A 72089-nucleotide genomic window follows, 5' to 3' on the forward strand; every position below is an offset into this window, starting at 1 on the left:
GTGAGAGAGGGGATTGGGGGCGGTTTGGGATTTGTCGGTCAATCTGACGTTTCTGTGTGGACGATCAATTAGCTTTTGTGCGAGAGAGGGAATTTCGGGGGGCGGTTTGGGTTTGATGGTCAATCTGACGTTTCCCTGGGTGGACGATCTGTTAGCTTTTGTGTGAGGGAGGGGATTTGGGGGGTTTGGGATTTGATGTTCAATCTCACATTTCTGTGTGGACAACTTGATAGTTTTTGTTTGAGGGAGGGATTTGGGGTTTGATGGTCAATCTGAGCTTCGATGTGGATGATCTGTTAGTTTTTGTGAGAGGGAGGGGATTCGGGGGGGGTTGGGGTTTGATGTTTAATCTGACGTTTCGATGTAGACGATCTGTTAGTTTCTGTGTGAGGGAGGCGTTTTGGGGGGGTTTGGGATTTGGTGTTGAATCTGTCGTTTCTATGTGGACGATCTGTTAGCTTCTGTGTGAGGGAGGAGATTCGGGAGTGGGGGGGGTTGGAGTTTGAAGTAAAATCTGACGTTTCCGTGTGGACGATCTGTTAATTTTTGTGTTAGGGAGGGAATTGGGGTTTGATGGTCAATCTGAGTTTCCCTGTGGATGATCTGTTAGTTTTAGTGTGAGGGAGGGGATTCGGGGGGGTTGGGGTTTGATGTTCAATCTGACATTTCCGTTTGGACAATCTGTTAGTTTTTGTGTGAGGGAGGGAACTGGGGTTTGATGGTCAATCTGAGTTGCCATGTGGACGATCTGTTAGCTTTTGTGTGATGGTGGGGATTGATGTTCAATCTGATGTTTCCGTGTGGACGATCTGTTAGTTTTTTCATGTGGGAGGGGATTGGCGAGGTTCGGGATTTGATGTTCAATCTCACGTTCCCATGTGGACGATCTGTTAGTTTTTGTGTGAGTGAGGTGATTGGGGAGCGGGTTTGGAGTTTGATGTTCAATCCGACGTTTCCGTATGGACGATCTGTTAGTTATTGTGTGAGGGAGTGGATTCAGAGGGTTTCGGGTTTGATGGTCAGCCGGACGTTTCCATGTGGACGATCTCTTATTTTTTGTGTGAGTGAGGGGATTGGGGGTGTTTAGAGTTTGATGTTCAATCTGACGCTTCCATGTGGACGATCTGTTAGTTTTTGTGTGAGGGAAGCGTTTTGGGGGGGTGTGGGATTTGATGTTCAATCTGACGTTTCCGTGCGGACGATTTGTTAGTGTTTGTCTGAGGGAGGGAATTCGGGGGTGTGGTTTGGGTTTGATGGTCAATCTGACATTTCCGTCTGGACAATCTGTTAGTTTTTGTGTGAGAGAGGGGATTAGGGGAGGTTTGGGGTTTGATGTTTAATCTGACGTTTCGATGTAGACGATCTGTTAGCTTCTGTGTGAGGGAGTGGATTCAGGGGGGTTTCGGGTTTGATGGTCAATCTGACGTCTCCGTGTGGACGATTTGTTAGTTTTTGTCTGAGGGAGGGAATTGGGGTTTGATGGCCAATCTGACGTTTCCGTGTAGATGATCTGTTAGTTTTGCGTGAGGGAGGAGATTGGCAGGGTTTGGGATTTGATGTTCAATCTGACATTTTTGTGTGGGCGATCTGTTAGTTTTTGTGTGAGTGAGGGGGTGGGTGGTTTTGGGTATGATGATCAATCTGACATTTCCGTGTGGACGATCAGTTAATTTTTGTGTGAAAGAGGGGATTGGTGGGGGTTTGGGGTTTGATGTAAAATCTGACGTTTCCGTGTGGACAATCTGTTAATTCTTGTGTGAGGGAGGGCATTTGGGATTTGATGTTCAATCTCACGTTTCCGTGTGGACGATTTGATAGTTTTTGTTTGAGGGAGCGATCTGGGGTTTGACGGTCAATCTGAGTTTCCCTATGGCTGATCAGTTAGTTTTTGTGAGTGGGAGGTGATTTGGTGGGGTTGGGGTTTGATGTTCAATCTGACGTTTCCATTTGGACAATCTGTTAGTTTTTGTGTGAGAGAGGGGATTGGGGGAGGTTTGGGGTTTGATGTTTAATCTGACGTTTTGATGTAGACGATCTGTTAGCTTCTGTGTGAGGGAGTGGATTGAGGGGGGTTTCGGGTTTGATGGTCAATCTGACGTTTCCGTGTGGATGATCAGTTAGTTTTTGTGAGAGGGAGGGGATTGCAGGGATTTAGGGTTTGATGTTCAATCTGACGTTTCCGTGTCGACAATCTGTTAATTTTTGTGTGAGGGAGGGGTTTGTTGGGAGGGGTTTTGTTGTTTGATGTTCAATCTGATGTTTCTGTGTGGACCATCTGTTAGTTTTTGAGAGAGGGAGGGGATTGGGGGGCGGTTTCGGTTTGATGTTCAAACTGATATTTCCGTGTGGACGATCAGTTAGTTTTTGTGAGAGGGAGGGGATTCGGCAGGGTTGGGGATTGATGTTTAATCTGATGTTTCTCTGTGGATGATCTGTTAGATTTTGTGTGAGGGAGGGGACTTGGGGGGTGTTTGGGGTTCGATGTTCAATATGACGTTTCCGTGTGGACGATCTGTTAGTTTTTGTGTAAGGGAGCTGTGAGGGGATCCAGGAGTTCCCCTCTTAACTGGTTGAAGAGAGACAGAGAGATACATTCATCATTGTTGGTTTGTTTGGAAAGAGAGATAGAGAGAGATAGAGAGAGAGATAGAGATAGAGAGAGATAGAGATAGAGATAGAGATAGAGAGAGAGACAGAGAGAGAGAGAGAGAGAGAGAGAGAGAGAGACACAGACGAAAATTAACGGTTGGACTGTCACTTTAAGGTATTGGAAGTAACTTTGGATTTCTACTGAGTTTGGAGTTGGAGACAGCACCGAGCAGCTCGAAAGTTGCTATGGTGACTGACAGGACATTATTGATGTTACTTTCAAGGACTTGTTGCCTGCTTGTGCATTTCTTCACAGACAGTGGAAGGAGGGACTCTCTGAATGACAAATGATGGTCAGCCTGGTGAAATAAATGGGAGGTCAGATGATACAGACCTCAGACACATGATCTGGACACTGAATGAGCATTGTTGTGCCCGCAGAGAAAGTGGGTTTTGGAGGATCGATCAGGCGGATCCATCCAAAGTGCTATTCCAGTTTGAAGGAGAAGGGGTTGACTGGTGGGGAGTTGTCTATGTGTCCGCCCTTGCCGGGGTGATAGCTCCACCAAAGGAAAACCGGTCCCCCTGGTTAAAGTCACAGTTGGTGACTTGTAAAGGATTTCGTAGGACGACAAGAAGATCGATGGCATCAGCTCACCTGAAGACTCAACTCACACTCTCTCTCTCCATCAATACTCAACTAAATACCACGAACTGAACTGAACTGAACTTTACTCAACATCGTAAGACTGTATCTTTTTACCCCTAGACTTAAAGGAGCTTGGTTTTCAGACATATATTCCACACTTACTTTTATGTATAATCATTGCTAACCTGATTGGTTTATTTACATTGATATTACTGTATTGCGTAGTTACTAATAAATATTAGTAGTTTGTAGCAATATGAGACTCCAAAGTGTTTTCTATTTCTGCTGGTTTCTTAATCCCTGTCACGGGGTACGTGACAGAGCGATTGGGGAGGGTTTGGGATTTGATGTTCCATCTCCCGTTTCCGTGTGGATGATTTGTTAGTTTTTGTGTGAGGGAGGGATTTGGGGTTTGATGGTCAATCTGATGTTTCTGTGTGGACGATCTGTTAGTTTTTGTGAGAGGGAAGGGATTCGGGGGGGAGTGGTTTGGGTTTGATGGTCAATCTGACGTTTCCGTGTGGACGATTTGTTAGTTTTTCTGTGAGGGAGTGGATTCGGGGGGGAGTTTGGGGTTTGATGTTTCAGCTGATGTTTCCATGTAGACGATCAATTCGTTTTTGTGTGAGGAAGGCGATGGTGTGGGGTATTTAGGGTTTGATGGTCAATCTGATGTTTAGTCTGGAAGATCAGTTAGTTTTTGTGAGGGAGGGCATTGGGAGGGTTTCTGGTTTGATGTTCAATCTGACGTTTCTGTGTGGACGATCTGTTAGTTTTTGTGTGAGGGAAGGAATTGGGGTTTGATGGTCAATCTCCCATTTCCGTGTTGACGATTTGTTAGTTTTTGTCTGAGGGAGGGGATTGGGGGGGTTTAGGATTTGATGTTCAATTTGACGTTTCTGTGTGGACGATCGTTGGTTTTTGTGTGAGGGAGGGGATTCCGGGGAGTTTGGGGTTTGATGTTTAATCTGACATTTCCGTGTGGACGATCTCTTAGTGTTTGTGTGAAGGAGGGGTTTGGGATTTGATGTCCAATCTGACGTTTCCGTGTGGACGATCTTAGTTTCTGTAAGAGGGAGGGGATTTGGCGGGGTGGTTTTGGGTTTAATGGTCAATCTGACGTTTCTGTGTGGACGATCAGTAGTTTTAGTGAGAGGGAGGGGACTGGGGCGGTTTGGGACTTGATGTTCAATCTGACGTTTCTGTGTGGACGATCAGTTAGTTTTTGTGTGAAGGAGGAGATTCGGGGGGTGTTTGGGGTTCAATGTTCAATATGACGTTTCTGCTCATGGAGTGAGGTTGCTTCTGGCTTCGCTCCATTTTTGTTATCTTTTTTTTCACCTATGATCTCCCTTATCTAATCAATTTTTACCCTCACCAGAAGATTTATTTTATCTACTGATTTTTTCTTAAGTTGCAATTCTGGAATTTAAAGAAATGAATACAAGATCCAAAGCCAAAGACAGGAAAGATCCCTACGGGAATGGAGGAAAAAGAAAAGGTGACTCTAAACAAACGGAGCTACCCTATGATGAAGTTTCTAGAGGAAAAGTTTGAGGAACAATGTCAAAATCCATCTGAAAGTTTATCTGATAAATTTGAACAACAACGTCAAAGTCTCAATGAAGATTTAACATCAATCACGGAAACTCTGAAATCCCTGGATTGGGAAGTTTAAAAACATCGAAGTAAAATCTCTGAACTGGATATTAAATCTCAGAAGACGGATTCAAAAGTCGAGAACTTAGAGCAGAATTTAGCTTCGACCATTAAACAACTGCAACATTTTAAATCCAAAGTCATCGATCGAGAAGACAGACCTTACGTATAATTGGTCTACCCAAGGATGTTGAGGATGGAGACCCTTCAATATTCTTTGCTCAACTTTTAAAGGATACGTTTAGCTCAGTTTTTCCCAACGAGCCTCCATCACTCGACCACGGCCAAAGTCGACATCGGCTGTATCCAAACCGAGACCAATTATTCTTCGTTTCCATTACGTTAATGTTAAAGGACAGCTTCTCCAGACTGCTCGTCGGCAAGGGATGATCAATTATCGCCAGCATTCCTTCAGGATAGTTCAAGATTACAGTCCCGAAGTGATGAAAGAGCGACTGACTTTTAAACCTCTGATGTCAGAATGTTGTCAAAAAAATCTGAAACCGGCATTATTGTACCCTGCACGCCGAAGAATTTCTCTTCCTGATGGATCTCGTCGTGTCTTCCATTCCATAACGGCCGCTCGAAGCTTTTTGGATGATAACTACCCATCTGATACGGACACTGCCCTTTAATTAATGTTCTGTGCTCTCAGTATCAGCGTTTTTTTCTGTTTAAAAAAAAATAAACCTTCTACTACCGTACAATGAAGGTTTTTTATAAGGTCAAGATTTTTGCTTTTGCTTAGTACTATAGTTATTACTTTACAACTTATATGAAATAGTTATTTCTCGCGAATAACATTACTTTCTTTTAAATTTTTCCTTAACTTTTTGATTTCCGATATTATTACTAACGATTTGATCTGACGATCATTTTCAGTTATATGTTCTTTACTTTTGTTACTGTATAATTAAAATGGCGGTTTGTTTTTCTTTTTGCATAATCTCCTTTGTTTTTTTGGGACGCCATGTTCTTATGTTTCTTCTTCCCATAATCCCCTTTCTTTTTTTCGGAAGCAATATTTTATTTACTCTCATTTATAATTAACTAATCATACGTATTGATACTAACTTTTTCTTATTTATTTATTTTAGAAATTATACTATGTAGATTATTCTAGTATAGTGTTTAGTTTTTTTATATCAGTTTTCGGGAGGTCATCTATATAACATATATCTTTGGAGTTGCCTCCTGCAGAAATGGGGTTAGATTTAGTGTTAGTTAGTTCTTTCTTCAGCCTTCTCTGGCTTAGTTCAGGGTTCTTGTGGATGGAGGGCGGGGCAGTCTTTTTCCTTTTTAATTTTTTCTACCGGGCTGATTTAGTACTACAAAGATGTCTGCAGTGTCGAGATTTCCGGTTCCTCTCTGATCCTGTATTCCTCTTCCGATTTCATGAGCTTACATTATGGTTAACCCTTTACACACCAAAGGGTTAATCTTAAATTATGGCTCACATTATTAATTTTGTCTCCTGGAATACAAATGGTTTAAACCATCCAATAAAACGGAAAAAGATTTTCAAAGTATTCCAAAGACTGAATGCTCATATTATTTTTGCACAAGAAACTCATGTAAGGAAAGAGGATAATCAACGCTTCTTTAAGTTCTGGAAAGATTAAAATACCACTCGAACTCCCAAGCCAAAGTTAAAGGCGTTTCTATTTTTATAGATCCCTCAATTACATTTATTCATCAAGACATTATCTCAGATCCTAATGGTAGATTTTTGTTAATCACTGGGTTACTTTTTAACAAAAAGGTTGCTGTGGATAATGTTTATGCTCCGAATGTGGATTACCCTGAATTTTTTAAGCACACATTCACTTCCTTTCCTAACTTAAACGAGTATATGTTGATAATGGGCGGTGACTTTAATTTATGTTTGAATCCCATGTTGGACAGATCCGTAGGTAGTCCGGCTTTACCGAATAAGTCGGCTACTCTTATTAACTCTTTTATGATTGATTCTGGGATTTCAGAAATTTGGAGATTTCTACACCCAAAGGACAAAGAATTCTCATTCTTTTCACATGTTCATCGTTCTTAGTCTCGAATTGACTATTTTTTTATTGACTCTCGATTAATCCCATCTGTACTTGATTGTAATTATGACATTATCGCCATTTCAGATCATGCTCCAATGAAACTTTCTATCAAGTTAATGGATACTTCTACTAATAGACAATGGCGACTTAACCCCATTTTGCTTCAAGATTCGGACTTTGTCAACTTTATAAAGGAACAGATTGATTTCTTTTTTTCAATTTATACTACGGAAGAAGTTTCCAATGGAACAGTTTGGGACGCTTTTAAAGCTTATATCCATGGTCAGATTATTTCCTATTCGGCTGCTTTGAAAAAACGTGCTAAGAATGAAATACTCTTGTTGGTTGATAAAATTAAAGAAATTGATAAAAAAATATGCTATTGCTCCTAGTAAGGAGCTGTACAGACACAGAGTTGAACTTCAATTGGAACATAGTTTACTATTAACATCCTCGATTGCAAATCAATTAATGAGAACTAAAAGTGATTTTTATATTCATAGTGATAAATCCGGTAAACTATTGGCTAATCAATTGAAATTTGCTTCGGCTAAACGTCAAATTACTAAGATTCGCAAACACGATGATACTTTGACAGTTGATCATGATGGGATAAACAAAACCTTTCAAGAATTTTATACCTCTTTATATCACTCTGATTTTCCTCATGATTTTAATATCATGCATGATTTTTTAAGTAAACTGAATTTTCCGAAATTATCACCCGAAGGTTGCTTATCATTAGAAACTCCTATTACAGAGGAAGAAATAATGGCTGCAATCTCATCAGTGAATTCTGGTAAAGCACCTGGTCCGGACGGGTTTACAGTGGAATTTTGAAAATCCTTTTCCTCTATTCTCTCTCCGTGGTTGTCTAGAATATTCAAAGAAGCAATCAGTTTAGGTAAATTACCACAATCGTTTTATGAAGCCTGTATTTCCTTAATTCTTAAAAAAAACAAAGATCCTACTGATTGTGCATCATATAGACCGATTATCACTTTTGAATGTAGATTCAAAAATTTTAGCAGCTAGGTTAGAGAAGGTATTACCTCAATTTATATCTATGGACCAAACTGGATTGATTAAAAATCGTTATTCATCCTACCCCTTCACTTAATACTCCGGAATGTATTATCTCATTAGATACTGAGAAAGCCTTTGACAGAGTTGAATGGCCTTATTTATTTAGTGTGCTCGAGAAATTTAATTTTAGTTTGATATTTATATCTTGGATTAAATTGTTATATTATTCCCCAGTAGCTTCAGTTTGTACTAATAATCAAAGATCTCCCCTTTTCCGTCTATTTCGTGGTACTAGGCAAGGATGCCCTCTTAGTCCTTTACTATTTAATATCGCCCTTGAACCTTTAGCAATTGCTATCCGTGATTCGCCAAACATTTTTGCTATGTTGTGTTTAAATTTGGAAAAAATTATAAGTGTGGTTTATGACCCTGCCATTAAATTTGAAAAAACTTGGATGCCATTTATTCAGCATTTTCATATGAAGTAATTTGACCATTTCCAAACATATTTTACTTCTCTGTAGTGTTGGTGGAGAGGAACGGAGTCATCGACACTAAGGTTTTCTTTTCTTCCATTTTTACGTTGTTAAAATTGCCCAGGTCTTTTTTTTAGTTTAGTTGATTAATTCTGTTTAGATTAGTTTTTTTTTGAGGGGGTTTTATTTTGTTTTCTTTTTTCATGATTTTTTCTAGATATTTTCTTTTTGTCCTGTATTATTCATTGGTATCCTACATGATTGGGAGTTTTGTCAATTAAATACTATTTGGTTTTATAATTACTCATGTTAAGTATAACAGTATATTCCCAACAACTTTGTATTATTGCTATGTTATGTTTATATTCTATGAAACTAATAAAAAGATTGAAAAAGAAAGCAAGCTTTTGTGTGAGAGAGGGGATTCGGGGGGGTTGGGATTTGATGTTCAATTTGATGTTTCCCTGTGGATAATCTGTTAGTTTTTGTGTGAGAGAGGGGACCGGGTGGGTTGGGGGTTTGATGTTCAATCTGATGTTTCCGTGTGGATGACCTGTTAGTTTTTGTGTGAGAGAGGGGACCGGGTGGGTTGGGGATTTGATGTTCAATCTGATGTTTCCGTGCGGATGATCTCTTAGTTTTTGTGTGAGAGAGGGGACCGGGTGGGTTGGGGGTTTGATGTTCAATCTGATGTTTCCCTGTGGATGATCTGTTAGTTTTTGTGAGAGAGAGGGGACCGGGTGGGTTGGGGGTTTGATGTTCAATCTGATGTTTCCCTGTGGATGATCTGATAGTTTTTGTGTGAGAGAGGGGACCGGGTGGGTTGGGGGTTTGATGTTCAATCTGATGTTTCCCTGTGGATGATCTGTTAGTTTTTGTGTGAGAGAGGGGACCGGGTGGGTTGGGGGTTTGATGTTCAATCTGATGTTTCTGTGAGGATGATCTGTTAGTTTTTGTGTGAGAGAGGGGACCGGGTGGGTTTGGGATTTGATGTTCAATCTGATGTTTCCCTGTGGATGATCTGTTAGTTTTTGTGTGAGAGAGCGGACCGGGTGGGTTTGGGATTTGATGTTCAATCTGATGTTTCCCTGTGGATGATCTGTTAGTTTTTGTGTGAGAGAGGGGACCGGGTGGGTTTGTGGTTTGATGTTCAATTTGATGTTTCAGTGTGGATGATCTGTTAGTTTTTGTGTGAGAGTGGGGACCGGGTGGGATGGGGGTTTGATGTTCAATCTGATGTTTCTGTGTGGATGATCTGTTGGTTTTTGTGTGAGAGAGGGGACCGGGTGGGTTGGGGGTTTGATGTTCAATCTGATGTTTCCGTGTGGATGATCTGTTAGTTTTTGTGTGAGAGTGGGGACCGGGTGGGATGGGGGTTTGATGTTCAATCTGATGTTTCTGTGTGGATGATCTGTTGGTTTTTGTGTGAGAGAGGGGACCGGGTGGGTTGGGGGTTTGATGTTCAATCTGATGTTTCCGTGTGGATGATCTGTTGGTTTTTGTGTGAGAGAGGGGACCCGGTGGGTTGGGGGTTTGATGTTCACTCCGATGTTTCCGTGTGGATGATCTGTTAGTTTTTGTGTGAGAGAGGGGACCGGGTGGGTTGGGGGTTTGATGTTGAATCAGATGTTTCCCTGTGGATGATCTGTTAGTTTTTGTGTGAGAGAGGGGACCGGGTGGGTTGGGGGTTTGATGTTCAATCTGATGTTTCCCTGTGGATGATCTGTTGGTTTTTGTGTGAGAGAGGGGACCGGGTGGGTTAGGGGTTTGATGTTCAATCTGATGTTTCCGTGTGGATGATCTGTTGGTTTTTGTGTGAGAGAGGGGACCGGGTGGGTTGGGGGTTTGATGTTCAATCTGATGTTTCTGTGTGGATAATCTGTTAGTTTTTGTGTGAGAGAGGGGATCGGGTGGGTTGGGGGTTTGATGTGCAATCTGATGTTTCAGTGTGGATGATCTGTTAGTTTTTGTGTGAGAGAGGGGACCGGGTGGGTTGGGGGTTTGATGTTCAATCTGATGTTTCCGTGCGGATGATCTGTTAGTTTTTGTGTGAGAGAGGGGACCAGGTGGGATGGGGATTTGATGTTCAATCTGATGTTTCTGTGTGGATGATCTGTTAGTTTTTGTGTGAGAGAGGGGACCGGGTGGGTTGGGGGTTTGATGTTCAATCTGATGTTTCCCTGTGGATGATCTGTTGGTTTTTGTGTGAGAGAGGGGACCGGGTGGGTTGGGGGTTTGATGTTCAATCTGATGTTTCTGTGTGGATGATCTGTTAGTTTTTGTGTGAGAGAGGGGACCGGGTGGGTTGGGGGTTTGATGTTCAATCTGATGTTTCCCTGTGGATGATCTGTTAGTTTTTGTGTGAGAGAGGGGACCGGGTGGGTTGGGGGTTTGATGTTCAATCTGATGTTTCCGTGTGGATGATCTGTTAGTTTTTGTGTGAGAGTGGGGACCGGGTGGGATGGGGGTTTGATGTTCAATCTGATGTTTCTGTGTGGATGATCTGTTAGTTTTTGTGTGAGAGAGGGGACCGGGTGGGTTGGGGGTTTGATGTTCAATCTGATGTTTCCCTGTGGATGATCTGTTAGTTTTTGTGTGAGAGAGGGGACCGGGTGGGTTGGGGATTTGATGTTCAATCTGATGTTTCCCTGTGGATGATCTGTTAGTTTTTGTGTGAGAGAGGGGACCGGGTGGGTTGGGGGTTTGATGTTCAATCTGATGTTTCTGTGTGGATGATCTGTTAGTTTTTGTGTGAGAGAGGGGACCGGGTGGGTTGGGGGTTTGATGTTCAATCTGATGTTTCCCTGTGGATGATCTGTTAGTTTTTGTGTGAGAGAGGGGACCGGGTGGGTTGGGGGTTTGATGTTCAATCTGATGTTTCTGTGTGGATGATCTGTTAGTTTTTGTGTGAGAGAGGGGACCGGGTGGGTTGGGGGTTTGATGTTCAATCTGATGTTTCCCTGTGGATGATCTGTTAGTTTTTGTGTGAGAGAGGGGACCGGGTGGGTTGGGGGTTTGATGTTCAATCTGATGTTTCCCTGTGGATGATCTGTTAGTTTTTGTGTGAGAGAGGGGACCGGGTGGGTTGGGGGTTTGATGTTCAATCTGATGTTTCTGTGTGGATGATCTGTTAGTTTTTGTGTGAGAGAGGGGACCGGGTGGGTTGGGGGTTTGATGTTCAATCTGATGTTTCTGTGTGGATGATCTGTTAGTTTTTGTGTGAGAGAGGGGACCGGGTGGGTTGGGGGTTTGATGTTCAATCTGATGTTTCCCTGTGGATGATCTGTTAGTTTTTGTGTGAGAGAGGGGACCGGGTGGGTTGGGGGTTTGATGTTCAATCTGATGTTTCTGTGCGGATGATCTGTTAGTTTTTGTGTGAGAGAGGGGACCGGGTGGGTTTGGGATTTGATGTTCAATCTGATGTTTCTGTGCGGATCCTGTGATCACAATTCCTATCTCCTTTACCACAGCATTGGAGAGGGATAGTCACAGACAAGTTAGGAAAACGTTTAATTGGAGTAAGGGGGAATCAGGCAGCAACTTGGAAGCATAACTTGTGAACAGAGATTCTCAGGGAAATGTACGGCAGAAATGTGGCAAATGTTCAGGGGATATTTGAGTGGAGTTCTGCTGAGGGACGTTTCAATGAGACCGGGAAAGGACGGTCGGTAACAGGAACCGTGGCGGACAAAGGCTGTTGTCAATCTGGTCAAGAAGAAAAGACAAGCTTACGAAAGGTTTAAAAAGCTACGTCGTGATGGCGAACTTCGGAGCACCCCGAGGTGTCATGGCGCCTTGCCGTTGGCGGCATTACCGCGGCCCTCGTTGGAGGCTGCGAGTCCCAGCTGAGGCGGAATTATTGGGAGCCCTTTCGGTTCCCGAGCCAGGAGCTCGGCCGGTGGCGGAGTCCAACCGGCCGGCCAACCTTGCCTGGTGTCGGTGACTGGCCTCGGCCCCATTCGGAGCGAAACCGCAGCCGATCTGCTGCTTCGCCTCTCCGCCTCCGGCTTCACCCTCGCGGCCTCTGCGCGGGATTCCGCCGGCCTCGCTCTGACGGGAACGGCGTCTTCCAACGCCCCGGGGGTGGAACCCTGAGGTGTGACCGGGGTCGCGAGGTGAACGCGAGAACAAACTGTCCGTTCCCGCGGGACGGACTCAACCGTCAGACTGCTGGGCATCGGTTCAGTTCCCCGTTGTGGGGTCGGGTCCGTCCGTCGGTGTGACCGGGGGCGGCTCCTCGTCAAGGATCGCCTCAGGACTCTCTCTTTCTCTTCCTTTCTTTCTTTTCTTTTCATTCTCTCTCTCTCCTCCCCCTCCCTCTCCCCCTCCCTCCCTCTCCCCCTCCCCCTCCCTCCCTCTCCCCCTCCCTCTCCCCCTCCCCCTCCCCCCCCTCCCCCTCCCCCTCCCCCTCCCCCTCCCCCTCCCTCCCCCTCCCTCCCCCTCCCTCCCTCTCCCCCTCCCCCTCCCCTCCCCCTCCCTCCCTCTCCCCCTCCCCCTCCCCTCCCCCTCCCTCCCTCTCCCCCTCCCCCCTCCCTCCCTCTCCCCCTCCCCCTCCCCCTCCCCCTCCCCCTCCCCCTCCCCCTCCCCCTCCCCTCTCCCCCCTCCCTCTCCCCCCTCCCTCTCCCCTCCCTCTCCCCTCCCTCTCCCCCCTCCCTCTCCCCCCTCCCTCTCCCCCCTCCCTCTCCTCTCCCCCCTCCCTCTCCCCCTCCCCCTCCCCCCCTCCCGCCCTCTCCCCCTCTCCCCCTCTCCCTCTCCCCCCTCTCTCTCCCCTCTCCCCCTCTCTCTCCCCTCTCCCTCTCCCTCTCCGTCTCTCTCTCTTTTCTCCAGAGGGGGAGAGACCGATTGGAGAACTCGGGTCTGAGGGGGAGATCTCTCTCTCTCTCGCTGATCCCTCTTCAGAATGAAACGCTCCCTGAACCGCCTGTCCCGAGGCTCCTCAAAGGAGGGTCTTCCGAAAGGGAGTTCGGGGGCTGTGACTGCCGGCTGCGGGGAAGACGGCTGCGAGAGGCCGGGAGACGCTTCCCAAACCGGCACCGTCGTTCTTCGCCATTCCCGTAAAGCCCGGGCCGAGATGATGAGGCAGAAGAGGTAACGACCAAATCAATGGCGGGCAATCCGGTGTTGGGCGGGTGGGGTCCGTCCGTCGCCGGTAGTGTTGTGGGCGGCTGGGGAGGAGTTTGTGGGTCGGTCCGCTCCTCATCCAAGTCGAGTTCTTAAATTTAGCCTCAGAATAGACGGTCGACCCTTGGGAGCAGAGATGAAGGAAAAGATTTCCACCATGGACTAGATGGGCCGAAGGGCTCGCTGATGTCCTGCAGTGCTGCCTGAGGAGGGCCCTCCTCGGCCAGAGGGCGCCGAGTCTGGGGAATGCGCCGTCGCCACAAGATGGTGGAGGAGGCCGAGACCTCGGGTGTGTCCGAAGCGGGGTTGGTGCCGTCTTGTTGGGTCAGAGCTTCAGAGGTTATGGGGAGAAAGCTGGAGAACGGGGTTGAGAGGGAAAATAAAGGATCAGGGCTTAAATATTACCTTTACCTGTACTAGGAACTTGCTGTGGTGTGTTTGTCAGGACTCAACATATCATAACATTCAACAATTATAAAGGATTGAATTGACTTTATTTCTTACATCCTTCACATACTTGAGGAGTAAAATCCTTTACGTTATGTCTCTGTCTGAATGTGCCATGTGCAAACTATACTAATTTATAATAAATAGTATGCACAACAATATAAAATGGAAATATTGGGGATCACTGGGGATCCAAGCCATCCCAACCACAATCTATTCCAGCTGCTACCATCCAGGAAGAGGTACTGCAGTATCAAAGCCAGGAACAACAGGTTCCCGGACAGCTTCTTCCACCAGGCTATCAGACTGATGAACTCACGCTGATTTGAGTATACTCTATATTACATTGACTGTTCTATTTATTATAAATGATTATAAATTATTATTGCACGTTGCACATTTAGATGGAGATGTAATGTATTGATTTTACTCCTCATGTATGTGAAGGATGTAAGAAATAAAGTCAGTTTAATTCAATTCATTTGTGTTAACATGAATTACACACCTGTCTCTGTAAATGACCTCTACAGTGGGAAGTTCACACGTACAGATGAACTGGATGTCAATAGACAATAGGTGCAGGAGTAGGCCATTCGGCCCTTCGAGCCAGCACCGCCATTCACTGTGATCATGGCTGATCATCCACTATCAATATCCAGTTCCTGCCTTATCCCCATAACCTTTCATTCCACTATCTTTAAGAGCTCTATCCATCTCTTTTTTGAAAGCGTCCAGAGACTTGGCCTCCACAGCCTTTTGGGGCAGAACATTCCATATATCCACCACTCTCTGGGTGAAAAAGTTTTTCCTCAACTCCGTTCTAAATGGCCTACCCCTAATTCTTAAACTGTGTCCTCTGGTTCTAGACTGGCCCATCAGCGGGAACATGCTTCCTGCCTCCAGCGTGTCCAATCCCTTAATAATCTTATATGTTTCAATAAGATCCCCGCTCAGCCTTCCAAATTCCAGAGTATACAAGCCCAGTCGCTCCAATCTTTCAACATATGACAGTCCCGCCATCCCGGGAATTAACCTTGTGAACCTACGCTGCACTCCCTCAATAGCAAGAATGTCCTTCCTCAAATTTGGAGACCAAAACTGCACACAGTACTCCAGGTGTGGTCTCACCAGGGCCCTGTACAGCTGCAGAAGGACCTCTTTGCTCTTATACTCAATTCCCCTTGTTATGAAGGCCAGCATGCCATTAGCTTTCTTCACTGCCTGCTGTACTTGCATGCTTGTTTTCAGTGACTGATGTACAAGAACACCTAGATCTCGTGCTTCCCCTTTTCCTAACTTGACTCCATGTGGATAATAATCTGCCTTCCCGTTCTTATCACCAAAGTGGATAACCTCACATTTATCCACATTAAACTGCATCTACCATGCATCTGCCCACTCACCCAGCCTGTCCAAGTCACCCTGCATTCTCAAAACATCCTCCTCCCATTTCACACTGCCACCCACCTTTGTATCATCAGCAAATTTGCTAATGTTACTTTTAATTCCCTCATCTAAATCATTAATATATATTGTAAACAGCTGCGGTCCCAGCACTGAACCCTGCGGTACCCCACTGGTCACCGCCTGCCATTCCGAAAGGGACCCGTTAATCGCTACTCTTTGTTTTCTGTCAGCCAGCCAATTTTCAATCCATGTCAGTACTCTGCCCCCAATATCATGTGCCCTAATTTTGCCCACTAATCTCCTATGTGGGACCTTATCAAAGGCTTACAGAAAGTCTAGATACACAACATCCACTGGCTCTCCCTTGTCCATTTTCATACTTACATCCTCAAAAAATTCCGGAAGATTAGTCAAGCGCGATTTCCCTTCGTAAATCCATGCTGACTCAGACCAATCCTGTTACTACTCTCCAGATGTGTTGTAATTTCATCTTTTATAATTGACTCCAGCATCTTTCCCACCACCGACGTCAGGCTGACCGGTCTATAATTCCCTGTTTTCTCTCTTCCTCCCTTCTTGAAGAGAGGGACAACATTAGCCACCCTCCAATCCACAGGAACTGATCCTGAATCTATAGAACATTGGAAAATGATTACCAATGCGTCCACGATTTCTAAGGCCACCTCCTTAAGTACCCCGGGATGCAGAGCATCAGGTCCCGGGGACTTATCAGCCTTCAGACCCAACAGCCTATCCAACACCATTTCCTGCCTAATATAAATTTCCTTCAATTCATCCATTACCCTAGGTCCTTTGGCCACTATTCCATCTGGGAGATTGTTTGTGTCTTCCCTAGTGAAGACAGATCCAAAGTACCTGTTCAACTCGTCTGCCATTTCCTTGTTCCCCATAATAAATTCACCGGCTTCCGTCTTCAAGGGCCCAATTTTGGTCTTAACTATTTTTTTCCTTTTCACATACCTAAAGAAGCTTTTACTATCCTCCTTCATATTCTTGGCTAGTTTACCTTTGTACCTTATTTTTTCTCCACGTATTCCCTTTTTAGTTATCTTCTGTTGCTCTTTAAAAGTTTCCCAATCCTCCGGCTTCCCACTCGTCTTTGCTATGTTATACTTCTTCTCTTTTATTTTTATACTGTCCATTACTTCCCTTGTCAGCCACGGCCTCCCCTTACTTCCCTTAGGATCTTTCTTCCTCTTTGGAATGAACTGATCCTGCTCCTTCCACATTATTCCCAGAAACACTTGCCATTGCTGTTCCACTGTCATCCCTGCTAGGGTATTGTTCCATTGAACTTTGGCCAGCTCCTCCCTCATAGCACCATAGTTCTCTTTGTTCAACTGCAATACTGACCCTTCCAAGTTTCCCTTCTCCCTCTCAAATTGTAGATTAAAACTTATCATATTATGGTCACTACCTCCTAATGGCTCCTTTACCTCGAGGTCCCTGATCAAATCCGGTTCATTGCACAACACTAAATCTAGAATTGTGTTCTCCCTGGTAGGCTCCAGTACAAGCTGTTCTAAGAATCCATCTCGGAGGGACTCCACAAACTCCCTTTCTTGGGGTCCAGTACCAACCTGATTCCTCCAGTCTACCTGCATGTTGAAGTCCCCCATAACAACTGTAGCATTACCTTTGCGACATGCCAATTTTAACTCTTGATTCAACTTGCACCCTACATCCAGACTAGATAACTCCCATTAGGGTCTTTCTACCCTTAGAATTTCTCAGTTCTATCCATACTGACTCTATGTCTCCTGATTCTATGTCCCCCCTCGCAAGGGACTGAATATCATTCCTCACCAAAAGAACCACCCCACCCCCTCTGCCCATCAGTCTGTCCTTTCGATAGGATGTATACTCTTAAATATTCATTTCCCAGGCCCTGTCCACTTGCAGCCATGTCTCTGTTATTCCCACAACATCATACTTACCAATTTCCAACTGAGCCTCAAGCTCATCCACTTTATTTCTTATACTCCGTGCATTCATATACAATACTTTTAATTCATTACTCCCCTCACCTCCCATATCAATTCCTATTTCACTTGGCCATACTGTACTATCCCTTCTTGATCTTTCTGCTCTGTTGATTCTGCTGTCTTTCTTAACTTTTCTTATTCTCACTTTCCCTTTATCTCCATCCTTATGTTTCCAGATTGTCCCCTCCCCGCACTACTTAGTTTAAACACACCCGTGTTGCAGAGGCAAAGCTGCCTGCCAGAATGCTGGTGCCCCGCTTATTAAGGTGCAACCCGTCACCCCGAAACATACCCCAGTGGTCCAAGAATGTAAATCCTTGCTTCCTGCACCAGTTCCTCAGCCACACATTCAGATCCATTATCTCCCTGTCCTTGACCACTCCAGCACAGGGATCTGGAAGCAAACCGGAGATAACCACCCTGGAAGTCCTGCTTTTCAGCCTTCTTCCGAGTTCTCTGAAGTCGCGCTGTAGAACGTCTTTCCTCTTCTTCCCCACATCATTTGTGCTGACATACACCACCACTTCCGGATGTTCACCTTCATTCTTGAGGATTCTCTGCAATCGGTCCGTGACATCCTGGATCCCAGCACCAGGGAGGCAACACACCATCCTTAAATCTCGCCTGTTGCCATAGAAACCCCTTTCTGTACCTCTCACTATGGAGTCCCCTACGACCACGGCTCTGTCTGACGCCGGTCTCCTCGACTTTGCCTCAGCGCCAATTGTTGACTCGCAGATCCGTCCGCCTCTCAGACTGGCACTGTCTTCTGTCCCGACAGCTTCCAAGAGGGAGAATCTGTTTACGAGACACACATCCCCCGGGGTCTCCTGTACTTCAAGCATCCTTTCCTTGTTCATCGTCGTCCTCCTTCTCCCTTCCTGTATCCTGGGTGTAACGACCTCACTGTAGGTCCTGTCCAGAAAACTCTCGTTCTCCCGGATTAACCTAACATCATCCAGTTGCCTCTCCAGTGCTGCAACACGGTCCTTCAGAAGCTGAATCTGGACACATTTTCCGCAGGTGTAGGATCCAGAGGCGCCGTCAGTGTCCCTGACCTCCCACATCATGCACACAGCCCACTGAATCAGCCTAGCGGTCATCTCTTCTCCACTTCTCACCCTCTCCAACTGTGGCGTTCTCTCCACTCTCAGCCTCCTCGCCGAAGACTCCTGAGCCAAAGACTCGCACTTTTCTCGCAAGGCACCTCCCTCGACAAAGCTGCTCCCCTAGAGCGAGACTTGCTTATATTAGCTGATAATTTTAAATCAGCCGCTCCTTCTCAGCCAATCCCCGCACTCGCTCCTTCACCTGCCGTGCCTCCTCCGACCTGGAAGGTGCCAGGGTCCGGGATATTTCTGATCGCGTCCAAGATATCCTGAAGTGGGAGGGTGAAGATACCAATGACATAGGTAGGAAAAGGGAATCCCAAGTATATCATATTCATTAATAACAATCTGCACTTTTAATTCATCCACCTTTTACGAATGCTCCTTGCATTGACACATAAAGCCTTCAGGCTCGCTTTTACAACACTCTTAGCCCTTATACAATTATGTTGAAAAGTGGCCCTTTTTGATTTTTGCCCTGGATTTGCTGGCCTGCCACTTTTACTTTTCACCTTACTACTTTTTGCTTCTACCCTCATTTTACACCCCTCTGTCTCTCTGCACTTGTTCCCATCCTCCCGTTGTGAACTAACCTCCTCTCTCCTAGTCTCTTTAATTTGATTCCCACCCCCCAACCATTCTAGTTTGAAGTCACCTCAGTAGCCCTCGCAAATCTCCCCGCCAGGATATTGGTCCCCCTAGGATTCAAGTGTAACCCGTCCTTTTTGTACAGGTCACACCTGCGCCAAAAGAGGTCCCAATGATCCAAAAACTTGAATCCCTGCCCCCTGCTCCAATCCCTCAGCCACGCATTTATCCTCCACCTCATTGCATTCCTACTCTCACTGTCGCATGGCACAGGCAGTAATCCCGAGATTACTATCTTTGTGGACCTTTTTCTCAACTCCCTTCCTAACTCCCTATATTCTCCTTTCAGGACCTCTCCCCTTTTCCTACCTATATCATTGGTACCTATATGTACCACGATCTCTGGCTCCTCTCCCTCCCACTTCAGAATATCTTGGACGCGATCAGAAATATCCTGGACCCTGGCACCAGGGAGGCAAATTACCATCCGGGTCTCCGGACTGCATCCACAGAATTGCCTTTCTGACCCCCTTACTATCGAGTCCCCTATTAGTACTGCCCTCCTCTTCCTTTCCCTACCCTTCTGATACATAGAAACAGAGAAAATAGGTGCAGGAGTAGGCCATTCAGCCCTTCGAGCCTGCACCACCATTCAGTATTGATCATGGCTGATCACCCAACTCAGAACTCTGTACCAGCCGTCTCTCCATACCCGCTGATCCCTTTAGCCACAAGGGCCATATCTAACTCCCTCTTAAATATAGCCAATGAACTGGCCTCAACTGTTTTCTGTGGCTGAGAATTCCACAGGTTCACCACTCGCTGTGTGAAGAAGTTTTTCCTCATCTCGGTCCTAAAAGGCTTCCCCTTTCTGCTCAAACTGTGACACCTCGTCCTGGACTTCCCCAACATCGGGAACAATCTTCCTGCATCTAGCCTGTCCAATTCCTTTAGGATTTTATATGTTTCAATCAGATCCCCCCTCAATCTTCTAAATTCCAATGAGTATAAGCCTAGTTCATCCAGTCTTTCATCATATGAAAGTCCTGCCATCCCAGGAATCAATCTGGTGAACTTTCTTTGTACTCCCTCTATGGCAAGGATGTCTTTCCTCAGATTAGGGGACCAAAACTGCACACAATACTCCAGGTGTGGTCTCACCAAGGCCTTGTACAACTGCAGTAGTATCTCCCTGCTCCTGTACTCGAATCCTCTCGCTATAAATGCCAGCATACCATTCGCCTTTTTCACCGCCTGCTGTACCTGCCTGCCCACTTTCAATGACTGGCGTATAATGACACCCAGGTCTCGTTGCACCTCCCCTTTTCCTAATCGGCCACCATTCGGATAATAATCTGTTTTCCTGTTTTTGCCACCAAAGTGGATAACTTCACATTTATCCACATTAAATTGCATCTGCCATGAATTTGCCCACTCACCCAACCTATCCAAGTAACCCTGCATCCTCTTAGCATCCTCCTCACAGCCAACACCGCCACCCAGCTTCGTGTCATCCGCAAACTTGGAGATGCTGCATTTAATCCCCTCATCCAAGTCATTAATTTTTTTGTAAACAACTGGGGTCCCAGCACTGAGCCTTACAGTACCCCACTAGTCACTGCCTGCCATTCTGAAAAGGTCCCGTTTATTCCCACTCTTTGCTTCCTGTCTGCCAACCAATTCTCTATCCCCATCAATACCTTACCCCCAATACCATGTGCTTTAAGTTTGCACACTAATGTCCTGTGTGGGACCTTGTCAAAAGCCTTCTGAAAATCCAAATATACCACATCCACTGGTTCTCCCCTATCCACTCTACTAGTTACATCCTCAAAAAATTCTATGAGATTCGTCAGACATGATTTTCCTTTCACAAATCCATGCTGACTTTGTCCGATGATTTCACCGCTTTCCAAATGTGCTGCTATCACATCTTTGATAACTGACTAGCATTTTCCCCACCACCGATGTTAGGCTAACCGGTCTATAATTCCCCGGTTTCTCTCTCCCTCTTTTTTTAAAAAGTGGGGTTACATTAGCCACCCTCCAATCCTCAGGAACTAGTCCAGAATCTAAAGAGTTTTGAAAAATTATCACTAATGCATCTACTATTTCTTGGGCTACTTCCTTAAGCACTCTGGGATGCAGACCATCTGGCCCTGGGGATTTATCTGCCTTTAATCCCTTCAATTTACCTAACACCACTTCCCTACTAACATGTATTTCGCTCAGTTCCTCCATCTCACTGGACCCTCTGTCCCCTACTATTTCTGGAAGATTATTTATGTCCTCCTTAGTGAAGACAGAACCAAAGTAATTATTCAATTGGTCTGCCATGTCCTTGCTCCCCAAAATCAATTCACCTGTTTCTGTCTGTAGGGGACCTACATTTGTCTTAACCAATCTTTTTCTTTTCACATATCTATAAAAGCTTTTACAGTCCGTTTTTATGTTCCCTGCCAGTTTTCTCTCATAATCTTTTTTCCCCTTCCTAATTAAGCCCTTTGTCCTCCTCTGCTGAGCTCTGAACTTCTCCCAGTCCTCAGGTGAGCCACTTTTTCTGGCTAATTTGTATGCTTCTTCTTTGGAATTGATACTATCCCTAATTTCCCTTGTCAGCCACGGGTGCACTACCTTCCTTGATTTATTCTTTTGCCAAACTGGGATGAACAATTGTTGTAGTTCATTCATGCGATCTTTAAATGCTTGCCATTGCATATCCACCGTCAACCCTTTAAGTGTCATTTGCCAGTCTATCTTAGCTAATTCACATCTCATACCTTATGATGTTGTGCAGAACTCCCCAATGGAACGACCATCCACTTCCACTGCTGTATTTGAACAGTTTCAGGCTCCACTCCTATGCCTAAACGTCAACGTGAAGATGACGAAGAGACCAGTGCTGATAATACAGCTCATGGTCAGGATGAGTCTTCAGAACATCAGTCAAAGAAATTGAAACTCACCCAGCGATCAGAAGAGCATGTACAGGAGATGGAAGAAAACACAGATGCAGACGACGAAATGCAGATCCAATCTGAGAACCCGGATTCACAGGACTCTATCACCCAGGTGGTTATTGAAGAATACCCACCTGTCAACTAATGGAAGATAATGAAGAGGCATCTCACCCTTTGGATTTAGACCCTCAACCATTAGAACATCAGCTAAGTACTCAGTATTCACGAAGTTCTCAAACACCAACTGAATACATTATTATTGAGATTGATGAAGATCCAGACAATGAAGAGGACAATGATGATGATACTGGTATTGAGGATGGTGATGGTGTAGATAGTAATGAGGGTAGTCCTGAGGGAGAAGATAATTATGATGATGGCAATGTTGAGGCTGCTGATGGGACAGATCCTAGTACAGATGAACAAGCTAAAAAAGAAAGTTCTCAAGTTTCAGAGGATAATTCTGGAGGTGAAGGTTGTGTCACCACCACGGAATCCTGCACACCAGAAACTCCAAGACAGCAACAGGCAGTTGCTGAAAGACCAGCTTCACGAGCTCGATGCTCACCAAGGAGACCAGCACATCCTCTTCCACCAAGACTTACAATACAACCTCCAGCCCCAGAACTGGGACCACCTGCGCAGAGATTTCCACCAGCGAGGCGACCTTCATCAAGTCGAGGGGGAATTCAGCTTACTCCAGGCATTGGAGGTGTGCAGCAACATTTTTTATATATAATTTTTATTGAGTTTTCAAACATGATTACATGAAATAATAATATCTACGCTCTCCCCCTCCCTTAACCCTTCCCCCCCGATATATACCCCTACCTAAAAGAAAGAAAAGAAAAAGAAAAAAAAAGAAAGAAAGAAAGACTGACTGGATATTGAAAGGTCTCCACATGCTCCATGGGATTCAAAATAAATTTAATATATTTATTTGTTACTTTCCCCAAAGGCCCAACATCTTTATCATTGGAGCACCTAGATATGCCAACCTATCTTTCGTAAAAAAAAAAGACGCCAAATATTCAAAAATGTATCATATTTATCTCTTAAATTATAAGTAATTTTTTCAAGTGGAATACAGCTAAAAATATCATTATTCCAACGATCCATACTTAAATACGAATCCGATTTCCAAGTAACTGCTATAGCCTTCTTGGCTACTGCCAGTGCAATTTTTATAAATTCTTTCTGGTATTTATTCTATTTAAGTTTCAATTTTATCCCTTCAATGTCACCTAATAAAAATAATATCGGGTCATGTGGAAGTTGAGTTCCAGTAATTTGTTCCAATAAATCTCTTAAATTTATCCAAAAAGGTTGAATATTGGAACAGGACCAAGTAGAATGTAAAAAAAGTACCAATTTCTTGATTACACCGAGAACATTGATCAGGTAAGTTTGAAGTTAATCTATTTATTCTTTGCCGTATAATATATAATTGGTGTAAAAAATTATATTCTACTAATCTGAGTCGAACATTTATTGTATTTGTCATACTGTCAAGACAGTCTTGACCAATTTGTTTCATCAATATTAATACTCAAATCCATTTCCCACTTTTGTCTTGACTTGTGAATTCCTTGTTTAAGTGTCTGTTTTTGAATCAGATTATACATAAAAGAAATAATTTTTTAAATTTTTCCTTTTTGAATTAAAATTTCAATTTCATTAGGTTTCGGCAAAAACATTATTTGACCCAGTTGGTCTCTTAAATAAGCCCTTAATTAAGAGACGTCGGGCAGTGCAGCGCGGCAGATTTAAAAGGGCAGAAATCCTGCTTCGGGTTTGATTCGAAGAAGGAGTCTGAGAGTCTGAGTGGGAGTGCCGAGAAAGACATTTTTGAAATTTTCATTATTTTTTTTTTCTCCAACGGCGTTGTGAGAGGCGGGACTGCGCAGGCGTGTGACGTCGGGCTGTGCAGCGCGGCAGATTTAAAAGGAACAGAGCCTCATAGAGCGGGCAGCGTAGTTTGCAGGCGGCGGAGTGAGCAGGGAGCAGAGTGAAGACTTAAGGGCTTCGGCACAACGGGCTTAGGCGGAAACGGGCGAGGCGAGGAAGGTTTGGCATTCATTTTCTGTTGTTATTTGAGGAGAGGGGCAGTATGAGTGTGAGGGCAGTTTGCTGTTCTCGGTGTCGGATGTGGGAGACTCTGGAGTCTCCAAGCCTCCCGGACGTCTACATCTGCACCAAGTGCATCGAGATGCAGCTCCTAAGGGACCGCGTTACGGAACTGGAGCTGCAGCTGGATGACCTTCGTCTGGTCAGGGAGAGTGAGGAGTTGATAGAGAGGAGTTGCAGGCAGGTGGTCACGCCGGGGCCACGGGAGGCAGACAAGTGGGTCACGGTTAGGAGGGGGAAGGGGAAGAGTCAGGTAATAGGGAGTACCCCGGTGGCTGTGCCCCTTAACAACAGGTACTCCTGTTTGAGTACTGTTGGTGGGGACAGCTTACCCGGGGGAAGCGACAGTGGCCGTGCCTCCGGCACAGAGTCTGGCCCTGTAGCTCAGAAGGGTAGGGCAATGAAGAGGAGGGCAGTTGTGATAGGGGACTCGATAGTAAGGGGGTCAGATAGGCGATTCTGTGGATGCAGTCCAGAGACCCGGATGGTAGTTTGCCTCCCTAGTGCCAGGGTCCGGGATACTTCTGATCGTGTCCAAGATATCCTGAAGTGGGAGGGTGAGGAGCCAGAGGTCGTGGTACATATAGGTACCAATGACATAGGTAGGAAAAGGGATGAGGTCCTGAAAGGAGAATATAGGGAGCTAGGAAGGGAGTTGAGAAAAAGGACTGCAAAGGTAGTAATCTCGGGATTACTGCCTGTGCCACGCGACAGTGAGAGTAGGAATGTGATGAGGTGGCGGATAAATGCGTGGCTGAGGGATTGGAGCAGGGGGCAGGGATTCAAGTTTTTGGATCATTGGGATCTCTTTTGGCACAGGCGTGACCTGTACAAAAAGGACGGGTTACACTTGACTCCTAGGGGGACCAATATCCTGGCAGGGAGATTAGCGAGGGCTACTGAGGTGACTTTAAACTAGAATGGTTGGGGGGTGGGAATCAAATTAAAGAGGCAAGGCGTGAGGAGGTTAGTTCACAACAGGGGGATGGGAACAAGTGCAGAGAGACAGAGGGGTGTAAAGTGAGGGTAGAAGCAAAAAGTACTAAGGAGAAAAGTAAAAGTGGCAGGCCGACAAATCCAGGGCAAGCATTAAAAAGGGCCACTTTTCAACATAATTGTATAAGGTCTAAGAGAGTTGTAAAAGAGTGCCTGAAGACTTTGTGTGTCAATGCAAGGAGCATTCGTAATAAGGTGGATGAATTGAAAGTGCAGATTGCTATTAATGATTATGATATAGTTGGGATCACAGAGACATGGCTCCAGGGTGACCAAGGATGGGAGCTCAACGTTCAAGGATATTCAATATTCAGGAGGGATAGACATGAAGGAAGGGGAGGTGGGGTGGCGTTGCTGGTTAAAGAAGAGATTAACGCAATAGAAAGGAAGGACATAAGCCGGGAAGATGTGGAATCGATATGGGTAGAGCTGCGTAACCCTAAGGGGCAGAAGACGCTGGTGGGAGTTGTGTACAGGCCACCTAACAGTAGTAGTGAGGTCGGAGATGGTATGAAACAGGAAATTAGAAATGTGTGCAATAAAGGAACAGCAGTTATAATGGGTGACTTCAATCTGCATGTAGATTGGGTGAACCAAATTGGTAAAGGTGCTGAGGAAGAGGATTTCTTGGAATGTATGCGGGATGGTTTTTTGAACCAACATGTCGAGGAACCAACTAGAGAGCAGGTTATTCTGGACTGGGTTTTGAGCAATGAGGAAGGGTTAATTCGCAATTTTGTCGTGAGAGGCCCCTTGGGTAAGAGTGACCATAATATGGTGGAATTCTTCATTAAGATGGAGAGTGACATCGTTAATTCAGAAACAAAGGTTCTGAACTTAAAGAGGGGTAACTTTGAAGGTATGAGACGTGAATTAGCTAAGATAGACTGGCAAATGACACTTAAAGGATTGACGCTGGATATGCAATGGCAAGCATTTAAAGGTTGCATGGATGAACTACAACAATTGTTCATCCCAGTTTGGCAAAAGAATAAATCAAGGAAGGTAGTGCACCCGTGGCTGACAAGAGAAATTAGGGATAGTATCAATTCCAAAGAAGAAGCATACAAATTAACCAGAGAAAGTGGCTCACCTGAGGACTGGGAGAAGTTCAGAGTTCAGCAGAGGAGGACAAAGGGCTTATTTAGGGAGGGGAAAAAAGATTATGAGAGAAAACTGGCAGGGAGCATAAAACTGACTGTAAAAGCTTTTATAGATATGTGAAAAGGAAAAGACTGGTAAAGACAAAAGTAGGTCCCCTAAAGACAGAAACAGGTGAATTGATTATGGGGAGCAAGGACATGGCAGACCAATTGAATAATTACTTTGGTTCTGTCTTCACTAAGGAGGACATAAATAATCTTCCAGAAATAGTAGGGGACAGAGGGTCCAGTGAGATGGAGGAACTGAGCGACATACATGTTAGTAGGGAAGTGGTGTTAGGTAAATTGAAGGGATTGAAGGCAGATAAATCCCCAGGGCCAGATGGTCTGCATCCCAGAGTGCTTAAGGAAGTAGCCCAAGAAATAGTGGATGCATTAGTGATAATTTTTCAAAACTCGTTAGATTCTGGACTGGTTCCTGAGGATTGGAGGGTGGCTAATGTAACCCCACTTTTTAAAAAAGGAGGGAGAGAGAAACCGGGGAATTATAGACCGGTTAGCCTAACGTCGGTGGTGGGGAAACTGCTGGAGTCAGTTATCAAAGATGTGATAACATCACATTTGGAAAGCGGTGAAATCATCGGACAAAGTCAGCATGGATTTGTGAAGGGAAAATCGTGTCTGACGAATCTCATAGAATTTTTTGTGGATGTAACTAGTAGAGTGGATAGGGGAGAACCAGTGGATGTGGTATATTTGGATTGTCAAAAGGCTTTTGACAAGGTCCCACACAGGAGATTAGTGTGCAAACTTAAAGCACATGGTATTGGGGGTAAGGTATTGATGTGGATGGAGAATTGGTTAGCAGACAGGAAGCAAAGAGTGGGAATAAACGGGACCTTTTCAGAATGGCAGGCGGTGACTAGTAGGGTACCGCAAGGCTCAGTGCTGGGACCCCAGTTGTTTACAATATATATTAATGACTTGGATGAGGGAATTAAATGCAGCATCTCCAAGTTTGCGGATGACACGAAGCTGGGTGGCAGTGTTAGCTGTGAGGAGGATGCTAAGAGGATGCAGGGTGACTTGGATAGGTTGGGTGAGTGGGCAAATTCATGGCAGATGCAATTTAATGTGGATAAATGTGAAGTTATCCACTTTGGTGGCAGAAATAGGAAAACAGATTATTATCTGAATGGTGGCCGATTAGGAAAAGGGGAGGTGCAACGAGACCTGGGTGTCATTATACACCAGTCATTGAAAGTGGGCATGCAGGTACAGCAGGCGGTGAAAAAGGCGAATGGTTTGCTGGCATTTATAGCGAGAGGATTCGAGTACAGGAGCAGGGAGGTACTACTGCAGTTGTACAAGGCCTTGGTGAGACCACACCAGGAGTATTGTGTGCAGTTTTGGTCCCCTAATCTGAGGAAAGACATCCTTGCCATAGAGAGAGTACAAAGAAGGTTCACCAGATTGATTCCTGGGATGGCAGGACTTTCATATGAAGAAAGACTGGATGAACTGGGTTTGTACTCGCTGGAATTTAAAAGATTGAGGGGGGATCTGATTGAAACGCATAAAATCCTAAAGGGATCGGACAGGCTAGATGCAGGAAGATTGTTCCCGATGTTGGGGAAGTCCAGAACGAGGGGTCACAGTTTGAGGATAAAGGGGAAGCCTTTTAGGACCGAGATTAGGAAAAACTTCTTCACACAGAGAGTGGTGAATCTGTGGAATTCTCTGCCACAGGAAACAGTTGAGGCCAGTTCATTGGCTATATTTAAGAGGGAGTTAGATATGGCCCTTGTGGCTACGGGGATCGGGGCTATGGAGGGAAGGCTGGGGCGGGGTTCTGAGTTGGATGATCAGCCATGATCATAATAAATGGCGGTGCAGGCTTGAAGGGCCGAATGGCCTACTCCTGCACCTATTTTCTATGTTTCTATGTTAATTGAAGATAACAAAAGAGCGTGTTATTTGATATTTTATATTTATTCTTTAATTGTTCAAATGACATCAATATACCTCCTTCATAACAGTCTCCAATACATCTAATGCCTTTTTTGGTACCAATTATATAAAAGTTGATTATCCATTGTAAAAGGAATAAGTCCGTTTTGGATCAAAGGTCTTCTTGCTGGTAAAGATTTCTTCATTTCATCATCAACATTTATCTTATTCCATAGATCAATCAAATGTTTTAATATAGGAGATTTTTTCTTTTCCCGTAGCCATTTAGATTCCCATTTCTATATAAAATCTTCGGGTATATTTTCTCCTATCTTATCTAATTCTATTCTAATCCATGCCGGTTTTTGTTCGTCAAAGAAAGATGCAATAAATCTAAGTTGATTTGCTTTGTAATAATTCTTAAAATTTGGAAGTTGTAACCCTCCTAACTCAAATTTCCATGTCAATTTTTCCAATGATATTCTTGACATAGAAACATAGAAAATAGGTGCAGGAGTAGGCCATTCGGCCCTTCGAGCCTGCACCGCCATTTATTATGATCATGGCTGATCATCCAACTCAAAACCCCGCCCCAGCCTTCCCTCCATACCCCCTGATCCCCGTAGCCACAAGGGCCATATCTAACTCCCTCTTAAATATAGCCAATGTACTGGCCTCAACTGCTTCCTGTGGCAGAGAATTCCACAGATTCACCACTCTCTGAGTGAAGAAGTTTTTCTTAATCTCGGTCCTAAAAGGCTTCCCCTTTATCCTCAAACTGTGACCCCTTGTTCTGGACTTCCCCAACATCGGGAACAATCTTCCTGCATCTAGCCTGTCCAATCCCTTTAGGATTTTATACGTTTCAATCAGATCCCCCCTCAATCTTCTAAATTCCAACGAGTACAAGCCCAGTTCATCCAGTCTTTCTTCATATGAAAGTCCTGCCATCCCAGGAATCAATCTGGTGAACCTTCTTTGTACTCCCTCTATGGCAAGGATGTCATTCCTCAGATTAGGGGACCAAAACTGCACACAATACTCCAGGTGTGGTCTCACCAAGGCCTTGTACAACTGCAATAGTACCTCCCTGCTCCTGTACTCAAATCCTCTCGCTATAAATGCCAGCATACCATTCGCCTTTTTCACCGCCTGCTGTACCTGCATGCCCACTTTCAATGACTGGTGTATAATGACACCCAGGTCTCGTTGCACCTCCCCTTTTCCTAATCGGCCACCATTCAGATAATAATCTGTTTTCCTATTTTTGCTACCAAAGTGGATAACTTCACATTTATCCACATTAAATTGCATCTGCCATGAATTTGCCCACTCACCCAACCTATCCAAGTCACTCTGCATCCTCTTAGCATCCTCCTCACAGCTAACACTGCCACCCAGCTTCGTGTCATCCGCAAACTTGAGATGCTGCATTTAATTCCCTCATCCAAGTCATGAATATATATTGTAAACAACTGGGGTCCCAGCACTGAGCCTTGCGGTACCCCACTAGTCACCGCCTGCCATTCTGAAAAGGTCCCGTTTATTCCCACTCTTTGCTTCCTGTCTGCTAACCAATTCTCCATCCACATCAATACCTTACCCCCAATACCATGTGCTTTAAGTTTGCACACTAATCTCCTGTGTGGGACCTTGTCAAAAGCCTTTTGAAAATCCAAATATACCACATCCACTGGTTCTCCCCTATCCACTCTACTAGTTACATCCACAAAAAATTCTATGAGATTTGTCAGACATGATTTTCCCTGCACAAATCCATGCTGACTTTGTCCGATGATTTCACCGCTTTCCAAATGTGATGTTATCACATCTTTGATAACTGACTCCAGCAGTTTCCCCACCACCGACGTTAGGCTAACCGGCCTATAATTCCCTGGTTTCTCTCTCCCTCCTTTTTTTAAAAAGTGGGGTTACATTAGCCACCCTCTAATCCTCAGGAACTAGTCCAGAATCTAACGAGTTTTGAAAAATTATCACTAATGCATCCACTATTTCTTGGACATCTTACCTTTCCAAAGAAATTTCCTCACACATTTATTTAACTCTTGAAAAAATTCTGTGGCAGTTGTATTGGTAGTGTTTGAAATAAATACTATGATCTAGGAAATATATTCATTTTTGCAGCATTGACTCTACCCACTAATGTTATTGATAATATCATCCATCTTCTTGAATTTTTTTCAATAGTGGTAAATAATTCAATTTATATAAATTCTTTATATCATTATGAAGTCTTATTCCTAAATACTTTATACCATTTATCGGCCATCTAAATTGGGTAGCTAATCGACATTGACTTTTTTGAACCAACATGTCGAGGAACCAACTAGAGAGCAGGCTATTCTGGACTGGGTTTTGAGCAATGAGGACGGGTTAATTAGCAACCTTGTCGTGAGAGGCCCCTTGGGTAAGAGTGACCATAATATGGTGGAATTCTTCATTAAGATGGAGAGTGACAGAGTTAATTCAGAAACAAAGGTTCTGAACTTAAAGAGGGGTAACTTTGAAGGTATGAGATGTGAATTAGCTAAGATAGACTGGCAAATGACACTTAAAGGATTGACGGTGGATATGCAATGGCAAGCATTTAAAGGTTGCATGGATGAACTACAACAATTGTTCATCCCAGTTTGGCAGAAGAATAAATCAAGGAAGGTAGTGCACCCTTGGCTGACAAGAGAAATTAGGGATAGTATCAATTCCAAAGAAGAAGCATACAAATTAGCCAGAGAAAGTGGCTCACCTGAGGACTGGGAGAAATTCAGAGTTCAGCAGAGGAGGACAAAGGGCTTATTTAGGAAGGGGAAAAAAGATTATGAGAGAAAACTGGCAGGGAACATAAAACTGACTGTAAAAGCTTTTATAGATACGTAAAAAGGAAAAGACTGGTAAAGACAAATGTAGGTCCCCTGCAGACAGAAACAGGTGAATTGATTATGGGGAGCAAGGACATGGCAGACCAATTGAATAATTACTTTGGTTCTGTCTTCACTAAGGAGGACATAAATAATCTTCCAGAATTAGTAAAGGACAGAGGGTCCAGTGAGATGGAGGAACTGAGCGAAATACATGTTAGTAGGGAAGTGGTGTTAGGTAAATTGAAGGGATTGAAGGCAGATAAATCCCCAGGGCCAGATGGTCTGCATCCCAGAGTGCTTAAGGAAGTAGCCCAAGAAATAGTGGATGCATTAGTGATAATTTTTCAAAACTCGTTAGATTCTGGACTAGTTCCTGAGGATTGGAGGGTGGCTAATGTAACCCCACTTTTTAAAAAAGGAGGGAGAGAGAAACCGGGGAATTATAGACCGGTTAGCCTAACGTCGGTGGTGGGGAAACTGCTGGAGTCAGTTGTCAAGGATGTGATAACAGCATATTTGGAAAGCGGTGAAATGATCCGACAACGTCAGCATGGATTTGTGAAAGGAAAATCATGTCTGATGAATCTCATAGAATTTTTTGTGGATGTAACTAGTAGAGTGGATAGGGGAGAACCAGTGGATGTGGTATATTTGGATTTTCAGAAGGCTTTTGACAAGGTCCCACACAGGAGATTAGTGTGCAAACTTAAAGCACACGGTATTGGGGGTAAGGTATTGATGTGGATGGAGAATTGGTTAGCAGACAGGAAGCAAAGAGTGGGAATAAACGGGACCTTTTCAGAATGGCAGGCGGTGACTAGTGGGGTACCGCAAGGCTCAGTGCTGGGACCCCAGTTGTTTACAATATATATTCATGACTTGGATGAGGGAATTAAATGCAGCATCTCCAAGTTTGCGGATGACACGAAGCTGGGTGGCAGTGTTAGCTGTGAGGAGGATGCTAAGAGGATGCAGGGTGACTTGGATAGGTTGGGTGAGTGGGCAAATTCATGGCAGATGCAATTTAATGTGGATAAATGTGAAGTTATCCACTTATCCACTTTGGTGGCAAAAATAGGAAAACAGATTATTATCTGAATGGTGGCAGATTAGGAAAAGGGGAGGTGCAACGAGACCTGGGTGTCATTATACACCAGTCATTGAAAGTGGGCATGCAGGTACACCAGGCGGTGAAAAAGGCGAATGGTATGCTGGCATTTATAGCGAGAGGATTCGAGTACAGGAGCAGGGAGGTACTACTGCAGTTGTACAAGGCCTTGGTGAGACCACACCTGGAGTATTGTGTGCAGTTTTGGTCCCCTAATCTGAGGAAAGACATCCTTGCCATAGAGAGAGTACAAAGAAGGTTCACCAGATTGATTCCTGGGATGGCAGGACTTTCATATGAAGAAAGACTGGATGAACTGGGCTTGTACTCGTTGGAATTTAGAAGATTGAGGGGGGATCTGATTGAAACGTATAAGATCCAAAAGGGATTGGACAGGCTAGATGCAGGAAGATTGTTCCTGATGTTGGGGAAGTCCAGAACGAGGGGCCACAGTTTGAGGATAGAGGGGAAGCCTTTTAGGACCGAGATTAGGAAAAACTTCTTCACACAGAGAGTGGTGAATCTGTGGAATTCTCTGCCACAGGAAACAGTTGAGGCCAGTTCATTGGCTATATTTAAGAGGGAGTTAGATATGGCCCTTGTGGCTACGGGGGTCAGGGGGTATGGAGGGAAGGCTGGAGCGGGGTTCTGAGTTGGATGATCAGCCATGATCATAATAAATGGCGGTGCAGGCTTGAAGGGCCGAATGGCCTACTCCTGCACCTATTTTCTATGTTTCTATAATCTCCTTGAGTAAGAGGTAAGATTTCACTTTTATCCCAATTACACTCTGATACTTTCCCATATTCTTCCAGTCCAGAAGGTAGTTTACGTAACAAATGCAGTGGGTTTGTTAAATAAATCAAAACATCATCAGCAAATAAATTAATCTTATATTCCTCCTGATTAACTCTAAAACCCTTAATATCTGAATCAATTCTAATTAGTTCTGCTAATGGTTCTCTTGCCAATACAAGTAAAGCAGGTGATAATGGTCAACATTGTCTAGTTGACCTTTTTAACTGGAATGGTGTTGAAATTTGACTATTTGTCACTACTTTAGCGTTAAGATTAGTGTTTAAGGTTTTAATCCAGTTTATAAAAGGTACTCCTAACCCATATTTTTCTAATACTTTAAATAAAAAATCCCATTCCAATCTATCAAGTGCTTTTTCTGCATCCAAGGCTACTACCATACTTATTTCCTCCCTTTTTTGTGCCAAATGAATTATACTAAGTAGCCGAGTTACATTATCTGCCAATTGTCTATTTTAATAACTCCTGTTTGATCCATATGTATTAATTTTGATAAATATTTAGATAATCAATTAGATAAAATTTTTGCTATTATTTTATAATCCGTGTTCAACAAAGAAATAGGCCTATATGATGCTGGTTTGAAAGGATCTCTACCTTTTTTTGCAATACTATTACAATCACTGTTGAGAAAGATTCTGGGAGTTTATGTATTTTTTCCACTTGACGTATTAACTCCATAAAAGGAGAAATTAATAAATCTTTAAACTTTTTATAAAATTCAGGCGGAAAACCATCCTCTCCTGGAGATTTATTACTTTGAAGTGATCCTAAAGCTTCTTCAACCTCTTTTAAGGTAAAAGGCATATCTAATCCTTTCTGTTCTTCCAAATTGAATTTTGGACGAGTTATTTGTGATAAAGATCTTTCTATCTCATTAACATCGTTTTGTGATTCCGATTGATATAATTCAGAGTAGAAACTTTTGAAGGTTTCATTAATTTCTAAAAGTTTATAGTTTTGTAATTTTATTTGCACTTGTTCTAATTGCATTTATCGTTTTGGAAGCCTGTTCTGTTTTCAACTGCCAAGCAAGAATTCTGTGTGATCTCTCACCTAACTCATAATACCTTTGCTTAGTTCTCATGATTTCTTTTTCTGTTCGATGTGCCTGAAGCGTGTATTATATTGTAACTTCTTATTGACAAGTTGTCTTGGTTTTTCTTCTATCATATGTCTTTGAGATTCTTTTTCTAATTTTGTAATCTCTTTTTCCAATTGATCTAATTTTACCATATATTCCTTCTTAATTTTAGACGTATAACTTATTATCTGACCCCTCAAATATGCTTTCGTCGCATCCCATAATACAAATTTATCATCAACTGAATGACAGTTTGTATCCAAAAAAAAAATTGGATCTGTTTTTTCATAAAATCACAAAAATCTTGACATTTTAATAATATTGAATTAAATCTCCATCTATAAGTTGCTTCTTCCTTTTCTGTCATTATTATTGTCATTAATAAAGCCATAGTCATACTTTATTGATCCCAGGGGGAACTTGGTTTTTGTTACAGTTGCACCATAAATAATAAATAGTAATAGAACCATAAATAGTTAAATAGTACTCTGTAAATTATGCCAGTAAATTATGAAATAAGTCCAGGACCAGCCTATCGGCACAGGGTGTCTAACCCTCCAAGGGAGGAGTTGAAAAGTTTGATGGCCACAGGCAGGAATGACTTCCTATGACGCTCTGTGCTGCATCTTGAAGGAATGAGTCTCTGGCTGAATGTACTCCTGTGCCCACCCAGTACATTATGTGGTGGATGGGAGACATTCACCAAGATGTCATGCAACTTAGACAGCATCCTCTTTTCAGACACCACCGTGAGAGAGTCCATTTCCATCCCCACAACATCACTGGCCTTATGAATAAGTTTGTTGATTCTGTTGGTGTCTGCTACTCTCAGCCTGCTGCCCCAGCACACAACAGCAAACATGATAGCACTGGCCACCACAGACTTGTAGAACATCCTCAGCATCGTCCGACAGACGTTAAAGGACCTCAGTCTCCTCAGGAAATAGAGACGGCTCTGACCCTTCTTGTAGACAGCCACAGTGTTCTTTGACCAGTCCAGTTTATTTGTCAATATGTATCCCCAGCTATTTCTAATCCTCCACCATGTCCACACTGACCCCCTGGATGGAAACAGGGGTCACCGGTACCTTAGCTCTCCTCAGGTCTACCACCAGCTCCGTAGTCTTTTTCACATTAAGCTGCAGATAATTCTGCTGACACCATGTGACAAAGTTTCCTACAGTAGCCCAGTACTCAGCCTCACCTCCCTTGCTGATGCATCCAGCTATGGCAGAGTAATCAGAAAACTTCTGAAGATGAGAAGACTCTGTGCAGTAGTTGAAGTCCGAGGTGTAAATGGTGAAGAGAAAGGGAGACAAGACAGTCCCCTGTGGAGCCCCAGTGCTGCTGATCACTCTGTCGGACACACTGTGTTGCAAGCACACGTACTGTGGTCTGCCAGTCAGGTAATCAAGAATCCATGACACCAGGGAAGCATCCACCTGCATCGCTGTCAGCTTCTCCCCCAGCAGAGCAGGGCGGATGGTGTTGAACGCACTGGAGAAGTCAAAAAACATGACCCTCACAGCGCTCGCTGGCTTGTCCAGGTGGGCGTAGACACGGTTCAGCAGGTAGAAGATGGCATCCTCAACTCTTAGTCGGGGCTGGTAGGCAAACTGGAGGGGATCTAAGGAGAGCGATCTGACAATATTCTCACTTTATATTCCATATTTTTCACTCTGTCTTGAATATTCATTCATAATAGAAAAAGATCTATCCTTCAGTAAGTTTTATGTCTGTTAGAATAGAACAAATAGTCTCTTTCTTTGGGGTTAATTTTTCTCCATATATCAAGCAAATTTAAATCTTTTACCGATGATAAAGTTAGTTTTACTACTTTCGATTTTGTAACAGCCTTGGTTGATCTATCTAAGACTGGGTCTAGGTAAAAGTTAGTCTCCACCTATTAATATTTTATCATGTGCGTCAGCTAAATTCAAAAAAGCTTCTTGTATAAATTTTGCATCATTTTCATTTGGTGCATAAATATTGATGAGGGTCCATAATTTGGAAAAAAGTTGGCAGTGTATAATCATATATCTCCCCGCAGAATCAGTTATTACATTTTGTATTCTAATTGGTAACGTTTTATTGATCAATATTGCTACTCCCCTCACTTTTGAACTAAATGAAGCTGCAACAACACTTCCCACCCAGTCTCTCTTTAATTTCTGATGTTCTGTTTCTGTTGAGTGTGCTTCCTGCAAGAAGGCTATATCTACCTTCATTTTCTTAATGTGTGTTAAAATTCTGTTTCTTTTCACCGGTCCGTTAAGCCCATTAACCTTAAAACTCAAAAAATTCAATAAGTTAGTCATTATTCCTAACCAAATTACTCCAATCTAAAACATTACTTAACACCTCAACTCTCATAGTTTCTTGGGGAATCTCTTTAAACTTCACCATGTTGCTGTGTTCCCCCCCCCCCCATCATCCAGGCAAAAAGAAATAAAGGATAGATATGATATAAAAAGAAAAATAACAAAATGCCCCCCTACTAATGTTGTGAGTGAAAAAAACCCCCTCCATTTTGCGGGTCATGGCTGTCGCCACGATTGCACACATGAATCCCGTAGCGATTGGTCAGTATTTCTTCCAGCTCCCTGTAACAAAAAAAATTATAAATATATTAAAAGAAATTTAATGTCACTATTCCCAACTAATATTCCTCAAACTTTTACATTTCTTCCCCTCTATCACATATTTAATAATACATTTATATATTTTTCCACCTTTAAAAATCCACCAAGTGTATTCCCTGTCCCAGCCTTCATCTTTAATCCATCTCACTCCCCTAGATTTCTTCTTGTGTCTGGTGAATATTCAAAGATTCTGGCACAAACTCCTCCGCTTTCCGGTAATCATCAAAAAATCTTCTTTCTCCGCCAGGCAAAAAAATCTTCAAGGTTGCAGGATAGCACAGTATAAATTGATAACCATGATCGCATAGGACTTTTTTCACTGGGTTGAACTTCTTCCTTCTCTTCATAACTTATGTCAGGGTAGAAAAAAATTTTGTTCCCTTCAATGGCCCTTTTCTATTCTTGGCAGCTTGGGCAGCCACCTGTAGATTCCTTTCTTTGCCTTGAAATCTCAAACAATTTATTAAAATTGGTCGCGGATTTTGGTCATGTTGTGGTTTTGCCTACTTCTTTACGCATGCGCAATTCCCGCTTCGTCTTCCCAGGGACGGCTGCTGCCGCCATTGCCCCCTGTTCTTCAACGCCAGAGATAAAATGTGTCTCCTCCGAAGGAGATCCAACCTGAGCCCGAGGTTCCATCGCTGTAATAGGCCCTTTTTCCTTCCCATCTCGCGGGGACTTCAAAACCGCAGTTTTCCTCTGTTGCTGTTTACGAGGCATATCGTAAAATAGTCTTGACTAGTTTATAAGTAGTTCTTAAAAACTATTTATTAACTCTTCTTTGTTTAAACAGTACTTTGCTGCTTTTTTACAGGAGAGCTGGATTTACAGGTCTCAATCCCACGTCATCACGTGACGTCCCCCTGACATTTTGTTGATGAAGATGACAGAATGGTGCCCAGTACTTGTTGTGCCCCACCGATCAGATGGGTTTGCAGAAGCCATTCATTCTCCCCAGGTTGCAGGAGTACCTCAATTTAGGTTTGGACCACCCGAAGATAGGAATCAAACTGGTTGAAGTCAGTCTGATCTGGGGCAATTGGCCTCACAAGGAGGTTTAGCAATGTATGAAACACCAATTTACCTTGCTGCTGTTCACGAAGATGAATCTGGAGGCTGCAGTGTACCGAGCACACCGCTGCAAGTTCATGCACCAGTGACTGTTTTCAGTGAGGGACCACAAACAGATATAACTGAGCATGCCTCCCAGTCTGTTCCTATGGTTGCAACATGCACCAGCAATCTGTCCAGCACAGTTGAATCTGGAGGTGGTGATGATGACCCAGGACCCCAAGCCTCGAGGATCCCGCAGCCAAGCTCAAGACCCAAGTCCCCAGCCTCAAGCCATGTCATGTCCTTGCCCGGTTCCGGGGTCCGAGCCCGAGGCAAGACCCAGGTTCTGGGTCCTTGTCCAGTCTCGGGCTCGGAGTCCAAGCCTAGTCCATGGTTCCTAGTCCTAGTCCCGCTTTCCCTAGCCCAACTCTGCATTCTTGTCCCTGCTCCTTGCCTGAATCGTGTCACGTCCCTACTCTAGTCAAGTCCTGTTCCTTATACTCCAGTGTCTGTGTCTTGCATCTGGGTCTGTTCCCAGCACCCCCATTGTGACAGAAGGAGCAGATCAAGAAGGGCTTAGTTCAGCCGTTGTGTTAGAAATTGAAAGACCTCAGGAGGAAGAATCTGCCCAGCCTTCAGACGAAGCCGATATTCCATCCACTAGCCAGGATCCTCCTAGTTCAGCTGATGCTGCCATCACACAACCTAAACCTTTGTGAAGAGTACAGCTTTATTCACAGATGGGGAGAATTGCAGCTCAAGGGCAACAAATCATTAGCCGAAGAGGTATAAACATTTCAAAGGGAGGAAGAAGAGGCATAAACAGAGGAAATCGTAGCTGAAGAACAGGTACCTAGGTGAAGCGTATTGATCTCTGGTCATTGGTTTGGCTGCTTGCTAAATAAAACAAATTTTTGAACTTGCAAAAAAAAAAAAAAATCAGAGGTGCCAAGGGACTTGGGAGTTGTTGTGCAATACTCCCAGAATGTTACTTCACAGGTTGAGCGTGAGGTAAAGAAGGCAAACGCAATGTTGGCATTTATTTCAAGGGGAACAAAATATAAAAACAAGGAGGTAATGCTGAAGCTTTATAAGACACTAGTCAGGCTGCAGCTGGGGTGTTGTCAACAGTTTTGGGCCCCTTATCTCAGTAAGGACATATTGTCACTGGAGAGAGTCCAGAGGAGGTTCATGAGGATGAGTCTGGGAATGAAGGAGTTAACATATGAGGAGTGTTTGGCAGCTTTGGGCCTGTGCTCACTGGAATTTAGAAGAATGCGTGGGGATCTCATTGAAACCTACTGAATGTTGAAAGGACTAGATAGGGTGGATGTGGAGAAGATGTTTCCTCTAATAGAAGTATACAGAGGTACAGGGCATGGCATTAAAATTGACAGGCAACCTTTTAGATCAGAAGTAAAGAGGAATTTTTTCTAGCCAAAGTGTGAATCTGTGGAATGCGCTGCCACAGACTGTGGTGGAGGCCAAGTCTGTGGGTATATTTAAAGCGGAAGTTGATAGATTCCTGATTGGTCAGGGAATCAGGGGATATAGTGAGAGGGCAGGTGTATGGGGTTGAATGGCATCCGAGATCAGCCATGATGAAATGGTGGAGTGGACTCGATGGGCTGAATGACCTAATTCTGCTCCTTTGTCTTATGGTCTTACGAAAGGGAATGTGACATATGGAGGCCAAACACAGCAGTTATGTATTGAAAAGCGGAGGGCCAGCACTTTCTGGGCATAAATGGTTGAGAAAATCCAACTAGACTGGCACTCAATTAAGGCTCTTACTGTGGCACCAAAAGGCAATGGCAGTATGTAGATAATAGTTAAATTAATTAAGTAGTGCAAAAAGAGGGGGAGAAAAGTAGTGAGCTCGTGTTCATGGTTTCATTGTCCATTCAGAAACCTGATGGCTGAGGGGAAGGAGCTGTTCCTGAATCGTTGAGTTTGTGTCTTCAGGTTCCTGTACCTCCTCCCTGACGGTTGAAATGAGAAGAGGACGTGCTCTGGGCGACGGGGGTCCTTAATGATGGATGCCGTCTTTTTGAGGCATCGCTCCTTGAAGATGTCCTGGATGCTGGGGAGGTGAGTGTTCATGATGGAGCTGACTGAGTTCACAACTTTCTGTAGCTCCTTTCGGTCCTGTGCAGTGCCCACCTCACCTCCATATCAGATGGCCATGCAGCCCATTAGAATGCTCTCCATGGTACATCTGTAGAGATTTTCCAGTGTCTTTGCAGACATACTAAATCACCTCAGCCTCCTCATGGTATATAGCCGAAGTTGTGCCTTCTTTGTAACTGCATCAATATATTGGGCCCAGGATAGATCCTTAGAGATGTTGACACCCAGGAACTTGAAATCGCTCACCCTCTCCACTTCTGATCCCTCTATGAGGATTGACGTGTGATCCCTCGTCATACCCTTTGAGGTCTGTAATCAGTTCTTTGGTCTCACTGACGTTGAGTGCAAGGTCAGGTACACTTCCATTCCTATGTCAAAGAGCACCCCACCCCCCTCACTGTTAGACTCATGGGTGATTCTTGCCCCCGGTACTGCTACCTCTGGAACAGCCGAGTGTGTTGTCCCTACTGGGCATAAGGTTGGAACATTGAAGGGGTGGGAGAGGGCATTGTTAATATTGGTACAATGGCTTAGTATTAAAAATCACTGGCGGGAGTTGTCGATTGGCCACCGAATAATAACATTACAGTGGCACAGGCAATAAACAGAAATATCTCAGGCATGTAAGAATGGAACAGCAGTTATCATGGGGGACTAACTTGCACATAGATTGGGTGAATCAAGTTGCTCGAGACAGTCTTGAGGAGGACTGTGGTCCTGTGCAATGAGAAGGGTAAAATTAGTGATCTTGTAGTGAGGGATCCTCTTGGAAAGAGTGATTACAGTATGACTGAGTTTCCCATACAAATGGAGGGTGCAAAAGTTTGATCTAAAACCAGTGTATTATGTCTAAACAATGGAGACTATAATGGGATGACCAAGTGTAGTGTAGTCTGGGAACACAGGCTATATGGTGGGACTATTGAAGAGCAGTGGAAGACTTTCAAAGAGATTTTTCACGGTGCTCAATAAAAGTATATTCCAGTTAAAAGCAAGGACAGTAAGGTTGGGTAGAGCCAGTCTGAGATAACTATGGAAATTAAAGAAGGCGGCAAACTAAAAGCTTGTGAACAGAAAGCCTCCAAGAGTAGTGGGAAACTGGAAGACTGGGAAAACTTTAAAAAGCAACAAAGAACCATCAAGCAAGTAATAAAGAAAGGGAATAAAGAAAGAAAATAAACTATCACAAAATATAAAAATGGATAGTAAAAGTTTTTATAATTATATAAAGTGGAAGAGTGTGGCTAAAATGAACGTAGGTTCCTGGGAGGATGAGAAGTGGGAATTGATATTGGGTAACGAGGAACTAGCAGAAGCTTTGAATGACTATTTTGTGTTGGTCTTCACGGTGAAGGACATGTGTAACATGCCAAAGAGAGATGTTATGGAAGTGATGGGAGGTGAAGACCTCGATACAATAGCTATCATTAAAGAGGTAGTGCTGAGCAAACTTGAGGGGCTGAAGATACATAAGTCCTCTGGTCCTGATGGAATGCATCCCAGGGTACTGAAAGAGATGGCAGAAGTTATAGTGGAGGCTTTGGTGATAATTTACTAAAATTCTCTGGACCCTTCCAGGTTCTGGTGGATCAGAAGATGGCGAATGTCACGCCACTGTTCAAAGAATAATGTAGGCAAATGCAGGTAACTACAGGTCAGTTAGTTTAACATCTGTAGTTGGGAAAATGCTTGAAAGCTATCATTAAAGAAGAAATAGCAAGACATCTGGCAAGAAATGGACCCATCAGGCAGATTCAATTCTTTTTTTTCCCTGTACTGGTTTACGAGTTAATAAACAGCCAGTAGGTGGAGGTTGTGTCTCTCTCAGTCCATCAGGGTCAAGCATATTTAGCTTCCAACCCACAACACACACACCAAGTGCTGGAGGAACTCAGCAGGTCAGGCAGCAACTCTGGTGAGGAATAAAGAGTCGATGTTTCAAACCCAGACCCCCTCATCAGGACTGGAAAGGAACTGGGAAGAAGCCAGAATAAGACTGGGAGGTGGTGGGAGCGTGGAGGGAAGGAGTACAAGCTGGCAGGTGATAGGTGAGACCAGGCAAGGGGGAAGATGGATAAAGTTAGAAGCTGGAAGGGTTTAGGTCAGGGGTTCCCAATATTATAAAGCCACAAGATATGGGAGCAGAATTAGGCCATTAGTCTGCTCTGCATTTCATCATGGCTGATCCATTTTCCCTCTCAGCGCCAATCTCCTGCCTTCTCCCTTTATCCCTTCATGCCCTGACCAACCTCTGCCTTAAATATACAAAAATACTCGGCCTTCACAGCTGACTGTGGCAATAAACACCACAGATTCACCACTCTCTGGCTAAAGAACTTTCTTCTCATCTTCCTATTCATCTCTAAAAGGACACCTCGCTATTATGAGGCTGTCCTCTGGTCTTAGACTCCCTACCATGAGAAACATCCTCGCCACATTCACTCTGAGACCCCTTGCTTAATTGTACTGGTCCATGGCAAGTAAAAGGTTGGGAACCCCTGGGAGGGGTGGAAGAGTTAAAGGGCTGAAGAAGGAGGAATCTGATGGGAGAGGAGAGTGGACCATGGGAGAAAGGGAATTAGGAAGGGAAGAGGCTTAAGATGGGGATGTCTTCATTGAGTCCTCAACATCCAATCTGCTCTGGTACCACAGTATTTATGTGGGCTGTCCTGCTGAGACTCTGGACAATGGTGGCCCCTCCAGGACATTAACAGTTGGGTCTTTTCCACCTATCACTTTCCAGCTTCTTACTTCATCCCGCTCCCCCACCCACCTGGCTCCACACATAATCTTCCAGCGTGTCCTCCTTCCCTTCTCCCCACCTTATTTATTCTGGCTTCTTCCCCCTTCCCTTTCCAGTCCTGATGTAGGGCCTTGTCCCGGAAATGTCAACTGTTTATTCATTTCCATAGATGCTGACTGACTTGCTGATTTCCTCCAGTATTTTGTGTGTAGAATCTCATTTGTCTTTGTCGTTGTCGTTATCTACATTACTCACAGCTAGCTTTCTGTGACCACCCCCCCCCCCAGCTCTCCCTGTACAGTAACATTCTGTGATGTCGCTCTCTCTCTCTCTGTTTAAAGGATATTTTACTTTCTTACACCTTTCACCATCATCATTATGTGTCATGCCATATGATGTGGGCAATCATGGTCCTTGGCACTGTGGGCAATGGCAAACCTCTTCTGGGGCAGTGTCTTTACAAGACGGGTGACCCTAGACATTATGAATTCTCTTCAGACACTGTCTGCCTGGCGTCCGTGGTCGTATAACCAGGACTTGTGATATGCACCGGCTGTTCATAGAACCAACCACCACCTGCTTCCGTGGTTTGATGTGACCCTGATCGGGAGTGCTAAGCAGGTGCTATTCCTTGCCCAAGGGTGACCTGCAGACTAGTGGAGGGAAGGAGCACCTTACACCTCCCTTGGTAGAGATGTATCTCCACCCCACCCCCCAACTACACCTTTAACCACACATTATAGTCCAGCTCCCCTGTGGCGTTTACCCTTCAGGGAAATATCTGAAATAATGCACACAAAATGCTGGAGGAACTCAGCAGGCCAGGCGACAGTGAATTCTAAATCACGACTGTCTATGTTAAAAAGAAATTACTTCACTGCCCCTCTGACCCAGGCCTAGGCTGAGTCCAGACTGAACAAGAGGCCTGAGCGGAAACCCAGGAACTGGAATCTCAGTAACCAAAGTGAAGAGATTTATGGCAACTTAAGAATTATCCTCAATCTCTTTCCTCCAGTTATGGACCCTCCTGCCGCTGAAAGCAGTTTCTTTTGACCCACCCTACATTATTTGATTGCCTGTAATAAATCTGCCTTTATCACCTGTCTGAAAGGGGAGTAGCACTGGGGCTTCTCACATCTCACCGCATTAAATGGTCCCCTCTCCCTGGGCTGCTCACTGACCTGTTACGGTATCAGGGATGGCATTATTAGAGTCATGTTATTCTGTAATATCATGAAAATAAACCTTTGACTACATCGTGTTCTTGTCACTGGTGCCATTGCCATGGATTCTTCTGCACGCCTCTCTGAGTCTCTGAGGCGAAACTGAATGGTATTCTGAGCGTCACAAGGTCAGGAAGTTCATCTGACACTGGCCGCCAAGATTGTTTTTTACTGAGTGTTTTAAAATGCCAGCTGTTTTCAAAGTTTTTTTTCTTCTGTCTCCTTCAGACCAGCCAAGTGATAGGAATTGTCTCCAGCCCAAGCCAGCGAGCAGGCAGCTGGGAGGGGAAGAATGTGGGCCACAGCTGTGAATTGTCTCCAGTCAGAGCAGATGATGAGCCAGAGCTGGTTGCCGTGGAGCCTCTATCAACAGGAAGCTCAAGGCCTTGAGCAACAGCAGGTCCAAGGCCTAGAATTTGAAGGCAGATTACAAAGATAATGGCAATATTCTTAGCAGCGTGGAGAAACAGAGGGTTCTTGGGATCCAGGTCCATAGATCTCTTGAAGTTACCACGTAAGTTGTTAAGGTGGTTAAGAAGGCATATGTTGTGCTCACCTTCATTAGGTAGGGGATTGAGTTCAAGAGGCGCGAGGTAATGTTGCAGCTCTAACAAAACCCTAGTTAGACTACACTTGGGGAGTATTGTGTTCAGTTCCAGTCACCTCATTACAGGAAGGATGTGGAAGCTTTAGGTGAGGTGCAGAGGAGATTTACCAGGATGCTGCCTGAACTAGAGGACATGTCTGGTGAAGGTAGGTTTTGCCAGCTGAGGCTTTTCTCTTTGGAGCGAAGGAGGATGAGGGGTGACTTGATGGAAGTGTATAAGACTATAAGAAGCACAGATCAACTGGATAGCCAGAGTTTTCTTCCCAGGCAGAAATGGCAAATGCCAGGAGGCATAATTTCAGGCCATTGGAGGGAAGTATAGAGGGGATGGTAGAGGCAGAGAGTAGTGGGTGCATGGAACGCCCTGTCATGGGTGGTGCTAAAGGCAGATACATTAGGGGCATTCAAGAAATGTTGAGACGAACACATGATGATGGAAAAATAGAGGGTTAAGTAGGAGAGAAGGGTTAGATTGATCTTAAAGTAGGTTAAAAGTTGGTAGTCATGGACCTGGAACACATCCTACACAACCTCACATGGACCCCAGAACACATCCTACACAACCTCTCATGGACCCAAAACACATCCTACACAACCTCTCATGGACCTAGAACACATCCTACACAACCTCTCATGGACCTAGAACACATCCTACACAACCTCTCATAGACCTAGAACACATCCTACACAACCTCTCGTGCACCTAGAACACATCCTACACAACCTCTCATGGACCTAGAACACATCCTACACAACCTCACATGGACCCCAGAACACATCCTACACAACCTCTCATGGACCCAGAACACATCCTGTGCAACCTCTCATGGACCTAGAACACATCCTACACAACCTCTCATGAACCTAGAACACATCCTACACAACCTCTCATGGACCTAGAACACATCCTACACAATCTCTCATGGATCCAGAACACATCCTACACAACCTCTCGTTCACCTAGAACACATCCTACACAACCTTTCCTGGACCAAGAACACATCCTACACAACCTCTCATGGACCCAAAACACATCCTACACAACCTCACATGGACCTAGAACACATCCTACACAACCTCTCATAGACCTAGAACACATCCTACACAACCTCTCATGGACCCCAGAACACATCCTACACAACCTCTCATGGACCTAGAACACAACCTACACAACCTCTCATAGTCCCAGAACACATCCGACACAACCTCTCATGGACCTAGAATACATCCTACACAACCTCTGATGGACCGAGAACACATCTTGCACAGCCTCTCATGGACACCAGAACACATCCTACACAACCTCTCGTAGTCCTAGAACACATCCACACCACCAGGTTCAGGGACAGTTATTACCCCTCGACCATCAGGAAGGAGGTACAGGAGCCTCAGGACCCACACCACCAGGTTCAGGGACAGTTATTACCCCTCAACCAGAGGTGCAGTGCTGCCGGATCTCACTGGAGTGCCACTCCGGCACCTCTGTAAAAAATGTCAAAATATGCAAGCGGGAAACTTAACAGTGGCCGCTATATTTGATTGGAAAGAGGCTCCTTTTCTCTTTGTGTTGATAGGAAAAAGAGTAATTTAGTGAGCAATGAACGAGATGAAATACATTTCCAACCCTCCCAAATGGTTGCTCTCCTCCGGTTAACATTTCTCACTTCCAAAATATGATATTTTCTATTCGTATAGATGTGATTATAATTTCTGTAAAGATTCAAGCTTCTTTCACTTTTCATATATTTAAAGACTAAACAGGATCTGTATTGGTCTAACCATGTAATACCCGGTGTGTGAGGATATTGTGAGTATCCACACACGCAGGTACACTTCCTGTCCAACCATTTCTGCAAGAGAAACGGTATGAGGCAGAGTTGCCAACCTACCGCTTTTGATACTAATATTCACCAATATTCGTGGCTTTACCAATAGTTCATCAGATGTTCTTTTTTCATACTTGATTCCAATATAGGTGGCTGAAGGTGTAAAAAACTTATTTGCTTTATTTCTGTTATTTTTATACCTGCTTAGGAACACTGCTCAACACTACAGGCCCTGCTGTCTGCTTTGACTCAGTTGTATAAGTAAGGCGACATCTGTGGTGGTCACGAATACAAAAGTAAATTTTTCTCACTAACAGTGAGGCTTCTGAGCAAACAATGTTACTTTACTTGCTTGATAATTATATTTTATGATAATTAGTGTGTATAACCATGCAATACTTTGTCATATTATTAAATTAAGTATTATATGTTTTATTGTACCAGTTATACGTTGAAATGTAGTGATAGGCTATAATCTTGTTAATGTCGTAACTATCACTGTATTTCTGTGGAGCTCGGGAATTCATGTATTTCTTTTATCTTGGTTTAGTGCCTGACATTATAAGAAGCCCTATTCACATATATGTCACAGCCAATTTGAATACCTGCTCAAGGCGAGTGAAGAGGACAGACAAGTGCAGGAGCGGTCGGCGGATACCGGAATTCGACAGTTCGGAGGTTGTTGGAGGTTCGGAGGTCGTTCGTGGACGGATCGGGGAGGTGTGAGCTCCAACGACTCAATTTGGTGCACAAATCTGACAAATTTACTGAGTGGCACCTTTGTTTTTTTTTGTGTCCACTAACCACACCACCAAAAAGAGTTATAAAGTGTAACTTAACTGTACATTGTGTATTGACTGATATTTTACAGTGTGGGCTTGTATCGGGGTGCATTACATAGCACCTATGCAAACGTGAGTACACAGTTTGGTAGGGCCTCCGGCAGTTCCCCTAGACGGACGTGAGTTGATCGAGCCGAGCGTTACATATCTATCTAGCTAGGGTGCCTGAGACTTCTGCACACGGCTCTGTAGTTGTCAACATGGAGCGGAGATCGAGTTTGTAAATCTGGCAGGAGCAAAGAATGTTGGGAATGTCGAGGGTGGTGCACCGCGGGAGGGGTGTGGGTCAGGTGGCAGAGGAGGAGTGCCAGTGCACTTGGATGGTGTGGTTGCAGACACACCCAGCCCTGAGACACCAGGCAAGGCCATTTGATTCCAAACAATTGGTTTATTGATCATTACAGATGTCTCTCTGGTGCTTCCCACTCACTGCCTCTCCCTTCCCCTATTCCCAACCATGATCCCCCCCTCTCCCAGTCCACAATAGAGACCCACATCAGAATCAGATTGATCATCACTCACATACATAATGAAATCTGTATTTTTTTTTGCAGCAGTATAGTGTAATGCATAAAATTACTACAGTGCTGTCCAAAAGTCTTTGGCACGCTATTTGTATATATGTTTGTGTGTGTGTGTCTGCCCCTAAGAATTTGGCACAATACTGTACATACTTCGATAGAAAATTTTTCAAAGTTCCAAGTTCAAAGTAAATTTTCACTTTTCATCTTGCAGGTGGTAACAGTCCACGTTGGCAATGATCTGCAGAAAACCGCTTCAGCCGTTCCTAGGCGATGCAACGCCTCTACAGTGCACTGATGCCCCTGTCCACTTGCGCTCCAGACTCTTCCGTCTTGGACATGATACAACGCTGCTTAAATTTGAGAAGGAATCATTTTATATCTTACTGATCTACTGAGTGAAAATTTTAGTCCTTAACCTCCTGCTTTTTGTAAATGTATCTCTTTCCAAAACGTATTAAATATACTTAAAGCTTGTAAACCACTGTCATGTTGCATCAGTCCTTTTGCCTCCCCCGTAGATAACGTGTTGATGATATTTTACCTGTATGGTTGAGGGAGGGAGAGACAGCGGTGGGAATATTGACACTTAGAAACAAAGAAAATCTACAGCACAATACAGGCCCTTTGGCCCACAAAGCTGTGCTGGACATGTCCCTACGTTAGAAATTACACAGGGTTACCCATAGCCCTCTATTTTTCTAAGCTCCATGTACCTATCCAGGAATCTCTTAAAAGACCGTTTTGTTTCCGCCTCCACCACCTCTGCCGGCAGCCCATTCCATGCACTCACCACTCTGCGTAGAAAAACTTACCCCTGACATCTCCTCTGTACCTGCTTCCAAGCACCTTAAAACTTACCCTCTCGTGCTGGCCAACTCAGCCCTGGGGAAAAGCCTCTGACTATCCACACAATCAATGCTTCTGATTATCTTGTACACCTCTATCAGCCACCTCTCATTCTCCGTCGCTCCAAGGAGAAAAGGCTGAGTTCACTCAATCTTTTCTCACAAGGCATGCCCTCCAATCCAGGCAACATCCTTGTAAATCACCTCTGCACCCTGTCCATGGTTTCCACATCCTTCCTACAGTGAGGCGACCAGAAGTGAGCACAGTACTCCAAGTGGGGTCTGACCAGGGTCCTAAGGAGCTGCAACATTACCTCTCGGCTCTTAAACTCAATCCCACGATTGATGAAGGCCAACGCATTGCAGGCCTTCTTAACCACAGAGTCAACCTGTGTAGCAGCTTTGAGTGTCCTATGGACTCAGACCCCAAGACCCCTCTGATCCTCCACACCGCCAAGAGTCTTACCATTAGTGCTATCTTCTGCCATCATATTTGACCTACCAAAATGAACCACCTCACACTTATCTGGATTGAACTCCATCTGCCATTTCTCAGCCTAGTTTTGCATCCTATCAATGTTCTATTGTAACTTCTGACAGCCCTCCACATTATCCACAACACACCCAACCTTTGTGTCATCAGCAAATTTCCTAACCCATCCCTCCACTTCCTCATCCAGCTCATTTATAAAATTCACAAAGAGTAGGGGTCCCAGAACAGATCCCTGAGGCACACCACTGGTCACTGGCCTCCATGCAGAATATGACCCGTCTACAACCACACTTTGCCTTCTGTGGGCAAGCCAGTTCTGGATACACAAAGCAACGTCCCCTTGGATCCCATGCCTCCTTACTTTCTCAATAAGCCTTGCATGGCTTGCTAAAATCCATATACACTACAACTATGGCTCTACCTTCTTCAATGTACTTAGTCACATCCTCAAAAAATTCAATCAGGCTCGTAAGGCATGACCTGCCTTCGACAAAGCCATGCTGACTATTCCTAATCATATTATGCCTCTCCAAATGTTCACAAATCCTGCCTCTCAGGATCTTCTCCATCAACTTGCCAATAACTGAAGTAAGACTCACTGGCCTATAATTTCCGAATATATTTCTACTCCCTTTCTTGAATAACAGAACAACATCCGCAACTCTCCAATCCTCCAGCGCCTCTCCTGTCCTCATTGATGATGCAAAGATCATTACCAGAGGTTCAGCAATCTCCACCCTTGCTTCCCACAGTAGCCTGGGGTACATCCCGTCTGGTCCCGGTGACTTATTCAACTCGATGCTTTCCTGAAGCTCCAGCACATCCTCTTTCTTAATATCTACACTCTCAAGCTTTTCAGTCCACTGCAAGTCATCCCTACAATCACCAAGATCTTTTTCCACCAAGGCTATATGGTTAGTAAAGAAATGAGAAAAAAGAAAACAAGGGCCCAATCTTATTGAACAGTCTGTTGCGTAAAGTTGGAACTGACTGGGGGTGGTGGGGGTTGGTGATGATGGATACTGGTTCCCTGTCACATCGGTCTGTGTAGATGTAATCTGCGGGGGTGTCTCTGATGATAGACAGTGATTCCCTGTTACATTGCATTTCAGCACACAGGGAGCGTTGGCAGGGGAGCGGCCTCGGGCTGACACGGGGTGGAGTGTGGAGGGCATTGGCTCCGAAATCTGGCCCTTTCCCCCTGTGCAGCGGCGATGGAGGGAAGGATGGCTGGAGAGACCAGCGCTTCGATTTGTGGGGCTGGGGTCAAGGAGACGGTCAGACTTGAAAGAAGGCAACGGTTTCAGTAGGAGACCTTCATTCGCAAGGTGCTACCGGATTGCCGTGGCTGCAAGATGTTCGATCTTCACTGCGTCCAGGATTTCGCCGGTTACTACGATGTCACCTTCGAGCTTGCCCCAGGGTGGCAGAAGTTACGTGACTGCTTCAGTGAGAAGGGGAGCGAGGCACCGCTGTCACTACTAAAGGCGCAGCCCCTCCTCGCCGACGTAACGCAGCAAGAGAGAACGGTTATGGTACAAATGTTCAACCCCTATGTACCGGTCGTTGGCATCCTCACATTCCCAGCGTGATATGTGGAGAGCGTGGGCAAGTGTGAGAACGTCAGCGACAGTCTGGGAGTCTGGACAAGTAAAAGGCAGGTCAGGGTGAAGCTGAGGGTGGACACCAGCGGCTGTGTCATCCACCCATCCTCAGCGTTCGCAATCGCAGGGAACCGGGGCTTCCTGGTTTACGCCAGGCAACCCAAGCTGTGCCGGAACTGCGGTAGGGCAGGGCACATCGCAGCCCAGTGTAAGGCTGTTCTGTGCAGAAACTGCAAGGTGGAGGGACACCTCGCCAGGGACTGCACGGAGGCCAAGTCCTGCCACCTCTGCGGGCAGGGGACCACCTGTACAGGGCGTGACCGAAACGGGCGGGCTCCTACGTACAGGTGGCCGGGAGAGATGATAACATCGGAAAGGCCCGGGATGAGGAAGAGGCACAAAGATCTTTCTTTCTTTTTAAATCTTCTTATTGAATTAGTACACAAAGAGTAAAACATACAGCAACCAATACATTGTTAGGATATAAATATAAAAGTAATATTAATACAAAAGAAAACAATACACACAACGTATGTTAATTGTAGAATAACAAGGTAATTGAAACCAGATACGTAAAGTATGTTTAACTATCAGGTTGCAAACCTGCTTATACCGTTTCAAATGGGAGGGAAGAGGAGATCCTAATATAGAGCCAAGTGCATAGCCTTGAACAGAATGTAATTCCAATACTACCCATTTAGGAATGGATAGTGTATCTTGGTCAAGTAACCCAAATTTCATGTGTCGAATATTAATTGCCCAGTAATAAAATCTAAGGTTAGGTAACGCCAAGCCTCCATCTCTCTTATCTTTCTGTCGATGTATTCTACCCAATCTCGGTTTTTTATTTTGCCAAATAAATGAAGAGATTTTAGAGTCTACTTTATCAAAAAAGGATCTTGGAACAAAAATTGGTAATGCCTGAAATATATATACAAATTTTGGCAGAAATAATAGCATTAATACGACCAGTCAAAGTTAAATACAGTAAAGTGGAGACCATTTAAAGGAATGTTCTGTGATATGGTCAATTAAGGGTAAATAATTAGCCTTAAATAAATCCTTATGTTTACAGGTAATTTTAATCCCAAGATATGGAAAATGATTATTAACCAATCTAAACGGCAGGTTCTGATATAAGGGAACTTGCTTATTAATAGGGAAAAGTTCACTCTTATTAAGATTTAATTTGTATCCTGAAAAAGGACTAAATTGGACAATAAATCTAGAGCTGCTGGGATAGATTTTTGAGGATTGGAAATATATAAGAGTAAGTCATCAGCGTAAGGTCATACTTTATGAGACTTTAACCCGCGAGTTATAGCAATAATGTTAGGAGATTCTCGAATACCAATTGCTAGTGGTTCTCATGTTATATCAAATAATAAAGGGCTAACAGGACACCCTTGTCTGGTACTTCGAAATAGAGGAAAAAGAGGTGAGTTTTGAGTATTAGTACGAACTGACGCCATAGGAGAATGGTATAACAATTTAATCCAGGATATAAATTTCGGGCTGAAGTTAAAGATTTCAAGCAGCTGAAATAAGTAGGGCCATTCAACTCTGTCAAAGGCTTTTTCAGCGTCTAGGGAAATGCATTCAGGATCGGTTTGTGACGGGGTATAGACAATTTTTAAAAGTGTACGAATATTATAAAAAGAATAGCGATTCTTAATAAAAACCTGTTTGATCTTCCGAAATAATATAAAGAAGTGTTTTTTCTAGTCTATTTGCTAATAATTTAGAAAAAATCTTGGTGTCAACGTTTAACAAGGATATTGGTCTATAAGATGCGCATTGAGCGGGGTCTTTATCCTTCTTTAACATTAAAGAGATCGATGCTCTATAAAAGGATTCTGGTAGTGTAGCAAGTTTTAATGAGGCCTCCAGAACCCTGGATAACCAGGGGACTAATGAGGGTGCAAACGATTTAAAAAATTCCACGGTGAACCCATCAAGGCCAGGAGCTTTCCCCGAGTTCATCGAAAAAATAACATTCTTAATCTCATCAGTAGTGAAGGAAGTTTCCAACATAGAGCATATATCGTGTGATATCTTAGGGAATTCTAGGTTATCTAAAAAGTCAAACATATGTTTAGAATCTCGTGGAGATTCTGATTGATATAAAGAAGAATAAAAATCAAAGAAGGATTGACCAAATGTCAGTTGATCTTTTTGATTATAAATCTGATTAATTTGAAGTTTAATAGAGTTAGTCTTCAACTGACCAGCCAACAGTTTACCAACTTTGTCACTATGTATATAAAATTCACGTCTTGTCTTCATTAATTGGTTTGCAATAGAGGATGAAAGTAATAAACTGTGTTCCATTTGAAGTTCAGTTCTTTGTTTATACAGCTTCTCAGAAGGAGCTGTAGCATATTTCTTATCTATTTCCTCAGTCTTGTCCACAAGAGCAAGCTCTTCCTTCTTCAACCTTTTCCTTAAAGCAGCAGAGTACGAAATAATCTGGCCACGAATATAAGCTTTGAAGGAATCCCAAAGGGTGTTCATGGATATATCCTCTGTACTGTTAATTGTGTTACATGCTGAAGGAGATCTGTTTTTTTTTTGTGAGAATGCTGTAATGGTCTTTCGGAGGTCACCTGATGTGATTTTCCCGCCGATGTGAGGTCACGTGATGACATGTCCTCCCCCCCACCCCACCGTGACTATATAAGGGTCCACTCAGGTGACGCAGTGGGATTTCTGAGTTCGTAGATTTCCAGATTGAACGTGTTGTGTCTCCGTTTCTGTTGCGTTTGTTTTTGTGACACATTTTCATTTTTAAAACGGAAGGTGCGTTCTCTTACAAGATATGGTATTTGGGACTGGGAAGTTTTGGCTAGAAGCGCCAATTTACTCAATTCCGACAGTTTTAGAACCATAGAACCATAGAAACTACAGCACAGAAACAGGCCTTTTGGCCCTTCTTGGCTGTGCCGAACCATTTTCTGCCTAGTCCCACTGACCTGCACACGGACCATATCCTTCCATACACCTCCCATCCATGTATCTGTCCAATTTATTCTTGAATGTTAAAAAAGAACCCGCATTTACCACCTCGTCTGGCAGCTCATTCCATGCTCCCGCCACTCTCTGTGTGAAGAAGCCCCGGCTAATGTTCCCCTTAAACTTTTCCCCCCTCACCCTTAACCCATGTCCTCTGGTTTTTTTCTCCCCTTGCCTCAGTGGAAAAAGCCTGCTTGCATTCACTCTATCTGTACCCATCATAATTTTATATACCTCTATCAAATCTCCCCTCATTCTTCTACGCTCCAGGGAATAAAGTCCTAACCTATTCAACCTTTCTCTGTAACTGAGTTTCTCAAATCCCGGCAACATCCTTGTAAACCTTCTCTGCATTCTTTCAACCTTATTAATATCCTTCCTGTAATTTGGTGACCAAAACTGAATACAATACTCCAGATTCGGCCTCACCAATGCCTTATACAACCCCATCATAACATTACAGCTCTTATACTCAATACTTTGATTAATAAAGGCCAATGTAGCAAAAGCTCTCTTTACGACCCTATCTACCTGTGACGACACTTTTAGGGAATTTTGTATCTGTATTCCCAGATCCCTCTGTTCCACTGCACTCCTCAGTGCCTTACCATTAACCCTGTATGTTCTACGTTGGTTTGTCCTTCCAACGTGCAATACCTCACACTTGCCAGTATTAAACTCCATCTGCCATTTTTCAGCCCATTTTTCCAGCTGGTCCAAGTCCCTCTGCAGGCTCTGAAAACCTTCCTCAGTGTCTACTACATCTCCAATCTTTGTATCATCAGCAAATTTGCTGATCCAATTTACCACATTATCATCCAGATCATTGATATAGATGACAAATAACAATGGACCCAGCACTGATCCCTGTGGCACACCACTAGTCACAGGCCTCCACTCGGAGAAGCAATTCTCCACTACCACTCTTTGGCTTCTTCCACTGAGCCAATGTCTAATCCAATTTACCACCTCTCCATGTATACCTAGCGACTGAATTTTCCTAACTAATCTCCCATGCGGGACCTTGTCAAAGGCCTTACTGAAGTCCATGTAGACAATATCCACTGCCTTCCCTTCATCCACTTTCCTGGCAACCTACTCGAAAAACTCCAATAGATTGGTCAAACATGACCTACCACGCACAAAGCCATGTTGACTCTCCCTAATAAGTCCCTGTCTATCCAAATGCTTGTAGATTCTGTCTCTTAGTACTCCCTCCAATAACTTACCTACTACCGACGTTAAACTTACTGGCCGATAATTTCCCGGATTACTTTTCGATCCTTTTTTAAACAACGGAACAACATGAGCCGCTCTCCAATCCTCCGGCACCTCACCCGTAGACAGCGACATTTTAAATATTTCTGCCAGGGCCCCTGCAATTTCAACACTAGTCTCCTTCAAGGTCCGAGGGAACACCCTGTCAGGTCCCGGGGATTTATCCACTTTAATTTTCCTCAAGACAGCAAGCACCTCCTCCTTTTCAATCTGTACAGTTTCCATGGTCTCACTACTTGATTCCCTCAATTCCATAGATTTCATGCCAGCTTCCTATACCTATTTAAGATCTCCCCCATTTCCTTTGGTTCCGCACATAGCCAACCACTCTGATCTTCAAGAGGACCAATTTTATCCCTTACAATCTTTTTGCTCTTAATATACCTGTAAAAGCTCTTTGGATTATCCTTCACTTTGACTGCCAAGGCAACCTCATGTCTTCTTTTAGCCCTCCTGATTTCTTTCTTAAGTATTTTCTTGCACTTCTTATACTCCTCAAGCACCTGATTTACCACCTGTTTCCTATACATTTCATACAACTCCCTCTTCTTCTTTATCAGAGTTGCAATATCCCTTGAGAACCAAGGTTCCTTATTCCTATTCACCTTGCCTTTAATCCTGACAGGAACATACAAACTCTGCACTCTCAAAATTTCCCCTTTGAAGGCTTCCCACTTACCGATCACATCCTTGCCAGAGAACAACCTGTCCCAATCCACGCTTTTTAGATCCTTTCTCATTTCTTCAAATTTGGCCTTCTTCCAGTTCAGAACCTCAACCCTAGGACCAGATCTATCCTTGTCCATGATCAAATTGAAACTAATGGTGTTATGATCACTGGAACCAAAGTGCTCCTCTACACAGACTTCTGTCACTTGTCCTAACTCATTTCCTAACAGGAGATCCAATATTGCATCCTCTCTAGTTGGTCCCTCTATATATTGATTTAGAAAACTTTCCTGAACACATTTTACAAACTCTAAACCATCTAGACCCCTAACAGTATGGGAGTCCCAATCAATGTATGGAAAATTAAAATCCCCTACCACCACAACTTTATGTTTCCTGCAGTTGCCTGCTATCTCTCTGCAGATTTGCTCTTCCAAGTCTCGTTGACTTTTGAAGGGAGAGTGAAGAATTCATCGAAGTGAGGGATCGAGAGAAGTCGGCATCGGTTGGCAGTTTAATAAAGGATCGACCTTACTGAGTCTTTGTTGGAGAGAACCTGCATTGAGATAACTCTTGCAATAGCGCAATGAGTTCATGCACAAAGGCTCTCTCGCTCTCTCTCTCTCTCTGAAAGAAATTTAAAGTCAGTTGATTTAAACTGTTTATTTCCGGCATCGGGAATCCAGTGACAGAACCGGCAGTAAAGGTGCGTCGGTGAAGAAATCCTTCTGCAGAGAAGTCGCTCCCAATTGAATGTGTAAACGTGTTGGACTTTCGAAGTTATCGCTTTAAGAACTGTTTCCGCATTTAACGCCTTAAGAACCAGAGCCGAGTGGCGAGTTGGTGAACAACTGCATACCTGTTAACCTCCGGTTAAAGTTTTCTTTTGTGTTTTTTGCCCCTTATCGTTCATATGTGTTTAATAAATGTTTGGTTGTTTTTATAAAACCAGTCTCGATTAATATTCATTGTTGCCGGTTACGTAACAATTGTGAAAAAAAAAATCAATCTGTTCGATCATGAAGTTAACAAAATCTAAGTCCTGAAGCAACAGCGAATTCAAACGCCATTGTCTATTGTTATGAGCATTGGCCAATAATTTAATAGAAAGCTTAAGTGGAGCATGGTCCGAAATGGTTATAGAGTCATATTCACATTTAACTACTGAAGAAATAAGACGAGAGTCAATTAAAAAAAAATCAATTCTTGAGTAAGAGTGTTGAAGAGGCACAAAGATCAGCTGCTTCACCACCATTCAGGCTACATCCCAGCTGGAACATTACCTTCCTCTTCTCAGGACTGCAAACACATTCTGGCCAACCATTGCCGAATGGATCTCTGCTCAACGGGGCCCCTACTCAGTACTTCCTCCACCTGGAACGAGAGGACAGGGCTGCACTCCACCACAGCAGAACATCCTGCGTATGCCCAGAACATTCAGATAGAGCATCAAAGTCAAAGTCGAGCTCACTGTCTCACACACACAAGTACATGTATGAACACAGGCGCAATGAAACGCTTGCTGCAGCATCACAGACACGGGGCATCAGATGAGCTGTATTCACATCAATCATACACAGTTTTTTACAAGGAAGCACAACCAGAACAAAATAAAGCTCAGATTGAGAGCAAAGTGCTCACAGTGTTGCTAAATCGAAGTGACCAGGGTTTTAACCAGTTGCGTCGATAACTGAATATTTTAAGGAGAGTAGTTGTTCTTGAACCTGGTGGTGGGGGATTTAGGACCTAAGAGGGAAGATGACTAAAGTATATAAAATTGTGGGAGATAGAGATAGGGTGGTGTTGGTATTAGCATTAACTTCTGCAAAGGTAGATGTCAAGTCTTCAGCAGTTCCCAACCTGGGGTCCATGGACCTCTCAATGGGAAGCTTCCATAGCATAAGAAAGGTTGAGAGCCCTGACTTAGAACAGTACACATCTCCTGCCTCCACACAGTGGCAGTGTCTTCAGTTTCTCGTTGGACCAAGTCTTCCCTCTGTGGAGCTCTCAGTATTTATTGTAAGCCGCCCTCTCTTCGGTTCAGCCTACTCTGTACGCTACTCAACCTCCCTGGATTTTGTTTTGGGAATTGCTTCTTTTATTGGTTTATACTCATTCTCGCTGCTCCTTCAATCACTCGCACACCTTCTTCAAGTAACTCGTATCCTAGGTGGATAAAACCAGTCGTAAACCAGAGTACATCTTACGCTCTAGATTGTTTTTGCCGTTCTTTACAGATTTATCATTGTTGCTGAAAAATGCCCTCTCATCTATCATTTCCATTTGCCAGATTAGTCCACTACTACGCCCTCTCACAAAGGCAAACCAGACTGCAGGTGCTGGAATCTGGACAAAGTACAAAATGCTGGAAGAATGCAGTGGCTGAAGGTTCAAGATACAAGTTTATTTATCACATGTACATGAAAGCATACAGTGAAACGTGCCGTTTGCATTCACAAGCAACAACTAAGGATGTGCTGGGGGCAGCCTGCAAGTGTCGCCACACATGCCAACGACAACATATCAAACCCACAATGCTCGGCCGAACAACACGGAACACAACAAGCAACAAAACAGCAACAGAAAAACAAGCCCCAACCTCCCTCCCTCACACATACATCATGACAAGCTATCTTCCAGCAGACTGAGTCTCGGATTCGGGCTCGCAGATATAGGGCTTCCACTTCCCTGGTGATCTCAGCGATATATTCAGACTCGGGCCTCCGACCAGCTTCCGGACTTCTGACTCGATCCTAATCCTCGACCCCCAAGGACCTGCTGATCACCGAGCACGAGGCCTCGAACTCTGAACTCGTCGAAGACGGCGTCCTGAAATCTGAACGGATTGCCCGAGTCCTGCAGTACAAGGTAGCGGTGGGTTAGAGTCTGGTGGAACTGCACAAAGCAGGTGAACTCTCTCTGCATCCCAGGGTGAGGGAAGTGGATTTATGGTCTGTAGGAGAATGAAGGGTTATACCCAGCAGGAAGGAAAGAGGAGCTGAGGTCAGGTCAGAGTAGCCAAGAGTTTATTGAAGGAGGTCAGGCACGAGGGGCCAGTTGCCTTCCGCATTTTATGGTCTGAGTGTTGCCACCATTTCCCATCTCGGTCTGACTCAGGTTTTGTTCTCCGGAACAGACAACACACCGGAAAGAAAACCAGGAAGTTCAGCCTGTGCTTGATCACGCCACGCCCCCTTATTTACATACCACAATGCCTTGCGCAAAAGAAAACGAATATAATTCCTTTTGTAGTTCGTTCGTGTTAAAGGGAAATGCAATTTCTGCTGCTGGGAGAAGGAATGTTCCTGCACTGTGATTTTGGTTACAAATGTAGCTGGTCGTATTTACTTTAGAAGGGTAGGGGCTGTGTGAGGGACAGAATGGATGAGCTGTTTGGGGATCCAATCCGGTTTTTCGTCCGGCACGTGATGTTGGGATCCATGGAAGTACAAGTGCTCGCGCGTTTGGGGCAGGTGATCCCCTGGTGGAACGGTGATCCATGTTCTGCTCCTACTACTCTTCCTCCGGTTTGCTGCTATTCCGTGTCAGTGAACAGAGTCATTCTTCATCATCACTGGCCGGATTCTGTTCCTCGGCCCGGTCTTCACGTGTCGGAACGGACACTCACAACTAATCAAACTTTACAGTGGCTGGGCCGTGATCGGGAGCTCGGCGAAGGACGGGTGACCGGTCCCGTGTCCCCTCGCCGTCAGGTCAGCTCCGACCACCGGAAGGTGTTGGGGATCTGGTTCCGAGGAGCCGAGGCATGCGGGAACAACTGCCTACAGCGGACTGCACTGCCACGGTGAAACAGAAACAGCGCGATTGTGGACCAAACCTGTGTTGTACCGGGCAGGAAGATCTCAGACACTTAAGTCTTCTCAGTGAGAGCAGGGGATAAGAATAACCATGACGGGTGGGTGCTGCATCTACGTAAACACGAGGAATTCTGCAGATGCTAGGTGCTGTAACTATTTGGTTTCGCTTGAACAAATGGAGCCAGACTTGGTACAGTAGTTCCTCCAAGACTCACTTTATTGTTACGTAGCCACCCTGGCCAGCCTCAGGGTCGCTCAGCTCGCTGTCGTCTAGGGGATACAGACCTCAGCCCCGGCCAAACTGGGTAATTAGTTTGTGTGGATGCTGTGTGATGTACCCCACCCCGCCCAAATAACAGACAATACACCAGAAATGATTAAAAGTTTTACAGTTTATAGATATTACCGCAACTATATAATTAATAGAGAATAACATATAAAAGGCGCCACACTTATCAAAGTTCAATCTCTTCGTGCACAAACAGTTGGAGCTCTAGTAACCGTCCTCTCTTCACCATTCGATCCCCTCGGATCACCACGACCCGCCGCCTGGGACCAACCACGGTGGTCGACCAGACGCTCCACACGAGTCCGTCTCCGTCTCCTCTCCTCGCCGAACACCCTGGACCTCGGACTCCGGCTCGGGGTCTGACCACGTTAGAAGACGCACAGCACCTTGTCCATCCTCTGTCTCTCTCTCGCGCCTTCTGCCCAAAAACCCGCGCATCACACTAACTTACAGACACACAGAAAGAATAACATGGGCACCCACTGGCTCATTTGCTCTCTTATCAACAATATAACCCAAACAAGCTGCTAGCGAGAAAACTTTCCCAGCATTTAACATAACAAAGAGGCTATTTTAATTATAACATAACAAAGAAGCCATTTGAATTAGCCTACGCAGTAACATAAAAGAAGAAACCCCTTACACTTCTGCAGAGGATCCCTGTTTATTTTTTTAACTGCACAATGCATACACTCAGTGACCATTTTATCAGGCACACCTAATGAAGGTAAAAAATTATATTGGCACATGAATGCAAATATCTAATCACCCTATCACATAGCAGCAACTCAATACAGAAAAGCATGCACACATGGCCAAGAGTTGTTGCTCAGACTAAACATCGGAGTGGGAAAGAAATGTGATTTAAGTGACTTTGAGTGCGGAAGTTCTGTTGGTGCCAGACGGGGTGGTTTGAGTATCTTAGAAACAGCTGATCTCCTGGGATATAGGAGAGAGGAGAAGATGGCGGCGCGACACAGCGTGCGTGGCCGCTCTGGAATGATATCTGTATTTGTTAAGTAGGGTACCGTGCACAATTCTGATTTGATGGAGACAGACGTGAGAAGCACAGAGGAACATCTGGAGAAACTTCTGAAATGCCCGCTTCGCTGCCGCTGCTACTGTGCGATCGAGAATCTCCGGAGGGGAAGGCCCCAAAATCCTCGGCTTTGCCTATTGCCTGTTGCCGGGGCCGGGGTCGAAGCGCTCGGTAGAGATGGTGCTCGGTGCTCGGTGTCAAAGGACTGGTCGGAGGCTCGGAGTTTTCGGACGGGCTCAGAGTCGGCTGAGGTTGGATGCTTCCAGGATGCTGCATCGACAAGTTTGCGGTGCTGGAAGCTCATGGCAGGAAGAGTTTCTCCCTTCTACCGTCTGCATGAGATGTTGGGACTTTTGAGAGACTTTGAGACTTTTTTTTACCGTGTCCATGGTCTGTTCTTTATCAAATTACGGTATTGTTTGCATTGTTGTAAATATATGTTATGACTATGTGGTTTTTGTCAGTTTTTCAGTCTTAGTTTGTCTTGTGTTTCTGTGATATAATTCTGGAGGAACATTGTATCATTTCTTAATGCGTGCATTACTAAATGACAATAAAAGAGGACCGCGTGTCCTCATAATCTAATCTAATCTAATTTTCATGCACAACAGTCTCTGGAGTTTACAGAGAATGGTGTGAAAGAAACATCCGGTGAGAGGCATTTCTGTGGGCAAAACTGCCTCGTTCACGAGAGAGGTTAGGGGAGAATAGCCAGACTGGCTCAAGGAGAGTGACAGGAACTCAACACAACCACGTGATCCGGCAGTGGTGTGGAGGACGGCATCCCTGACTCAGAGAAGCTGCAGGCCGGGACGCACCTGACCCTCTGAAGGACGTGGTGAATTCCAGCACACAGCTCCCTGGAGCGTTCTGACCAGGGGACAGCGTGAATGTAGAACCACTACTGACTTCACTTCGGTTTACCGGGAGCTCCCCACCTGCAGACAGCAAACTGAAGACACGGCTGAAGTGGGCTTGATATCTCCTGGAGGCCCCGGACAGACGTCACTTCTGACCTTCCCTCGCCACCGTTTGCATTTGCAAATGCCTCTGCTCTGTTTTACTGTCCCACATCTATATTCACAAGTATTAATTCAGCGCTGTCCTACCCCTGCACTGCATTGTTAGGAGACAGCGGTTCAGAAAATCACACATTTTTTCTTCAAACAGATTACATTTCAACAGTTCATTACCTCAGACACACACACACACACACCAGTCGTCTGATTTTTAGATCATTACCCTGAAATATTTTGCATATGTACCACCCTCACCAAGCTTCACAGCTTAGACGCTTGCTGGAAGGTGTTATATTGTAATTTCTCTAAAGAAACTCAAGCCTTCTATCACTCATTTCCATTTTGATTAGGTGTGGGTTCACGCGTTACTTAAAACCCTCATTATTATTCCGCACAATTATCTCTGCATAAAACTTACTTTTATGTCATCGGGTTAAGCTGTAGGTAAGCAGGTGTGAGGGCTGGTTTTGTCGTCTCTGGGCTTGCTTCCAGAGCAGGAGGACCATGGTTTCCATCCCCCGCACCACCCCCCATCACTGGGCCTGAGTGCTGTTGAACAAGAAACACAAGAGATTCCGCAGATGCTGGAAATCCACAGCAAAAGGCACACAGGATGCTGAAGGAACTCAGCAGGTCAGGCAGCATCTATGGAAATGATTAAACAGTTGACGTTTGGAGTCCAGACCCTTCATTAGGGCTGAAAAGGAAAGGGGGGAAGATGCCAGAATAAAAAGATGGTGGGAGGTGAATGAGGACAAACTAGAAGGTGATAGGTGAAGCCAGGTGGGTGAAGGAGGGGTGATGTAGTAAGAAGCTGGGAGGTGATGGGTGGGAAAGGTAAAGGACTGGAGAGGAAGGAATCTGATCGGAGAGGAGAGTGGACCATGGGAGAAAGGGAAGGAGGAGGGACACCAGGGGGAGGTGATGGGTGGGAAAGGTAAAGGGCTGGAGAGGAGGGAATCTGATCGGAGAGGAGAGTGGACCATGGGAGAAAGGGAAGGAGGAGGGACACCAGGGGGAGGTGATGGGTGGGAAAGGTAAAGGGCTGGAGAGGAAGGAATCTGATCGGAGAGGAGAGTGGACCGTGGGAGAAAGGGAAGGAGGAGGGACACCAGGGGGAGGTGATGGGTGGGAAAGGTAAAGGGCTGGAGAGGAAGGAATCTGATCGGAGAGGAGAGTGGACCGTGGGAGAAAGGGAAGGAGGAGGGACACCAGGGGGAGGTGATGGGTGGGAAAGGTAAAGGGCTGGAGAGGAAGGAATCTGATCGGAGAGGAGAGGAGACCGTGGGAGAAAGGGAAGGAGGAGGGACACCAGGGGGAGGTGATGGATGGGAAAAGTAAAGGGCTGGAGAGGAAGGAATCTGATCGGAGAGGAGAGTGGACTGTGGGAGAAAGGGAAGGAGGAGGGACACCAGGGGGAGGTGATGGGTGGGAAAGGTAAAGGACTGGAGAGGAAGGAATCTGATCGGAGAGGAGAGTGGACCGTGGGAGAAAGGGAAGGAGGAGGGACACCGGGGGGAGGTGATGGGTGGGAAAGGTAAAGGGCTGGAGAGGAAGGAATCTGATCAGAGAGGAGAGTGGACCGTGGGAGAAAGGGAAGGAGGACGGACACCAGGGGGAGGTGATGGGTGGGAAAGGTAAAGGGCTGGAGAGGAAAGAATCTGATCGGAGAGGAGAGTGGACCGTGGAAGAAAGGGAAGGAGGACGGACACCAGGGGGAGGTGATGGGTGGGAAAGGTAAAGGGCTGGAGAGGAAGGAATCTGATCGGAGAGGAGAGTGGACCATGGGAGAAAGGGAAGGAGGAGGGACACCAGGGGGAGGTGATGGGTGGGAAAGGTAAAAGGCCGGAGAGGAAGGAATCTGATCGGAGAGGAGAGTGGACCGTGGGAGAAAGGGAAGGAGGAGGGACACCAGGGGGAGGTGATGGGTGGGAAAGGTAAAGGGCTGGAGAGGAAGGAATCTGATCAGAGAGGAGAGTGGACCGTGGGAGAAAGGGAAGGAGGACGGACACCAGGGGGAGGTGATGGGTGGGAAAGGTAAAGGGCTGGAGAGGAAGGAATCTGATCGGAGAGGAGAGTGGACCGTGGGAGAAAGGGAAGGAGGACGGACACCAGGGGGAGGTGATGGTTGGGAAAGGTAAAGGGCTGGAGAGGAAGGAATCTGATAGGAGGGGAGAGTGGACCGTGGGAGAAAGGAAAGGAGGAGGGACACCAGGGGGAGGTGATGGGTGGGAAAGGTAAAGGGCTGGAGAGGAAGGAATCTGATCGGAAAGAAGAGTGGACCGTGGGAGAAAGGGAAGGAGAGGGGACACCAGGGGGAGGTGATGGGTGGGAAAGGTAAAGGGCTGGAGAGGAAGGAATCTGATCGGAGAGGAGAGTGGACTGTGGGAGAAAGGGAAGGAGAGGGGACACCAGGGGGAGGTGATGGGTGGGAAAGGTAAAGGGCTGGAGAGGAAGGAATCTGATCGGAAAGAAGAGTGGACCGTGGGAGAAAGGGAAGGAGAGGGGACACCAGGGGGAGGTGATGGGTGGGAAAGGTAAAGGGCTGGAGAGGAAGGAATCTGATAGGAGAGGAGAGTGGACTGTGGGAGAAAGGGAAGGAGAGGGGACACCAGGGGGAGGTGATGGGTGGGAAAGGTAAAGGGCTGGAGAGGAAGGAATCTGATCGGAGAGGAGAGAAGACCGTGGGAGAAAGGGAAGGAGGAGGGTCACCGGGGGGGGGAGGTGATGGGTGGGAAAGGTAAAGGGCTGGAGAGGAAGGAATCTGATCGGAGAGGAGAGTGGACCATGGGAGAAAGGGAAGGAGGAGGGACACCAGGGGGAGGTGATGGGTGGGAAAGGTAAAGGGCTGGAGAGGAAGGAATCTGATCGGAGAGGAGAGTGGACTGTGGGAGAAAGGGAAGGAGGAGGGACACCGGGGGGGGGGAGGTGATGGGTGGGAGAGGTAAAGGGCTGGAGAGGAAGGAATCTGATCGGAGAGGAGAGTGGACCATGGGAGAAAGGGAAGGAGGAGGGACACCAGGGGGAGGTGATGGGTGGGAAAGGTAAAGGGCTGGAGAGGAAGGAATCTGATCGGAGAGGAGAGTGGACCGTGGGAGAAAGGGAAGGAGGACGGACACCAGGGGGAGGTGATGGGTGGGAAAGGTAAAGGGCTGGAGAGGAAGTAATCTGATCGGAGAGGAGAGTGGACCATGGGAGAAAGGGAAGGAGGAGGGACACCGGGGGGAGGTGATGGGTGGGAAAGGTAAAGGGCCGGAGAGGAAGGAATCTGATCGGAGAGGAGAGTGGACCGTGGGAGAAAGGGAAGGAGGAGGGACACCAGGGGGAGGTGATGGGTGGGAAAGGTAAAGGGCTGGAGAGGAAGGAATCTGATAGGAGGGGAGAGTGGACCGTGGGAGAAAGGAAAGGAGGAGGGACACCAGGGGGAGGTGATGGGTGGGAAAGGTAAAGGGCTGGAGAGGAAGGAATCTGATCGGAAAGAAGAGTGGACCGTGGGAGAAAGGGAAGGAGAGGGGACACCAGGGGGAGGTGATGGGTGGGAAAGGTAAAGGGCTGGAGAGGAAGGAATCTGATCGGAGAGGAGAGTGGACTGTGGGAGAAAGGGAAGGAGAGGGGACACCAGGGGGAGGTGATGGGTGGGAAAGGTAAAGGGCTGGAGCCGAAGGAATCTGATCGGAGAGGAGAGAAGACCGTGGGAGAAAGGGAAGGAGGAGGGTCACCGGGGGAGGTGATGGTTGGAAAAGGTAAAGGGCTGGAGAGGAAGGAATTTGATCGGAGAGGAGAGTGGACCGTGGGAGAAAGAGAAGGAGGAGGGATACCAGGGGGAGGTGTTGGGTGGGAAAGGTAAAGGGCTGGAGAGGAAGGAATCTGACAGGAGAGGAGAGTAGACCATGGGAGAAAGGGAAGGAGGAGGAGCACCAGGATCCACAAAGCAATGTTCCCTTGGATCCCATGCCTCCTTACTTTCTCAATAAGCCTTGCATGGGGTACTTTATCAAATGCCTTGCTGAAATCCATATACACTACATCTACGGCTCTACCTTCATCAATGTGTTTAGTCACATCCTCAAAAAATTCAATTAAGCTCGTAAGGCATGATCTGCCTTTGACAAAGTCATGTTGACTATTCCTAATTATATTATGCCTCTCCAAATGTTCTTAAATCCTGCCTCTCAGGATCTTCTCCATCACTGAAGTAAAACTCACTGGCCTATAATTTCCTGGGCTATCTCTACTCCCCTTCTTGAATAAAGGAACCCACAACCCTCCAATCCTTGGAACCTCTCCCATCCTCATTGCTGATGCAAAGATCATTGCCAGAGGATCAGTAATCTCCTCCCTCACCTCCCACAGTAGCCTGGGGTACATCCCGTCAGGTCCCAGTGACTTATCCAACTTGATGCTTTCCAAAAATTCCAGCACATCCTCTTTCTTAAGATCTACATTCTCAAGTTTTTCAGTCCGCTGTAAGTCGTCCCTACAATCGCCAAGATCCTTTTCCGTGGTGAATACTGAAGCAAAGTATTCATTAAGTACCTCCACTATATCCTTTGGTTCCATATACACCTTTCCACTGTCACACTTGATTAGTCTTACTCTCTCATGTCTTATCCTCTCGCTCTTCACATACTTGTGGAATGTTTTGGGGTTTTCCTTAATCCTGTCCACCAATGCCTTCTCATGACCCCTTCTGGCCCTCCTCATTTCATTCTTAAGCTCCTTCCTGCTAGCCTTATAATCTTCTAGATCTCTATCATTACCTAGTTTTTTGAAACTTTTGTAAGCTTTTCTTTTCTTCTTGACTAGATTTACAACAGCCTTTGTACACCATGATTCCTGTACCCTACTATCCATAGAACCATAGAACCATAGAACACAGCACAGAAAACAGGCCATTCGGCCCTTCTAGTCTGTGCCAAAACCTTTCCCTGTCTCATTGGAACGTACCTATGCAGAACCCCATGCAAATATCCCCAGAACATTTGCCACATTTCTTCTGTATATTTCCCTGAGAACATCTGCTTCCAATTTATAATTCCAAGTTCACGCCTGATAGCCTCATAGTTCCCCTTACTCCAATTAAACGTTTCCCTAACTTGTCTGTTCCTATCCCTCTCCAACGCTATGGTAAAGGTGATAGAATTGTGATCACTATCTCCAAAATGTTCTCCCACGGAGAGATCTGACACCTGACCAGGTTCATTTCCCAATACCAGATCAAGTACAGCCTCCCTCTTGTAGGCTTATCTATATATTGTGTCAAGAAACCTTCCTGAACACACCTAACAAACTCCACCCCATCTAAACCCCTTGCTCTAGGGAGATGCCAATCGATATTTGGGATATTGAAATTTCCCACAGCAACAGCCTGTTATTATTAGTCCTTTCCAGAATCCTTCTCCCTATCTGCTCCTCGATGTCCCTGTTACTATTGGGTGTTCTATAAAAAGAGCACCCAGTAGAGTTATTGGCCCCTTCCTATTCCTAACTTCCACCCACAGAGACTCCGTATACAATCCCTGACCTCTTCCTTTTCTGCAGCCATGACACTATCTCTGATCAACAGTGCCACGCCTCGACCTCTTTTGCCTCCCTCCCTGTCCTTTCTGAAACATCTAAAGCCTGGCACTAGAAGTAGCCATTCCTGTCCCTGAGCCATCCAAGTCTCTGTAATGGCCACCACATCATAGCTCCGAGTACTGAACCATGCTCTAAGCTCACCTGCTTTGTTCATGATACTCCTTGCATTAAAATAGACACATCTCAAGCCATCAGTCTGAGTGCGTCCCTTCTCGAACACCTGCCTATCCTCCCTCTCGCACTGTCTCCAAGCTTTCTCTATTTGTGAGCCAACGGCCTCTTCCTCCATCTCTTCAGTTCAGTTCCCACCCCCGAAACAGTTCTAGTTCAAATTCTTCCCAATAGATTTTTGCAAACCTCCCGGCCAGGATGTTCGTCCCCCTGGGATTCAAGTGCAACCCATCCTTTTTGTACAGGTCGCACCTGCCTCGAAAGAAGTATCGATGATCCAGAAATCTGAATCCCTGCCCCCTGCTCCAATCCCTCAGCCACGCATTTATCCTCCACCTCATTCTATTCCTATTCTCACTGTCGCATGGCACAGGCAGTAATCCCGAGGTTACTACCTTTGTGGTCCTGCTTCTCAATTTCCTTCTTAGCTCTCTGTAGTCTGCTTTCAGGACCTCCTCCCTTCTCCAACCTCTGTCGTTGGTACCAATATGTACCACGTCCTCTGGCTGTTCTCCTTCCCACTTCAGGATATCGTGGACGCGATCAGAAACATCCCAGACCCTGGCACCTGGGAGGCAAACTACCATCCGCGTTTCTTTCCTGTGTCCACAGAATCGTCTGTCTGACCCCCTAACTATCGCCTCCCCTACCACTGCTGCCATCCTCTTCCTTTCCCTGCCCTTCTGAGCCACAGGGCCAGACTCTGTGCCAGAGGCACGGCCACTATTGCTTCCCCCAAGTAGGCCATTCCCCCAACAGTACTCAAATGAGAGTACTTATTGTTAAGGGGGACAGCCACAGGGGTGCTCTCTAAGACCTGACTCTTCCCCCTTCCCTCTCCTGACTATCACCCACTTATCTGCCTCCTGTGGCCCTGTTGCGACTACCTGCCTATAGCTCCTCTCTATCACCTCCTCTCTCCCTGACTAGATGAAGGTCATCGAGCTGCAGCTCTAGTTCCCTAACGCAGTCCCTAAGGAGCTGCTGCTTGACGCACCTGGTGCAGAAATTGCCGTCCGGAAGGCTGGGAGTCTCCCGGACTTCCCACATCTGACACCGAGCACAAAAAATCAGCCTCACACACATTCTTCCTGTCTGTATTCTGACAGGATAACCTACCTCATCTCGACCCATTATTGCTGAAGCCCTGTTGAGCCAAAGCTCTCCTACTCTGTCTCCCGCTCCTCTGATGCCCGCTCTGTAAAACTGTCTCTTTTTAAACTCTTCTCTCTGTTCTCACAGGCTGACCTCCATGTGCTTGCGCAGTCATGCCCCGATCAAACCGCTGAAGAAATAACCCTGAACACCAGAATTAATTGCCAAAATGCTATGTAACGCTCAGGGCTATCGGCTCGTGTTTATCTAGGGGAAACCCCGTCCGCCCGGCAAACCGTGTCTCGCGTTTGCGTCATTGCTGTGTAATGCCACTTGGTACAAACTCACACATCAAATATCAGACAGCACACAATGTACGATTTACAGATTACACTTTACAGATCTTACTGGAACTATGTAATTAATAGAGATACAATCTAAAAGGGAGAGTAAAAGGCTCCAAACTTATCAGAGTTCAACCACTTTGTGCACAACCATTGGAGCTTAATTTACGGGGTCTTCGTTCCACCATTCCATCCCCTCCGACCTCCTCGACCCGCCGCCTGAGACCAACCACGGTGGTCGACCAGAGCACGTCCAGCACGTCCATCCTCTTTAGTTCCCCTCCCGAAAAGCCCGCGATCCTCAGCTCAGCACACACATACAAGGTAGCATAACTTGACTTCCATTGGCTAGCAAACGAATACAATTTCCATTATCACTAACTATAACCCAAACATGCTCCCACAGAGAACTCCTTACTCAGCAGTTAACAGTACAAGAAACCATTTTATTTTAACACTTCAGAGAAGCCATTTTGTAACAGGCAATTTACAGGTAACAGTCCATCTAATATTACTGCGAACCCTACAGCTATTAATGTTTACTGTTGGTTTAATTTTCCATTATCGCTTCAGGTTTGGGATTTTTCTTTGTGAAGTATGTTTCATTTTCTCTCTCAAGGAAGTAAGATTCATGTTTCTGCCATGGATCTCAATAAAGTATTCCTGGAAGTGCAGGCACCCGCTCCAGACCATGCTGTGCCAGACCCAGGTCTTCCTCCAGCTCCTGTGTGAGGCTTTGAGACCACGGGCCTGCCGACACCTCAGAGACCATTCTGAGGTGATCGTTCCATGGTGTAGAATGTCTATCAGTGGCAACTAGAACAGAGTGGTGGGTGCCAGGCACATTCGGGGGGCTTCCAGCTGGCATAGGACATAGAACATAGACAAAACATAGAAACATAAAAAACCCACAGCACAATACAAGCCCTTCGGCCCAAAATGCTGAGCCAAACATGTCCTTACTTTAGAAATTACCTAAGGTTACCCATAGCTCTCTATTTTCCAAACAGAGAACATGAAACACAGAACACAGAGCATAGAACCTAGAACACAGAACACAGAACATGGAACGCGGAACATAGAATATAGAATACAGAATATAGAATACAGAATGCAAAGACATTTTACATGGTTCCCAGCTGTCTCTGATGAACAGTCACTTACCACCAGTTGAAAAAAACAATATTTTTAAAGTAAAATGATTTAAAAATGCAGAAGAATGAATTAATTTAAGACCACTTCCAATTGATGTAAATGAGTTTGGTTCAGTAATATCGCAGTTAGGGTGATGCTTTTACAAAACCAGTGACCCGGGTTCAATTCTGCCACTGTCTTTGAAGATTTTGTATGTTCACCTTATCCCGCTGGGACCGCCATACCTGGAGACCATCTTGTGGAAGGTGTGAAATGTGTGCCGGAGGTCTGAGAGCAGCACATCTAGCTTTCACCTCAATCCCTGAACTCTCCACCGGGAGTCCATAATGTTCCAGTTGACACTCCAGAAGCACTTGGCCCTCCACGAAGCCAGGACAGGATGCACTACACATCTTGGCCCTGAGCTCTCTGTCATGTAACATCTGAGGATCTCGAAGGATTTGGCAATGTATCAAGCTGGGAGAGGATACATTTCCATCTGGCCCCTGAACTCTCCACTGAGAGTTTGTAATACCCAGTTTACAGTCCAGAAGCTTCTGGCAATGTATCAAGCGGGGACAGTATGCACTTCACATCTGGCCCCTCGGCCCTTTGCCAGCAAAACATGCCACCCATTCATTTGAATAAGGTCATAAAACTTTACTAAAAATGATCATTTTAAAATATCTTTTCCAAACAATACCAATGTTTCTATTTATTTACTTAGAGGTAGTGTACAACACAGGTACCCTTCCTGCCCAACATGCTCACACCACCCAATTACACCCTCGTGACCAATTAACCTACCGACCTGTACAACTTCGGACTGTGGAAGGACACTGGGGCGCCTATGCAGTCACGGGGGAGAACATACAAACTCTTTTCAGGCTGCGTTAGGAATTGAACGCTGAGAAGTGATTGCTGGAAGTCCACAGCGTTGCACTAAACACTCGTCCTAATGCGTTTGAAGCATCCTCTTGCCAGGACTTGAGAACCTGAGTCACAGGGGAAGGTTGAAACGGTTACGGCTTTAATCCCTGGAGCACAGGCAAATAGTGGGGGGGGGAAGGCCTTGACTAAGGTGTGCAAAATTATCAGGGGTATAGATATGGGAAACGTCCGTAGTCTTTTTCCACTGAGGTTGGGAGAAGCTCTTCTCCGTGGATTGTCACCTTGTCGCGGTGGAGAAGCTTGTGTGGTCCTGTGATCTCGAGAGCGATGCTGTCTGGAGCTATGCTCCTGGTAGGGTCTCCCATGGCGGTAAGGTCGAGGGTGAGGTCCCTGACAAAGAACAATCCAACCACGACCTCAATGGTGGAACAGGCGGACAAAGTTACTTTGAACTCAACGGCTGTGAAGGCGGATGAAGACTGCAACAAATCCATCAGCTCCAATCATCATGGTTTCCATGCCATTGGAATCAGTTGGTTGATTTGTGAAGTATTGTGTGCTTCTTGGAGTGCAACATCAAGTACACGCTAAACAGATCCACACACAGGCATCCTCGCTCTTTGGGCCACTTCTTCAGAATGAAGACCATCATCCTCGACCTCGAGGGATAGCCACGACGATGACAGGAGAAGCTAGAACTAGAGGTCAAGGGTTAAGGGTGAAAGGAGAAAGATTTAAGGGGAAGGGGAGGGGGAGCTTCCTCGCTCAGAGTGTGGAACGAGCTGCCAGCACAGGTGGTTGGCGTGGGTTTGATTTCAGCGTGTGGATCGGTACATGGATGGGAGAGGTATGGTGGCCTATGGTCCCGGTGTGGGTGAATGGAACTCGGCAGGATAGCAGTTCAACATGGATCAGATGGGCCGAATGGCCTGTTCCTGTGCCAAAGTGTTCTGTGACTCCACGAAACACGTGAAAACAACATTTAATGTTTCAAATATTATCAGTTAATCATGGCTCTGTTACGGTAACTCGGTAAAATTATAAGTGTTATTCTGTTCAGCCATATGTTG

General features: G+C 45.2%; 2 long non-coding RNA genes across 2 annotated transcripts; both read left to right on the forward strand.

The window, feature by feature from the left end:
• The first annotated feature begins 13354 nt into the window (after positions 1 to 13354).
• Positions 13355 to 38714, forward strand: LOC140212703 (uncharacterized). The gene is made up of 5 exons (XR_011889786.1): positions 13355 to 13535; positions 21923 to 22797; positions 23411 to 23486; positions 33790 to 33860; positions 37605 to 38714. It is a non-coding gene; the product is annotated as an uncharacterized lncRNA (long non-coding RNA).
• A 1062-nt stretch (positions 38715 to 39776) lies between these two features.
• Positions 39777 to 48197, forward strand: LOC140212701 (uncharacterized). Its single transcript, XR_011889785.1, has 4 exons — positions 39777 to 39934; positions 44168 to 44453; positions 46923 to 47092; positions 47950 to 48197. It is a non-coding gene; the product is annotated as an uncharacterized lncRNA (long non-coding RNA).
• Positions 48198 to 72089: the final 23892 nt, after the last annotated feature.

The sequence above is a fragment of the Mobula birostris genome, chromosome 20, assembly GCF_030028105.1.
Source record: "Mobula birostris isolate sMobBir1 chromosome 20, sMobBir1.hap1, whole genome shotgun sequence".
Lineage (NCBI taxonomy): Eukaryota > Metazoa > Chordata > Chondrichthyes > Myliobatiformes > Myliobatidae > Mobula > Mobula birostris.